Source organism: Tyto alba, unplaced genomic scaffold, assembly GCF_018691265.1.
Source record: "Tyto alba isolate M040663 unplaced genomic scaffold, T.alba_DEE_v4.0 Super-Scaffold_18, whole genome shotgun sequence".
In the NCBI taxonomy this organism is placed as follows: Eukaryota; Metazoa; Chordata; class Aves; order Strigiformes; family Tytonidae; genus Tyto; species Tyto alba.
In genome coordinates, this window is record NW_024881280.1 from 10,939,004 (window position 1) to 11,000,884 (window position 61,881).

A 61,881-nucleotide genomic window follows, 5' to 3' on the forward strand; every position below is an offset into this window, starting at 1 on the left:
AGAGGACTAAATAAAGAGCAAATAGGCAGCATCAGCTCTGGTTTGTCCTAACTTTTTGATTGCTGTGGTACAATAACAATATCCCTTTCCTGTACTTTATACACACTATGCACGTCTCTAGCAGAAGAGGGAAGAAATCCCATCAGCAGTTACCACCCCGACGTGCCAGCAGCGAGGTGATAACCGCCAGGCTCACCTCAGAGCCCCTGCTGCTCCCAGCGCAGGCACGGCTGACCTGGGCAGATCTGGGGGGGATTGGGCGCTCTGCACAGCGGGTTGGTGGGTTGTGGTTGTCAGTCTAGATAAAAACCTTGTTAATCTTCAGTGTATGTATGTTCCTCCACCCACTCAATGTTGTTCTTCACCCTATAAATGACAGGTAGTATCCCTTAAGAGTCAAAATGCCAAGGACCGAGACTCAGGACAGGAACCATGCAGTGTTCTGATGGTGTGAGCTCAAACATCCCATAAGCTTCCCACACAGCAATCTGAGTCTGGGCTACCCCAGTCAACTCGACCAGGATGGGTGATGCTCAGCAGGAACCTGCAGCCCACTTCTCTTTCACTTTGAAAGTGACTGGCAATTGCCAGAGGGCCAAGATGAGGTGAAAAAGATTGTAAGATGACTGTATCTCTGTTTTTGAACAAACAGCTCATAATTAGCATTAAAAATGCATTTAGTTTTCATCACTAATGCCGTTGTTCTGGTTATTCATCACTGATGGGTGAAGAGCAGCTTCCCTTGCAGTTGTGGTGGGAGGCTGGGGCAGCACAACCCTTTGTTTCTCACTGCTGTTTCTCTGGCCAGCGACTGCGTGTTGGGATGAGGGACGTTCTCCCACCCCACCCCACTCCACCCCACCACATACCATCCCACCCTACCCTACCCTATCCCATCCCACTCCACTCCTGCCCCATCCCACCCTACCCCTATCCCATCCCATCGCATCCCACCGCTCCCCACCCCAATCCCATCCCACCAGACCCCATCCCATCCTACTCACCCCACTCCACCCGTATCACACCCCATCCCACCCCACCCCTATCCCATCCCACCCTATCCCATCGCATTGCATCCCATCCTACCGCACTGCACCCCTATCCCACCCCACCCCATTGCACCCCATCCCACTCACCCCACTCCACCCCACCACACTCCTGTCCCATCCCACCCCACTCCACACCACTGCACCCTACCCCAATCCTATCCCACCACACTCCATCCCATCCCACTCACGCCACCGCAGACCCCATCCCATGCCATCACACCCCACCCCTATCCCATCCCATCCCACCCTATCCTATCCCATCGCATCCCACTGCATCTATATCCCACCCCACCCCATTGCACCCCTTCCCATCCCACTCACCCCACCCCACTCCTATCCCACTCCACCCCTATCTCATCCCACCCCATCCCATCCCACCGCACCCCTATCCCACCCCACTGCACCCCATCTCATCCCACTCCATCCCGCTCACCCCCCCCCCACCGCACCCTATCCAATCCCATCCCACTCACCCCACCCCCACCCCACCGCACCCCACGGCCGGGCTGCCCCACCGCGGGCTCCCCCGGCTGGCCCCGCCCCGCACCCGGAGGCCCCGCCCCTCGCCCCCGCCCCGCCGGGCGTGGCGCCGCTCTCGTCCCCCGTCTCTGTCGCCGGCGCCGCTCTATCCCGCTTCCGCCAGGGCGCCGGGCGGAAGCGCGCGGAGCGGCCATGGCGGCCGTGGACATCCGAGGTAGGGCCGGGCCGGGCCGGGCCGGGCCTGGGCGCTCGGGGCTCCCCGGGCGGCGATGTGGGTGTGCGGGGCAGCGTCCGGGCGGGCCGGGGGCTGGTAGCCCTCGCCCCGGGGAGGGCCCGGGTTACCGGCCGGTGGGGTGCGAGGCTGACAGGGCTGCCGGGTCTGTTGGCGCTCCGCAGGGGCAAGGGAGCTGCCGAGTGGGTTTGCGTGTCTTTGAAGACTGTGCCCGGGAGAGTTGAGTAGCATTGCTCGTGTCTCCGCGTCATGAGAAGGAACTGGGAGGAAAAACTGTCCAAAAAGCAGTTTTCTTGGATGTGAGGCAGGCTGGGAGGGTGTGTTCAGGGCCGCCTGGGAAAACCCGGCCTCGGTTCTGGTGCGATTCTGCCTTTTCAGGTGAGGAAAGGAGGTCCTGGTGTGAGACTGTAACGCAAGGGGACAGCTGAAAAAAAAAAAAAAAAGAGTTTTATCTCGGAAGCGTGGAGGAAAGTGGGAAACACTGGGACATGTGGGACTTGTGTGAGACCAAAGCAGCGAGTTAGGCTGGTAATCTTACCAGCACTTGGGGTGGATGTGATGAGGCAGGTTAGGTGTTGGGAAAACCAGAGAGAAAGCTGGAGAAACTGAGAACATGAACAGTGAGGGTGAGAATTCAGGGATGTGACTAGAAAGTGTGTTTTGAAGAAGAAGGGGTGATATTTGAGTGAAGTGTTAATAAGGTTTACATTGTAAACAAAGCATAGGTTAAATTACTGTGAAGTGTTTGAACTTTGAGAGAGAAAGAAGGGGTTGAGGGGGCATAAGAAAGGAAATTATTTTTATCCATAAGGGTGTCTGAGTGGAAACACACTGAAAGCCTGTGTGGTGGAGTCACAGAGCATGGCCAAGAAGAGATGTTTAGGGAGAGCTCATGGGGGGTTAGTTTTGATAAAATGCAATAGAGGGTTTTTCCTCTTTTTTTCTTCAGTCTTACTTAATGATGGCTGCAGTCCTGTTTGATTTTCTGACTGCCTTGCTTCAGATTGCAGCAAGAAGCTATGTGGACAATTAATGGAGGAGTGCTGTATTAAGTTATTAGCTGGTGTGAGAACCTTCTGTTTTAATCCAGATCATTTAAGCTCCCTCAAAGTCTTTTATTTAATATGGTTCAATATGTTAAGTAGATTTTTGAGGCATACTTCTATTTTTAAGCTAACAAACTATTTTTCTCTTCCTCTCGGTTTGTCAAAACCTAGTGTTGGGTTCTCCAGCCAGCAAGGCCAAGTACAGCAAACTGTGTGAATTGCTCTCCTCTTATTTTTATCATGGTTTGCTGGATTGTCTCCCAAATTGTTTTGACATTCATGGCAGATTGGCAGTATTGTCACAAACACTTTACTTCTGCATCTGTGATGCAAATTTTGCAAAAAATGCTTTGAACAAGATGTCCCATTTTTTAAAGGAACGGGGAAGCAGGAACACCATCTTTTATCATACCCAAAAAACTCAGAAGTACTCCCTCCCTAACAGGAGTAACAGGCGTGTCAGGTTCATGGTTGGTTTTGTTCTTCCTCCCCTTTTTTTCCAAGAATAGTTTAAGAGAATAATCTTGCTAGTTATGAAGGCAATTATAAATATTGGCACTAAGCAGCTATGGACGATCGAGCCCATCTTTAGATGCAATTTTAAGGTACATTTATCAGTCTATATAAAGCATTATAGCTATATGCATATATATGAAGCTTGCCTGACATTCCACTTGAGAAATGTAGTTATTGTTAATCATAAAAGCAAGAAAAGTTTGCAAGCACTTAAGATTTTGGTTTTGTTGGGAAAGAAAGCTTGTATGTTGGTTTTGAAAGGCATTTAGGATAGTCAATGCTACCACAACTTAAGTGCTTAATAGTGGATCTTAGTGCTGTGTTCCTGAGATTCCCTTTTTTACAGTGAGGAAAGTGAATAGCGTATGTGAAATAACATTCATGCCTCTAGACTTCCCCTCCCCATTCTATGAAAGAGTTAAAGCTGGCAATTCTGAGATTAACAAGACAAAATGATTTACGCATGATTATTTATGCTGCATTTTTCCTGGTTTGCTGGGCAGCTAGTGTTACTTTATTAACTGTTCCACAGAGAAACTGCTAATAGTATATGAGCTGACATTTTTGGAACTGATCCAGTCATCCTTGAGCATGCAGAGTTGTTGCAGAAGTAAGATATTCACAGTGGAATGATAAGTGCGAGTTCTGGGTATGTATATAATGTGTGAACATAAGGAAATGGTTCCTGCAAGAAGGGAATTTCAGTTCTTTGGTCTTCAGTGACTTCTCATCACTTACGTTTTTTAATTCGAAACAATGACTTTCTTTGTTTTGTCTTGGAAATTCTATTTGCTCCTGCTGCAATTTCAAATGGATGAATTTCAGAGTGCTTTTCAGGGAGCCTCATGGATCTTAAATGTTGGTAGATTTGTTGACTGTGGAACCAATTGTTGACACTGGTTTCTTTGGTCTGCTTGAGGAACTTCATTTTGCTGCAGTGAAGTAATGAAGTCCATTCAAATGTCCCCAGATCTGTAGGAACTTAACTGGCATATAATGATTTGCAGGTTACAGAGTATGTTTCACTTAAAGCTTGCTTTTTTTATATAATTAATATTCTGTAGTTAGATTTACGTAATATCCACTGAGTTATGGAATAAGTAATTTGCTGCAGATGGTTTGGCAGATTAATTGTAGAGTCGGGAATAGAATTTCTTGTTCAAGACTACTGGGAAACATCTCCTCAAAGATAGCATCTTTGTGTCTGCTGTTTTGGGTTATTTTGTTTATTATAGATTTCACCCGTATAAAAATAATAATCTTCGAAACATAACAGTATCAGCTGCTGTGATATCAGTGATACGTATTTTTAGTAACAGAACGTCTTAGAAGTGTTACCAATGCCAGTATTTTGTTTCACTCAGTAGTTTATTCATTGGTTTTAGCAGAAGAAAACTCTTGGTTTCATAGGTGTCTGTAGAGTTTTACCTATTTTTCAGCATCATAGTTTACAGCTTGGAAGCTATTTTTGTAAGAAATAAACTGTTTTAAACACGACCATGATCAGATTTAGTGTAGGGTGTATCACTTCCCCCTTGGCCCCATAACTGATTCTAACTTCGTTTAGTAAATTCAACTTACCCGAGACCTAGCTTCCAAAAGGAACCATGCTTTGGATTGTCTTTCTACTCAGCTAATGCTGCGGTTCATAAAATGAACTGTATATAATACTACTGAATAGATGTAGTATGATAATGATATTATATATAGTATCAGAGCTAACTAACTCCCACCAACACGACACACACATGTGCACACAGACCCTACTCACATTCTTGAGACATAAAGGTATACCAGCAGCTAATGGTCAAGGAAAGAAAAGTGTGATAATAAAAAAAGACTATATTTCTACTGTGTGTGTACAACAGAACTGCAGAAGGTTAAACTTTATGAAACGCATTTTTAATTAGAACTTGTTTCTGTGAGGCTGTGTTCCACCTGCTGCCCCTGCTATAATCATTAACTGGTAGCAACTTACTCTTGGAGGTATTTGTAGTTTTTCAGGCTGCTTTGGTACTCAGTGTAAACTTCTCTTCCCAGATAATCTCTTGGGAATTTCCTGGGTTGACAGCTCCTGGATTCCAATATTAAACAATGGGAGTGTGTTGGACTATTTCTCAGAGCGAAGCAACCCATTCTATGACCGAACGTGTAACAATGAAGTCGTCAAAATGCAGCGGATGACCTTGGACCATCTGAAGTAAGTTATAGTTTGGAACTGCCTCCTGTGCAGTGTCCTCTGTCCCTCCACCCAGAGGCTTTGATGGCTGAGTGGAAGCATGCTGGAAACCTCCCTCTGTTCTGTGCTTTTTAATCCCACTGCTTGCCAGGGAGCCCAGCTTTTTTTGTATTTGGATGTCTTCTACTTCCTCTTATGCCATTTCAAGGAGGTGTTAAGCATGAAGGATTCTATGTATGTTCTGAGATTCCAGTAAATCAGCTTTTAGAAATTTCTCTGAATTAGAAAACTATCTTCTCTCATCCTCCCATCTCAACAGAACCTGAGTGATGGTAATGTAGCTAAACATTTTTCTACTGTGAATAGGGTTTATGTTAGGGGACACTTTGAGTTCATTAGTGGTTTGTGTTTCCATATCCCACTGGCGATGTGCCATAATTAGTATATAATTCCTCCAGAGAGCTGGCTTTTTAGTATGGATAATAAAAGTAGTGAGTGTTGTAAATAAACTGATCACAGATGGTTGTGTAATGAGATTGCAGCATGCGCAAGTTAACTTTCTTTGCAGTTCCCCATCTGCTACACTGAGCACAAGTGAGATGTTGGAGAACTATTTAAAGACTCCACAATATGATAGATAGGGAGTGTGTAAGCTGAGCTGAAAGTTCAATGGTAAAGTCACTTGTGCTCAGATGTGTGTGCAGAGAGGCTTTCACATCAAGCACATGGATGGTCACATCATACACTGGTCCTTTGTTTCTGTGTTTAAATGACATCTCTGTGATGATAGGTTATCTTTTTCGCTATTTATTTGTTTGCTAACATGCTCTACTTAGACGTTGTGTCAGGTGGTTGTAGCTCCCTTTGCTTATGCAGCTAGGTTTTAATAGCTAGCTCAGGAAATCCTATGCTTTTGTTTATTGCACATTACGTAGAAGAGGTTCCAAAGCATCAGAACTTCATCCCTTTACAGCCAGGCCCTATGGTGGCTCTTCACATCCTACAGGTTTTTACTTTGAGGAAGATACTTACTCTGGTTGCTTTTTTTTCAGCCAGATGGTTGGGGTGGAGTACATCCTTCTTCATGCTCAAGAGCCCATTCTCTTCATTATCAGGAAGCAGCAAAGGCAATCTCCAACGCAAGGTAAGGTCACTCAGTTCTGTGCACTGTTGAGAAAGCCAATCATTCAGTCGCCTTTTTCTGGTCCTAATTTGTGTTTAAGCACTTCTGATTGCCCTCTTCTGTCTTGATCTTTAAATAAAAGGGTATTAGGTTCTGTGGTGGGGTGGAGATACTTTGTCTAGCAGAGTGACCTCTAGTGTGCTAATAGCAGGGATTGCCATCTTGTGGTGAAATGTGAAGCGTGCAGTGAGAAAGTGCTGCCCTGTGCTATATTTTGCCATGGGAAATTGGTAGTAGTGTTTATGCCACGTCGTATTTATCTGTTAGGCTATGCAAGATTTTTCATTTTAATTATTTTAATTTAAGGCTAGCGATATTCTTGCTTGGTGCTGATGAGCTTAGTTTAATTTGAGCTAATCGTCTAAAGTGGCTAGTATGTGATTGATTGCTTTATTTTGGAGAACCATGATTCCATTAGTTAGGGAGAGGGATCATTCATGCTTCTATTTGTGTCACATCACTCTTATTCTGCACAATTTCCACCTTCAACTGTGGACTGGTTATACTGCTGAGTAGGATCTTGTCAGTAGAAGACAAGGACCCATGTAAAAAATGACCCTGAGATACCATAAATGCTGCTTGTTCTGGTTATTCTCCCGAGAATGGAGTACTTTGGAATCACGAGTGAATCTTCTGACAACAGCACCACTCCTTCTTAGTGTCGTTGATGAAGTTTACAAGTTTTACATTAAATACCTTAGCTTTTTTTTCCCATTTGCATGCAACTGGCTTCATTATTCCTTTTTAAACTTAAATTTGTTTGTGCATGTGTGATTGACTAAAAAAGTAGCCACATAGTTATTGGACTGTCTTCTGTGTTTACTGCGTGTATATTTAAAATAATTCAGGTTATTTTGGAGTAAGCTTTATGAAAAAGAAATGTAAAAAGAGGTTAATGCTAGTTATTTTTTTAACTTTTTTTTAAGCAACTTAGGCTCTGCAGATACATTTTAGTTTTGTATAGGACTTTGCTTTGTCCAGCAATGCTTATTATTTGCTTATATCGTGTAGTGGCCTCTTTATATTGCAGTTCCATACTGAAAAAGAACTTATGTGATTCCTTCTTTAATAAATTTTTACAAGTTGTTTCTTTAATAAAGGTTTTGAATCTAGCTTTCAAAAAGTGAGTATGGCAATATCATGCAGCCCTTAATTTCCTGTTCTGACTATTTTTAGATCAAAAGCAGAGTTGGGGCTTCCACAATATTTGTGTTCAGACTTGCTGTAATGCAAATATATCTTTGGTGGAACTTAACTGGGACTTGTTTGGTAACATTTTTCCCATTGTGACTGTACAGTTTATGCTAGATACCTTGATTGAATTGCATAGTTCCCTAGCTCAAATGTTATCCATGTGTTTCATTTTATCATAGGACAAATACTGTTGTATTTGAGATGTGAGAATGGGGATGAAATACTAAAATTTAATGAGTTCACAGCTAGTGTCAGAGCTGGTACAGGCCCGTCTTACGACTTCTTTGTGTTTTTCTGTTTGTGTTTTTTTGTTTGTTTGTTTTTTGTTTTTAAAAGTATTTATATTTAAAATTCTTTAAGCCAAGTTTTTGCCTGCTTGAAGGGATTTTGGAAAATCTTTAGATCCAATGATTAGGGAGAGTTACCTGTATAGGAAAGCAGGCTGCTCTGGTATAGAGCTGTGAGACAGTAAAGCGGTTGGTCTGTGTCTTGCTCCACTTCTAAGGAAATGCTGAGAATCCTCTTTCTTTTGAGGAGAAGTGCTGTACTGGCTGTAATATGCACCCAGCTGTCTTGGTCTGTTAATTTAGGCAGCTGTCCAAGCTTCATAAAATGCAAGTACTGGATGAATTGGGTCCTGTCAGTAAAAAGGTTCAGACAGAATGTGTTAATACAGATGGAGGAGATGGGACAAATGTGCACACAGGTAAGAGCCTTAGGAATGCGAAGCGATGGCATCGCTGTGATTTCTGAATTGAAGAATGTTTGTCAGGGTATTATGGAGGCAACTGTGATGTTCCTCTGCAGTGCAGCTCTAATGAAAAAGAATTTTTGAGTAGTCAGTAGGGGTTCCAAATCTGATTTAGCAAATGCCTTTGGAAGGTAATATTTTCTTTGCAGAATGTTATTAATTTAGAAAGGCATGCTCTGCGTGTGCTTAGCTGCCATTTGGTCTGGGAAATCTAGCTAAGAGGACTGTACAAGTTGGAGAAAGCTGACGCCAGAAGAATGAGATCTTATGCTGTTGTGGGTTTCTAGCAATAGCAAGGGCAAGTGGAACTAATTCCAGTGCGGTTCACTTGACTCCTCTTGTGTAGATCTGAAAACACCAACTTCTGTAAGGTCAATTATTTGTTTGCAGTAGGACAGGACTTAAAGCTGATGCTTTTCTATCTGTAAAGCAGACCTTGCTTTTTTTTTTTGCCCCCTTATCAGCCTGTGGCTAAGGTGCAAATAAAGCACCTTGAAGGAAAAGATTAAAAGGAGAAAATTTGGTAATGAGATGAGTATTGCAATTTCTGCTGTTACTACTGAAATTCAGCAACAAATACACAGTCTTCAGCCAGAACTTTAAATTGATTCTGCCTTTTTTTTTCTCCTCCCCACAGTTATTCCATTGGCTGACTACTATATTATTGCTGGAGTGATTTATCAGGCACCGGACTTAGGGTCTGTCATTAACTCCAGAGTTGTAAGTGTTCTGTGCATTTGATGCATACTGGTTTGTATCTGCTTTTACTTTTGGTTGTTCCCCAAGCTGTTTAAATCCCTCCCTCGCTGTTTTGAGGAAAGATCTTGTGTAGTATACAGTAACTTAAAACAAACCCCACTGGTTAATATGCTGTGCATCCCACATGGAAATGAAAGATCCTGGGAGAGTGCGGTATGGTCCAAAAAGTAGGATACATTGTTTAAGGATGAAGAATCGGAATAACTGAAGCTACACAGTTGGTGGAACAGCATGAGGTTTGAATAATAAAAGAAAAATTACGTGACAAATACATATGAAATAATAATTAAATGCATATTCAGTGAAGCTTGCTTTGGAATGTTAATGTTAAGGTAATGTAATATTTCTCTTTAAATGAGTCTTATGTTTTTAAGATGATGTGATATTTCTTTTTAAATTGGATACTCAGGTTTGTTTTGATTTCTTCTGTTCTAGTAAGCTACTGCTTTTGCAAGCTTTTCTCTGTCAGTTTAGAAAAACATTTCAGAAAAGGTCTTGTGAGAACCCGTTAAAGAGATTACATCTTGGTCCAAAGCTAAGCGTCCCAAGTTCCCTTCACAGAGCAAAATGAATATCGAATACTAATTTTAAAATCCCTGCTTTCAAAAATGTATGCTGTATTTTCTCCTTAAATTCTGAACACTGCCTTATGTTCTTGTTCTGAAAGCTCACTGCAGTGCATGGAATTCAGTCTGCGTTTGAAGAAGCTATGTCCTACTGTCGCTATCACCCATCCAAAGGCTACTGGTGGCATTTCAAAGATCAAGAAGAACGAGGTATGATTTATGGTTGCTCCTGTGTACTTTGGGAGAGGGAAGGTAATGTAGGGAAGAGCTTGAGACAGTGCACGGTGATGGCGTAAAGATAAGGTTAAGTGGCTGTCTTTTGGAAGGGTAAGTTAGTGATCTCTAAGGAGTATTGCTCTTCTGTGCTGGTGGGCATGAACATTGAGGCATGGGTGGGAGATGAAAATGGTGAGCTGTGTGTCAACAAAGTGTGCAACTCTTCAACCCACTGGAGACCAAAGCACGTTTTCAGAAGCCAAACCAGTTTGTCAGGAAGTAAGAAGGAGGTTCATCAGGAGGTCCTTAATATGTCTTCCACACAAAAAATAACTGATGTCAAAGGGAAAATGTAGATGATATTTGGAGATGAATACCAACTTGTCAAACAACAAAGAGCTGCTAAGAGAACAGAACTTTTAACACATCTTTCTCTTACATTTCTGTAACTTGCAGAGAAAGCTAAACCAAAAGCCAAGAAGAAAGAAGAACCAAGTTCTATTTTCCAAAGGCAACGGGTAGATGCTTTGCTTTTAGACCTAAGACAAAAGTTTCCACCCAGATTTGTTCAGGTATGACGCTTATAAGCCATAGTATTACTGTAACTTACTTAGAACTTAAGGCAGTCATAAATACTTGACCAGCTGAAGCTGAATTGGAATTTTGTGTGCTTTCTGCAATGGTAATGTGGATTAGATAATAAATTTTAAATGGAAGGCTCTGATTGCAGTGTAGGATTTCCCTTTGTAATTGTGGGAGTCATTAAGACCTTGGCAAAACTTTGAGGGGGAATTTTATTATACAGATTCCTTATCTAATCACAGAGGGTCTGTTCTTGTCAGCTATCAGATTTTGCTGCTGCTTCCAGTTTCCTGCTTTGTGAACTCAATTGAGCCCCTACAGCTATTTTGTTTTAGTTACTCCATTGTTCTGGAGGCTCATTAATTAACGTGGAAATTCTTGACATTCTGTGAAGTTGTGATTACCTCTGGTGAAACAAATGGCTGCTAGAGACAAGCAGGTCTTCTGCTTGGGAGCAAAGGAAATTATGTTCAGCATCTCACAAAACTGTTTACTCCTTAGATGTAGGAAAAAACGGCTAACTGCTTATTCTTTTGTTTTAGTGCTTTCCAGTTGTCAGAGGAAAAACTGGATGTTAAAATAGTTGCATTTTGTTTAAAGTGTATTTAGTGATCTTACGTATGACAGTTCATTGTTTGGTTTATGTTCCAAATGAATAGTAGGAAGGGTTAAGAACTATGTCTTCGGTTTCATTGATTTTTTTTTTTTTTTTTTCCTTCCCCACAGCAAAAGCCTGGAGAAAAGCCTATCCCAGGTAAAACTCTAATCTTCTCACATGACTTAAAAAATATGCTATATATAGTAGAGTCTTCCAGTTGCCATATAAGCTCCTTGCTGCTGCCACTGAGGTGATTAGGAGTTCTGGCATTGCCTAATTGTGCAAAGGACTAGGTAAGAGCAAAGTACTAGATAAGAGTTCTCTGTGACAGCCAGAGTGAAATTGAAAAAATGTGTGTTTACTCTCCTGCCCTTTCTATCTGCAAAACTGAAGGTCCAAATGCAAGGAAATGGCCTTTGAAAGCAGGAGTTGGGTGAAGGGGTGAATGAGGGAACAGTTTAGCCAGTCCAGCATCTTAGTGATTTTGCATGGTGCTGCAAGCTCAAGGAAGCATATGAAGGCTTTGAGTTGATCATAAGCAACCTCAAAACAGGAAAAGCGTGAACTGTATCTCTTCAATCTGTTCCACTTTTTCACCTGTATAGGTATGAATTTAGACCTTAGTTATTCTTGTACCTTTGAACTTAATTTTGCCCCTTAGAAAATACTGTTGATGTCAAAGTACTCTGAACAGTATTTTAGGAATAAAAATTGGAGCTTTAACTTTGTTTTGCTGTTACTTCTTAAGTGGATCAAATCAAGAAGGAACCAGAACCAGCCCCTGAAGCTGTCAAGCCAGAGGAAAAAGAGACTGTAAAGAATGCTCAGCAGAGTGCTGGTGCTAAAGGACCACCTGAAAAACGGATGAGACTCCAGTGATGGGAGAAGTTGTTACACATCTGGATTAGTCAGTACCTGGAAAACAGGAGATTCTTAGTCTCCTTTCTTTATATTTAAGATCTTCCACTGAGACTGACAATGCAGGGACTGAAGTAGTCACCAGACCAGCTTTTTCTGTAGAAACCTGTCACGCAAATGTTAATGTCAAGATGTGAGCTGCCTCAAAGAAGGTGTTTTCAGTCTTCTTGTTTTGAATGTTGGCTTCTGAGAATGGCTTTTACATGGACATATTTTGCAGCCTCCTGAAATCTTTACAAACTCTTGCATCCCTTGTGTCTTGGTTTTCTACATAAAAAAAAAAAAAACAACTTTTCTATAAAAAAAAAAACCTGAATTCTTGGCAAATAAAAAACTCATGGCTGCTGGAATGCCTTTCTTAAATGCTTACTTTGTTAGCAGCAAATATGCTGTATGTGCTGGCAGCATTTTTTTTGCTTGGATATTGGAATATACTGTGTGCTATTTTGAGAAAGAAAAGTTCAACTAAAGGATTTAGGCTGCCTGCTATAAATTCCTGTGCCTTCAGTATGCTTGGGATACAGATAAAAGATTTGATAACTGGAGGCTCAAATCCATGTAATTAGATATCAGACTGCTCTCAGTCTCCAAATGTTCTTGGGCACTTATTTTATTTAATGGTTAAGCTGGTCTTTCATAATAAAAAAGCTGGTGTTCTGTGAGAGATTTATGACAACATAAAACAGGCCAGAATGTTTTGCTATTGCATACTCGGTGAAGCTGTTTATATTTCTTCTTTTTTCACTGTAACTCAAATATATCAATTACATCTCTTTTTCAGTGCTTCTAGCACTTTCTTGCTGCATCTGATCACCTTGTTTAGTCGTCGGCCTTCTAGACTTGAGGAGGCAGGGCAGTGGAAGAGAAACATCACTGACAGCTATACACTCTGCTATTTAAGCATGTTGCCTACACAAACAATTTTTTTTTTTTTTCCAAAAAATTAGAAGTCATCCATTGCAAAGAAATTACTATTTATTTGGGTTTGTTTTTTCACTGAAATAATGGAGCAATCCTTGAAATAGCTTGTTTTCTTTTCATGACTTACCTGCTTTCTTTTCTTACCACAGTAAGCAAGAAAAAGGTCTGTACATAGCAAACAAAATGTAAATAGGAAGGAAGGCTAAGATGTGCTTAGATAGCTGCGTCAAATTTATTTTGAGGTTATAAGAGACTATTTATGTTTCAGTAACTAATAAACAGCTCTGACTAGGTAGCTATGGAATGATGCAAAGACCTATGTAATTTTTGTCTTGTAATCCAAAGTTACAACTTTAGAGAGGTAGATACAGACGTAAAATTCATATATTGCTGTACTTAAGGGTCATGTTTGAACAGCTATTTCTCCAGATGTTGATAGAAGTAGGTAATAAGCTAATGTGAACTCTTATATCAAGTGAAGATACAGAAAGCAGTTATTCTGGGATACTCAAAACAAGACAGAGCTAATTATTCAGAATTGAATAATTACAAGGTAGTGTGAATACACTTAGAACAAAAGGGTGTTGATTCTTTCTTGTATTAAATTCCTCTGAAAGCAAGGAGCTCAAGAAGCACCAAAGCCATCATCTTACCCATCCCATGATGGAAAGGGGGATCTCCAGAAATGAGACATGAGTGATGAGGAACCTCAAGAGTCCTTGCTGGATTTTTGATGTCCAGAATAAAGTCCTTGAAAATGGCCATTAAAGGAGCTGAATTTCTCTATAGTTATTTGTATTACTGAGAACCTGTATGTCATTTGGAAAAAAATAAGCAAGAAAGATGACTAGAGTGCACTGTAATGAAGATCTAGGGTGTTTTGTGGTTTGTTTGGGTCTTTTTTTGAGGGAGAAAAATTTACTTAGACACCAAGGAAAGGTTTAACGTTACTAGCAGAAGAAAGGTATCCTGCTTATTGCTGAAGGCACATACATCTTTGTCAAAAATGGATGCTAGAACACATAGTAGGAGAAAGTATTCTATCAGTCACTGGACTTTACCTGAAATAGTGTGTAGTACAGCTCAATGTCTGAAAAAAAAAATTATCCTAAAGTAGAGGGGTTTGAAGAAGGGTGATAAAATGAATAGGAGAAAGTTTCTCATATGAAGCCACTTGGAGGATAAAGACTTTAGTTCCTTAGGGAAAAAAAGGCAAATACTGAGTCTTTATAAAACTGAGTACTGCAAAGCAAGTAGGAAAGCAGAGAACTCTTGTTCTGTCTCAGTACAAAAATAGAGGGACAAGCTAATGAAGCTGAACCGGAGTTACATTTAGACTGAGTTGTTATATTCCATGCTCAGAATTAGGGCTGGCTCAGAGATGAGGGTGGAACTTGAAGGGGCAGACTGTTCTCACGTCTGCATCTCTTAACAGCCTTTTTGCTTTCTGTGGAAATGGTGGCTGGTGTCAGAGAGCATTAAAAAGGATGGACTTCTGATCTGATCCATCTGAGCTAAAGTGCCAGCATCTAAGCTACTGAGAGGATAGAAAATGGCTTCCATGCATGAAACAATGCATTCGAATGTGATAAGCCTCTTCAGGGGAATGATCTTCCTGAGAGAACTGTATAATAAAGCAGTAAAGGATATTACTAATGCGTGCATTAATTTCTTAGTACCTGTCCTTCAATGCTGAAGGTTTACCATATGAGGGACTGAAATATCTTCTGATCCTGTTACTTGCTGAGACGATACTCTAAAATAATTTTATCAGTTAAGTGAGCCTTGATATTAACTTATTTTAGTGATATTATGTCAGATATTACTGTGGAAACTCTAAGTAATTTACTATCGAAAAGCTGTTAAGCATCTATCTTCTAGTCAGTAACGTTTTTCAGGATATGAGAATCTAGGCCTTTTCTCTCTGATGTTTATACACTGTCTCTTGGTTTGGAGAATGAGCTCCAAAGTCCTTCAAAGGACCTTCAGAATTTGTAAAGCTTACAGAACTGCTTGTTTATTTCACTTTCATCTGAAATTTGCCCTGTGTGTCACTTTTGCATAAAGGAGAGATTTGCTTGGACGGGAGAGCTATCTGTACTTTTTGCTCTTAGATAATAACCATTCAGACTTCAAAAGGGCTTTTCTTGGCCTAAATCACGGGGTAGCAGGAGCTAAAAGTGACTTAGAACTCTAATAGAAACATTCTTCTGAGAGCTTGAAAGTACATATAAATGTGTGTATACACATGAACAGATATATATACATGTATATATACACATACATGCAAAAATCTATCCAGACTGTAGGAAGAGGGGCAGTCTAGCTACCTCAATTCACTGTGTAAAGCTACTGGTGTCTCACAGCAGAAATACTGGTTTTTTTCATCTTTTCACTATGTAAGATCTGACCAGGTGATGTGTGCTATTCTTGCCCATTCCTCTCTGCTGCCTCTGCCCCCATACTTAGTATTTTGGTAACCTTTTCATAGCAATGAAAGATGCCGTTTGGGCGGTCTGTATGTGTTGTTTGCCAAAGCAAGCTGTACTTGGAGCAAGGTTAGAAGGGTATGGGGAACAGGAGAGACAAAGCAAAGGGGAGAGATTAGCTTTATTTTGAGACATGGTGGTTCCCTGTGAGAAAAGTGGTGAAGAATTGTTACGCAAATAGACTGTGGCTTCTCTGAACTAACAGATGGCTTCTGAACAAAAGCTGATGTGATACACTTTTTCAATTTTCCTCAATATTTTTTTCAATGGCAAAACAAATGATGATAACTGGGCATTCAAGGTTCAAGACAATTTTTTTTTTTTTGAGAGGAAGGTGAATTTTTGTTAAAGTGTTGCTTTGGTCCTATAACCATGCACAGAACAAATGGATGGTTACTTATATGACAAGTGTCCTTCTGTAGCCTAATGTGGATCATAGATGGGTGAGGAGAAATTTTCCCAGTGGGATGAGTTATGATGTATTATTGATCTCTCAACAATCAGAAGGCTTAATTTCTTTCTGCCAGGACAGTGGATTTCAACCTGTGGTCCCCAAGGCTGCTGGAGTTTTGTGATCTGTGCCTAAAGACTCCACAGAAGGTAAGCGAGAAAAGTAAACCTCTTGCTGGTAGGATTCAATTCCATAGCAGCTTGCACCTTTACTGGAAACTTCAGGGGGCTACAAGATTGAAAAAAAAATGTGAAAACCACTGATGAATTGTGAGAAAGCCAGTTACACCTGCCAAACAAATGTTTCTGCAGTTGAAGTAGCTACAGATTGCTGCAGTATTTTTTCCCTGCTCTACTGTTAAGGTCAGTAATTTTTTTCTTCCAACCTGTTCATTGTCATGTAATGGGAATCTTTCCTTCCCTCCCCTTTGATCTTTACCTGATCCTAGTACAGCAATGCAAGGCTGTGGTAATCTGAACACAACAGTCATGCCTTTTTATGTAAGCTCAGTGCTGAAGGGCTTGCTTAGGTGCTCACCGAGGTGTTGCAACATTATGTTGATACTTCCCCCTAAGAATAACCTGCCATGAGTTCAATGCTGGAACCAGAGTACTTTCTAATCATAACTATATAATTACATTTATATTAAAAGAGAAAGTAAGTAGTAAGCAACTTCTGGGGCAGGGTAAGACATGTCTCTAGGAAGTTGGCAGAGTGATTTAGTAGGGCCTTTTCTATAACTTAAGGAGTGATCACACAGCAGAAGTATGCATTTAAAAATAGTGCCACAGACACTGCACACAAAGATTATGTAACAGGATTTTTCTATTATAGTTACTGTGGTCTGAGTTATATTTGTTTCAAAAGACATAATCTGACATAATTCACAGCCTTGGAATGCAAAACTGATACTTGAAAAACAGTGGACAATTATTCAGCAACTTAACTGCCCAGAAAAGACTTCACAGAAAATAGTCTCTGTAATTTTAAAATTCAAACCAGTAAGAAAATAAATCTAAGGTAATGGGTCATGAGTAAGCTCTCTTTTCCGAGTGTTCTGCAAGCACAAACCTTTAGAAAGGCCCTGATGTGGGAAAACAGCTGTTGCATCAGGGATGACTGTAATTAAGGCACATCGCTGTAGGTATGTAGCAGCTGTGGTGTAGATAGGCTTTATGCTTTTATACTCGGTGCGGTTAGTTTTTCTGTATATTATTGAATATAGTAGAAGTGAATTTCTCCCTGGTTCTACCTTTTATTTATTTTTTTTTTCTTGGGGGAGGTGTGTGTATAGCTGTAGTAAGGTACATGCAAAGAAAGGGCACAAGGGAGTGCTATGTCCTAGTAACCAGCTAGGACACTAGTATTTCTGTACTTTTTCATGTCAGACTCTAAGCTTTTCCATATATTCGACTTGAAATAGTCTGTTCCTGATCTCCAGTCGCAAATAATCCTTTAATTAAAAAAAAAAAAAAGTGAACAAAGCAAAAGCCAGCCTTTGAGCTATTAAAACAGATTTTTCCTCCTTGGGGTCTAACCAAATGATCCTTTTGCTCAACACAAACATCCATGAGAAGGAGTATGAAGCTGAGCTGGGCCCCTCCTTGCTTTAGTCTGCTCAGGAGAAACGCCCATTAATTTGAAAATGAAGACTATAAAAAGCTGGGCACGTGCTTGTGGTAGGGTAATTTATTTGTTTCTTGCCACAAGAGCCTCCATACACGCTCAGAGAGCAGGGGCTGGATGTCCGGAGCCCCCCGAGATGTACCCACAGGCAGCAGGGCGCCGTTTCCTTGGGGGGGGGGGGGGAGGCAAAGGGGGGCCGCGATGCCGCTGCTCCTCCCCGCCGAGGGGCAGTTGGAGGCCTCGGGGTGGTTGTTCTGACCCCCCACTGCCGGGCAGGGCCCTTCCAGGCGCCATCCCCTCACAGAGCGGGGCGTGGGGCGGCGGCCATGGGGGCACTGCTGGGGCTGCTGGCGCTGCTGGGCCTGGCGGGGTGCCCTGCCGCCCCCCGGGACGCGCCGGGGGAGCTGCGTGTCGCGGCCACCTGGGTGACGGTGCCGCGGCAGTTGAGCCCCCGGGCCGACACCAGCCCCCCGGCCGTGTCCTACTGGCTGGAGGTAGCGGGGCGGCCGCGGGTGCTGCGCCTGCGGCCCAGGAGGGGCCTGGTCTCCCGCCCCTTCACCTTGGTCACCTACGGCAAGGACGGGGCCCGCTGGGAGGAGCACCCCTTCGTGCAGGACAACTGCTTCTACCAGGGCGAGGTGCAGGGGAGCCCCGGCTCCTTGGTGGCCCTCGGCACCTGCGGCAGGGGCCTCCACGGCGTGTTCTGGGTGGAGGATGGCACCTACGAGATCGAGCCCATCCCCGACGATCCGGCCTTCCGGCACATCCTCTACCGCATGGAGGAAGCCGGCAACCCCGCTGGCCCCACCTGCGGGCTGACCCCGGAGGAGCTGCAGCACCAAAGGGCTTTGCTGCCTTGGTTCGAGGTCCCCCGGGTGGAGGACGGGGAGAAGATGCTGAATGACTGGTGGACGCATGTCAGGTACGTGAAGATAGTCGTGGTCGTGGACAACGTGCGGTTCGTGAAGTCAGGCAGGAACGAATCCGAAGTCTTGAGACAAGTCATAGAAATCATCAACATTGGGGACTCTCTGTACGAACAGCTTTCTGTTCGGCTCTTTCTCGTGGGGCTGGAGATCTGGACCAAAAGCAACCTTATAAACATTACTAACTCTGTCAACAACGCACTTGACGACTTTAACAAATGGCGGAAGTCAGACCTGTCTCCACGGATGCGCCACGATACCGCTCACTTATTTGCATTTCAGAGCTTTGGAAATAGCCTGGGATTGGCATTTCTAGGGTCTGTGTGTAATAAGCACTGGTCAGCAGCAGTTGCTTCCTTCACTGATAGGAGGCTGTCCTCATTTATTACGACCTTTGTGCATGAGCTGGGCCATACTCTTGGGATGCGCCATGATGGAAAGGGCTGTAAATGCAGACGAAAGAGATGCATTATGTACGAAAGTGCTGTTGACACTGATGCGTTCAGCGACTGCAGTTACAAAGACTACTTTGACCTGCTTGGGCGTGGTGCCACCTGCATTAGTCAACCGCCAGCACCGGGCACCTTCTATACTATGAAGCGTGAATACTGTGGGAATAAGATAGTAGAAAGCGGAGAGCAGTGTGACTGTGGTTCAGACTCAAACTGCAGAAAGGATCCTTGTTGTCACCCGAACTGTACATTTACTGCAGGTTCAGTCTGTGCTTCTGGAAAATGCTGCAAGAGCTGTCAGGTCCTGCCAGCAGGAACGCTCTGCAGAGCAAGTACTGGTGACTGTGACCTGCCAGAGTACTGCAATGGGACTTCCCCTCGGTGCCCGCTGGATGTGTACGTACAAGATGGAACCCCTTGCAAAGACAGTGCTTATTGCTATCGAGGAAAATGTCCTTCCCACAGGAAACTCTGCCAGCATCTCTTTGGCAAACAAGCCAGGGCTGCTCCTTTAGAATGCTTCAAAGCCGTGAATACTCGAGGTGACCGGTTTGGGAATTGTGGTATTCGTAACAATATCCATTTTACAAAATGCAGGATTGAGAATGTCTTATGTGGTAGGATCCAGTGTGAAAACATACACAAGTTGCCTTTCTTGCAGAACCACGTAACTCTAGTCCAAACCCCTGTTGGAGATAAAAAGTGTTGGGGTTTCGACTACCATGTAGGGATACCAGTAGCTGATGTAGGAGCTGTGGAAGAAGGCACGCCATGTGGTAGTGATATGCTTTGTATCAACAAGACATGTACCAGCGTATCACTGCTGAACTATGACTGTAACATGACAAAGTGTCATGACAGAGGAGTGTGTAACAATCGTAAGAACTGTCACTGCAGGTATGGCTGGGCTCCTCCGTATTGTGAATGGGAAGGATTTGGAGGTAGCGTTGACAGTGGACCCCCTCCACCTAGGAAGATTTTTCAGACAGCAAAAATAGGACTAGCAATATTTAGTCTTCTCTTTCTCTGTATCCTTGGAGTAACCGTTATCGTACGTTATAAACGTGAAATAGTGGGATGGCTTAGGAGGAAAAAGGCCCATTTATGCAGAAGAAGATAGCAGTTGTTTCAAATACGAGAAGGGCCAGCAGTTCCTGAAGGAGATCACCTGCTAGTGAGTGAAAATCTACCACAAAGCACTTGCAGAAGACCAACAAGCAGTAACTCTGGATGCTCCTGAGGAAATCTTCCGAGCAGAGCCAGCTGATAACTCATCAGAATGATTCAACACATTCTGAATAGTTCTAATCTCATGTGATATTGTTAAACGCAGAGTAAATGTTATCTTTGTTTATTTTAAGTTAATAAATGCAGGCAGTACGGCATGCTGTTCTTTGCACCTTGAGCTCTTAAGCTGAAGTAGTTAGGTAAACTGTAGGTATGGCTTTTATGCTTCATATCAACAGTTTACAAATGTAAACATCTTGAAACAGGTGTAAATACATTATTTTCTCCAATTTACTCCTTCATCTAATGCTTTCTTCAATTCAGGGAGAGAGATGGTAAGTGAACATCTTGCTTCTGTCATTCATTAATAACCAAAGAGAAAGAATTGCTCTTGCAGTCTCCATTTGATTCACATTGGTGACACACAAGCAGGCAAGAGACCCATACTGCAGTGAGATGCGGGTGTCTGTGGCATAAGCCCTTGCAACTGTTTCCAGGGTGTATCCCTTCAGGAGGGAGGCAGATCAGAGGGAACAGAGTCTTCATTTTGTGGGACAGTGGAGAAGTATTACCCGGATCACACCTGTAAGCATTACATTTCTGAACCATCAGAATGTCAATGTAGTGACACCAAACCTGACATCTCACAAGAATAACTTGTCTTTTTTTTCTGGAAACTTTGCAGTGCCTTGACTGCTGTGTTCTTCTGAGGAGTGCAGTGTATTTTATTGTCACTAAGAGGAGCTACCTGTGAGGTTGCACAAGTTAACCGAATTTCTAAAATACTTGGAACTATTCTGCAAGTCTCTCACCACCCTGAAATCCTGCAATATTTGATAGATGGTTTATTTAACTATCTCAGGGGAGTTCTCTTGGTTTAGTATGTGATTGCTTCTTAAGCTGAATGCGTCCTTGCAGCTCTACAGAGTGCCACACAGAAACATTGCATTTTTAATTTTTTAGTATGAGATAAAATATGTCTAACATGAAAAAATACAAGGGATGTGGAAATACCATTCAGTAAGTTTTATTATTTATATTATAGTAGTGACTAGGTCTTTCAACCAGAGGAGTCTGTAGTGTAGGTTCACAGTGAAAACTTTAAAGGACTGGTGTTTCTAGATTAAGGGATACAATGCACTTGTCTGCTTCCAAAAGAATTATTTGTATTTGGAAAGCAAAGACCACATTTTTAGCAAACATTCTTTAAAGATAGGGTGAGTACCCCAACACTTGTAACATTTGGGGAGATGGATGTTGGTCACTCTATAAATGACAACAGTAAAACTTTTGCTGCCTCCCAAGTATCACATTTATTTTTTTAGAATACACATTTTCCTGTACTTTTTGGGGTTTTTTAAATGATTGTGTTCTGCATCCACAAAGGGCTGGTTATGTTATGGTTGGATGTGAAATACAAAGACTGGGATTCACAGTTCTTCATGCCTTTTTGTCTAAAGCAAAAGGGTCCTTAAATTATCTGTATTTATCTGGGGAAAGGAGTCTTGATGCAACATGGATGGTTTTCATTACATGAAGAAAACTTAATCCTGTGTTTACGTCAAGACAGCTGCCCCTTGACTAACACCACAAATTTATTCCTTATAACCAGAGGCCTTTTTTTGGTGGTGTTGGGGAAGAGGGTTTTTGTTTTGTTTTTGTTTGTTATTTCTCTGAGGGGGAAAAAAAAATTTTAATTCAGGTATGAGAAGCAAAGGATATGTGACCAAGGGGGATGTGGATCAGGTGAAAGATGGAGATAAAAAGTAACACAAGCACTACACCCAGCACCTTCCAAGTAACTATGCACAACTGATAAGCATTGGTAGACTTTTTTTATTTTGCTTTTTAAATACATAAGCATCAATGGCAGAAGTCTCAGGCCGCCAGCTTGATGGCCTGCTGTTGTTGATTGATAGTATCCCATAAATTGCTGATCTGCTGAGACCAGAGAAACACTTACAGAATCAGAGAGTTCTTATTTACAGACCTGCATACTGAAGAGAGGTATAAATGAAAGCACAGTTTAGGTTAGAAAGCTTACTTGCAAATGCAGTTTTGGAAGAACAGTAAAATGCTGTAGCTTCCATTTTTCTCTGTGCTTAAAGATAGATCTAAAAAAACCCATGACTTTTAATTGGGAGGAGGGTTTCAGCAAGCTTTAGACAGGAGTATTTCTATATGCTTCTGTTTAGGCCACGTGAGGAAGACAAACATGATTCCCAACAAACCTAGTGTAAGTTTTATAAAATATGTGAGCTCCCTTGACAAGGTTTTTTCCTTGAAAATACTGTTCCTGATTTCACCACAGCAGCAAATAACTTGCTATTTCTGGTGGTTTGTGAGAAATGTCTCACTACTCTGTTGTGGTATGAAGGTGCAAGTCTAAGTTAAGTCCTAATCTTTCTGGTTCCACCCCCCTCTTTTTTTTTTCTCCTAGTTTTAATTGCCTTTTTAAATCTTTTAAATGGATACAAGAACTTGGCTAATGTATAAGGCACTCGAATGTGGAAAAGGCAGCCTCCAAATGCTGCTGCAGCGTCTCCCAAAAGATGCAGATCAGTCTAGTACTGGAAATAGTGCTTGAGGGAAGTGACTGAAGACATGTGAAATGGTCTGTGCCAGTGCAGCAAGGTGTCAAGTCTTAGGAAGCTGTTAACAGGTGGGTGGAGCTGCCTAGGAGTAATCTACAACAATGATTTACATGTTTCTTGTTTGAAATCTCTTCCTGGCTAAACAAGACTTCTAACTGTGGTATTAAGAGTTTTTTGTTTTTTTTTTAATCTCAGACAAATATAAAATTGTTTCTGTTCTAAGCCAAGACTCATCTGTAAAATGCATTAAAACTGCTGCTAAGGAACGCTATTTATCTTCAGGGAGTTTGCCAAGTACTGTATTAGCAGAACCTGAGTTTGGAGGAAAAATAATTGATAGCCATTTGTGAAAGTTTTGCTTTCTAGTCTTCTTAATCATTGGCAAAAAAATAAGTACAGGTATCCAGGGCAACATAAGTGGGAACTGGACTGAAACAGGTGTGAAACTGAATGCTGTGCTTAATGGTTTAAGAGGTCCTGTGATAGACAAGTCATGGTTTTGCTCATCGCTGCAGGTGTAACTGGGCCTTGAATACCTGTTTCCCACCTCTGGAGCAAGTGTTCTAACACTCAGTTTAGCAGTAAGCATTAATGTTGTAGCATTAAGGTGTGTGGCAGGCTCATTCTCTAATCCAGAGGTCCAGCACCCAGACTGCCTCTCCCTCTTAAATTCAGGAATCCAAAAGTGCAGATAATCTTGGAATGAGTGCAGTCAAAAATACTTGTTATCTGTACTGCAGTACTGAACTGACAACTTGGTAGTCTAACAGTGAAGACTGGTCCTGGTCCTCGTTTTCATCAGAAAAACTCCTACAGTGTGTAGATGTTACTGTCTTAATAGTGCCAAGCAGTTAGGTGATTAAATTGCACCGGGCCCTGTTAATTGTTCCCTGTTGTCATTATCTGTATTATCACACTTGCAGCATGTGCCGAGATACATAAGGATAAAGTTTAATAAGGAAACAAACAGGGATAAAATTTGCCTTGCTTTTTCCCAATAATCTGTCGGTTCAAGAACTCCATGAGGTAGAAGAGTCCCAGGTTCAAGTGGCTCCCCTGTTAAGACAGAAAGCTGAACTACTTTGCCTTTTATTGCTAGGTAATTATCTGCTCAGTAGAGTTTTGAGGAAATTTCCCAAATCCCCAAACCGAACACCTCCTACAGGACAGAGTAAAGTATTTACTGTTCCCAGCGGCGGTGGCCGGCACAGCGGTTCTCTCTGTGCTCGCTAGCTGTGGTTCTGAACCAAAGGCTACCGCCGTGTTGTATCGCAGGGTAACAAGGCGTCGGCACGGCCGCTCCCTGCATCGGGCGTTTGCTTCTGCCCGCCCGTCTCTGACCTGCTGTTCAGTTTGGTGCGCGGCCGGCTGAACGGGCGGGGAGAGGGTCACACATCCCACCCTTTTACTGCTACGCCCCCCCCAGCAAACTCTCACCCGCTCCTTCACCTTCACGAGAAACACGCCTGCTGCCTGGGGAGGGAGCGAAGCGGGGCCAGGCAGAGGCGCTGGGCCGGGGCCGGGCAGGAGGACGCGGTGTTGTGCCCCCCAGGCCCCCCGCTCCCCCTCCGCCCCTGCGGCCAGAGCCCGCTCGGGGGGGCGGCCGGCGGGAGAAGCCCCTCTCAGCTCAGCCCCAGCGCCGTCCCGCTCCGCGGGCGCAGCGCTCCCCAGGGCACGGCCGCGGCGAGGGCAGAGGCCGGCGCCGGGCCCCGCCGCTGCTCCCCAGGCCCGGGTGCCCGCGGCGAGCCGATCCGGCGGCGGGGCCCCGGCCCCGGGCGGCGCGGCGCGGCCGCCGACTACAACTCCCAGCGCTCCGCGGCGCGGCCCTGCGGCGGCCGAGGAAACGAAAGCGGGCTGTCCCGGCAGCCGACTTCACCTTCAGGCCGCAGCATGAACGGCAGCGTGGCGGGCGGCGGCGGCGGCTTTTCCGAGGAGGTGATCAGCCTCACCCGCAGACCCTCCGGTAAGGCGGCGGCGGCCGCCCCTCGCCGGGCCCGGGGCGCCTCCCGGGCCGCGGCTGCCGCGCCGAGGCCTGCGGGGGGTGGGGTGGGGGGGGCGGGAGGGTCCCGGCGGCGAGCGCAGGGCCCGCTCCCGGCCCCCACGGCCGCGGCGGGTAACGCTGCTGCGGGAAATGCGCGTGAGCTGCGTGGGGGAGAGCAGGCTGGGCCAGGCTTTGTCTGCGGTGGGAGCCGCGGCTGCGGCTGGTGTCTGGGGTGGAACACCCCGCGTCCGGTTTCCCCAGGGTTCGCCGTTGCCGGCGCGGCTCCTCTTGCTTTGCAGCCAGGTGGCAGGTGCTCACCCCTCAGCCGCGTTGGATACCCCGAATTAGGGGGCTCTTTCTGAAAAATGTTAGTCGGAGTGACCGTACCCTGGACTGTCAAATTCGTGTCAACTGTTCGGGGTAGCACCAGATTGGGCTTTGGGGTTACGAGTGGGAGCAGCACAGGCTGGGAGGGTGGGGGAGCAGGGCAGCCAGCGGGGCACTTGTTTGGCTTTGCTTGTCCTGCCACAGCAGCGTGTGCTCTCGTGGAGGCCTGCAGATGCCTGTCCACCCTCATACTGTTACGGGATTTATGGTGCCATTCAAATCGCGCTGTCAGAAGCGCGGCAAGTGAGCACCAAATGTACGGCTCTGGAGCAAAATACCGGCTCCGAGGAACCGCGGGCTCTAGAGAGGTTTTGGAGCTAGGGCTGTACTTTGGGCTGCGAGGCCTTCTCTTTAATTAAAACAAGCACGAAGGAAAATGTCGCAGCCCTTCTGTCCGCACAACTGCTGGGTGCGGCTGCTGGCTGGCCTTGGCTACGTCCCCGTCCCCCCCCCAGGACCTGCAGCACCCACGTTGTTGGCATATGTGCCATTTTCCTTTCTCCAGGGTGAAGGTTGTGCCTGTGCGGGGCTGGGGTCAGTCCTGGCCCCCATGCCAGCTACTGCAACCTGAAGGGCGAGCCCTCTGCTCCCTCACTTGCCGGAGTGGCCACTGCTCTGAAACCTGCGTAGCCCTGCCTGCACAGCCACCAGCTCAAACTAATGAAGCCATGCTTGTCAGTGACAGTTGCTTGCTAAATGAGGCTGTTTCTGATGGGAAAGCTGTTTCCATACATTTGGGAACCTGAAATTTTGAGGCAGGTGGAGGGGGATGTTGAGAGGTCTTGAATGTGGCCACAGCAGTTTAAATCAGATTACCATGAGCAATATTTGTCCCATTGTTAAGATGGGCTGTGTATTTTTAGAGTCGTTTGACTTGAAGGTCCTATAGCCCCTTATGACCTTGATGCATTTACCATGTGAATTATTATTCATTTTTGTGGAAGGAACAAAATGCTGTTATCTGTAAAGTACAGTGTAATCCCTTAATCTCTCTAATCAGAGTTTTGACTGCAATTTTTTAAAATAGGTCTGATGCTGTACATCTCTGGCAAAAGTTTGCTAAGGAGGTGAATGTATTTACAGTGGCAAAACAGTGTGTGTATATCTTCTTTTTCAAATTTTCTTCTGAAGTACTAGGCTGAAATTAGGCAGAAAAATCTGGTTTTATGGAAAAGTAAGTAACTTAATTGTTTCAATTTGCAATATTGTTCAATCTCTCTTTTCCCAATCATGATTTTTTTAAAATGCCTTTTTGAGTGACTTTTCAAGTTTCAGGAGGGTAAATGAGGCATAGGGAGGGTCAGAAGTTTAGCCTCGAGCCTACTCTTAAAGCTCTGTCATTCCACTTCTGGTCTCTTCTAGACAAGGGATTTAGTGCCATGTGCTCTCTCCTCCTTGCTGCTTTTCTCCCAGTTGTGCTGTATCTCTTTCTATGGCTGCATGAACTGGATGCAGGGAGAATAGCAGAGAGCTCCAGGGATAGTAGGGAAGATATTTTTAGCCAGAGTGGAAGTTTTAAGTGCTGGGGAGGAAAGACATGGTGAAAGAGCCGTGTGAATACTTAACTTTGTGTAGCTGCTTCTTTTTGTCACGAAGATCTGTTCCTATCTCAAGTTGCCTCTGCTGCTGAAAGCTGTGACTTCTGATTATTTTTCCAATCATTGGTGAAAACTTGCAAAATGGATCCTTTTTTTTCATATATATATTTGGGGTTTTTTAAATGTGTGAGAGAGAATAAATGTATTCTGAAACTCTGATTCTTCTTCCTGTTTTTTTTTAATAAGTGTTGATTAAACCTTATACTTTCTGTAGGATTGTTTCCCCCTGTTCCCAGGTTATTGGCTTCATGGCAAATAATTTGTAGGTTTGTGGATTATTTTTTTTATTTTTTAATTTTTTTTTTAGTTCCCATAGAACGGTGTGTTACCATGCACAACTGTCCGTTCTTGGAATAGATATTAGTCTAGGTGAAATGTCAGTGTTTCTTCAGTCTGTTGCTGCTTCCATTTTCTTCCTCATTTCTCTAAATCTGCCAGGAAGGGGAAAGAAAAAAAATAGGCGTGGCGCGACTGCTGTTAATATTTCTTTTCTTCCCAGCTATAGATGCACACTTAAAATAGCATGACTCATCTTGTATATCCTTTGATCTCCTATGACTGATTCAAAATGCTGCTTCCCAGCAGGCACAAAGTGGTTTTACTTTCATTTGCAACTCTCCTTCTCAGTTTCTAGTCCCAACTTTGAGAGCAGGTAAGAAAGAAACAGAAAATAAACCAGACTGGCTGAACGTGGGGAGAATTTGCCTTCAGTTGTTCTTGACAGTAGGTTTTGGATGATTGGTTTATGTCAGAAAAAAAAGGTTTTGTTTTTCTCTATTTACTTTGATTGTATATTTTTATTATTATTATTATTATTATTGATTTTTTTTTTTTTGCATTACAATCCTCTTCTTAGGAAGTCTTTCCCATCCTATGTCACATATTATTATTGACAGAGAAACTTAGCTGCATGTGCAGTGGGGAATGTGCTCTCATAACCTATGGTTTTACAGATTTTGAATTCAGTCTGTTCTTCTGCATTTCTGTGAAACAAGAAGTCTTAATCTTTAACTGAACTTTAATCCAGCAGCTGGTTCCAGCTAGAGATCTGTAATCAAGGCTTACTTTAAAAAACAATATGAAACATAACAAAAATGTGAAGTGGACGTCAGTTCTGTTTAATGTATGTGTATTCCTTCTTGTTTTCCTTTCAATCTGAGAACTTTTGTCTTTGTTTCCTGTTGTGTTTTGAATTCCTGAAACAGAACAAAGTGATTACATACAATATGAAGTAGCTGCCTTGAAGCTTATCTTATTTTTGGAGGTGAAGGATGCCTGTTCCAGCTCCCGAGATGTGGAAGGGGAGCCTTCTGAGCTCTGGGTGCCCTCCAGCTGGTGACACAGCTCTGCTTGCCTGTTTCCTCATCTGTAGACAGGGTCCAATGCTCCTTGCCTTTCCTCACTCTGTTTCCCAGCTCTTGATATGCTTGTCAGGCATGATTTCTTGTTGCTCAAAGGTAATGATTTACCCTAGCCTCCTGTGAAAAGCAGAATGCTTTCCTTTCGTGCTGTGCTGAAGAGGCGTATTCCTGCTGAGGACTGAATCAGCATCTCAGAAATGATGGCCTGTCCCTCAGTATTCCCCAACACCCCCCTGAAAACAGCTCATGGATGCTTTAGGAAATGAAACATCTGGGCCCTCAGGCATTCATTGTCTCTCCTCTGCTTTCAAGGCCAGTTTCATGAGAATAACTTTTCTAGACAGTGATGGTTGGAAAGGATGATGCAGTTTTGTGTGCTGTGAGTTTTAGTATGGTGGAGAAAACAGGACAACGTGGGAGGGTACACTCCCCAACAACAGCAAGAGCGCCTGGAGCTTTGAGCTTTTTCTCATCAGCTTTCTCTTTGGCTTACCTTAGGGCTGGGCTTCAACATTGTTGGTGGGACAGATCAGCAGTACATTTCCAATGACAGCAGCATCTATGTCAGCCGGATCAAAAAGGATGGGGCAGCTTACCTTGATGGCCGATTACAAGAAGGAGATAAAATTTTAGCGGTAAGCCCTTTCTTCTGTCGCCCCGTGTGTTCTTGAAATGCTGTGATCAGCGATGTGATAGAAGATGTAGGTTGGCCATTGCAGTGCACAGAGAGGAAGGATGTGATGAATGCAAATAGATGATGCTGAGCAGATGCCATGGAGGAGCTGCCTTGGGGGTCTGGGGAGAGCTTTGAGCACCAGGGAGATGAGTGCCTCGGTACGTGGGCCCATCTCTTCTGCCTTGATTTGTTTCAGAAGTGCTCCTTGGTGCTGCGGTTGTATTTCCTCAGTGACTTGCTTCCCTAAGGTTTCAGAATCCATCAGACCTTTTCTTGCTCACAGTGGATCATCATTTACACACGTGCAAATAAAGGTCTTCCATCTCCTAAGTTTTCAGTTTTTGACTGATAGTCTGTGATTACTGATCCTTTTGCTCAGGGGCATTTTTTGGCTATAGTACTCCTAGGCCATAAAACTATTTCCATTCACCAGGAACAATACAGGCTGTTTCTCCTTTTTAGAAGAGTGTTTTAAAGTGTCCAAGGTTCAATCTCACTGGTTCTTCAGACAGCTGGCAATCATACAAGACAATACGCTTTACAAAGTGATGAGGGAGGAAGTAGCATCTCCTAGTGTGATATGTGATCTTTTAATACTCCTTGATTTTATTTTATACTTGCTTATTATGTTTCACATGTAATCTTTTTAGCCTCCATAGAGTGCCTTGCACTAGTTGGAGGCTATTATTGATCCAGAAAATGATACTAAGTCAAACGGAGAATATTATTCTCTCTTTTCTTGACAGTTTAATATTTATGTACTTGTGTTTGGGCAGGCTAAATATCAAGAGAAGGGGAAGCACTGGATGTGATCTCAGGGGATACAATTAGGGGTAATGGGAATAAAAAAGAAAAATTAGGATAAATATCATCAGTTAGTGAATGAAATCAAGTAAGTTATAAAAGCTTCTGCCATGAGATAGTATTTCAAATTAAGAAAAATCCTAGCACTTTCAAGTGGATGCCAATGTATATGTAAGTGTTTTGTTTTATTACATCAGTGTGCTTTTAAAGATGTTACAACACTCCTCTTTCAAACAGAAAGGTTTCAGAGGTAGACCAACAGATGGAACAATGTGGGAAAGAGACTCATAATAGTAATTTTGCTGTAGCTGCTCTTTTATTTTCATTAGCTGTCAGAATTACAGCTTTGATTTGTTTCCAGTAAAGCAACAGTGTAAGAAGCTGCTGTTGACACAACTGTCATTTTATATTCTGATTTTGCTTCTAGGTAGTTTTTTTCAGTACCTCTGTGTTTTGGCTTGGAGTTTTTCATGTTATCTATCAACATATGAAAATACATCTGTAGTATGAATGGATGAATATGGATCTTGCTGATTATAATATCAGGCCCCAAATGCAGGATTTTGTGCAAGAAGAAGATCTGTATTGCCTATCTTTCCTATGTTAGTCTGCACCATTGAAAATTTGCCTTTTGCCCTTCAGCAACTGTTTCTCCTTTTCCTTTTTCACTAGGTCAATGGCAGAGACTTGAAGGATCTGCGGCACAAGGATGCTGTGGAACTCTTCAGGAATGCAGGCTATGATGTATCTCTGAAGATTCAGCGCAGGGTATGTTTTACCTGTTTCTTAGGGTTATTTCTGGCTCAGTTTAGACTGGTTTCCATGATTGATAGCTCTCTATTTCATGAGGCAGAAAAATACCATGTTGGGGTAGTTAGTGTGAATTATGCATATAAAGATTTTATTTGAACTATGTCCTTCTCTACTTGACCACAGCTGTAATCATCTGTACATTACTTGTCTGTAACAGCATCAGTGAAGAGGTGAGTTTGGGGAAGTTCCCACATCTCTCTTTTGCTGGACTGTGATGTGTTTTCTCACAGATCTCCATCCTCAGAGGCAAAGGTTTGTCTCTGAAGACAGAATCTCAGGTTCTCCAGTTTTGATTCAGAAGCCAGAATCTTACTGAAGACAAAACTTCCCTCTTGTTTCAGAGGATATCACTCATGTTATCACTGAGATGTGTGTGCAGCCCACTACTGCAAGAAAGACATTGAGGTGCTGGATCGTGTCCAAAGAAGGGCAACGAAGCTGGTGAAGGGTCTAGAGCACAGGTCTTATGAGGAGCAGCTGAGGGAACTGGGGGTGTTTAGCCTGGAGAAAAGGAGGCTGAGGGGAGACCTTATTACTCTCTACAGCAACCAGAAAGGAGGTTGTAGTGAGGTGAGTGTTGGTCTGTTCTCCCAAGTAACAAGTGATAGGACAAGAAGAAATGGCTTCAGGTTGAACCAGGGGAGGTTTAGATTGGACATCAGGAAAAATTTCTTCACCAGAAGGGTTGTCAGGCATTGGAACAGGCTGTCCAGGGAAGCGGTTGAGTCACCATCCCTGGAGGTATTTAAAAAGTGTGTAGATGTGATGCTTAGGGACATGGTGTAGTGGTGGACTTGGCAGTGCTAGGTTTACGGTTGGACTCAATGATCTTAAAGGTAATTTCCAACCTAAACAATTCTACAAATATCTGAAATTTGGGCTGCTGTACTTTAAATTTACTGGCCCCATTTTGAATACAGAAAGAGAGGAATCTGTAATGCGCTGTTGTAATTCGAACGTCCCTGGCTAGCACTGAAGTTGACAAAGGAAATACTGATCAGCCTGCTGGTGGGGAGAGGTCAGTTGAGGCCCCTTTTCTACACCCTTACAAAAGGAGTAAATCTTCTGAACCAGTGTACAGGGCAGGTAAGAAAAACAGAATTAGTGATGCCCTTTTCCTGATAAAGACACCAAGAAATAGCGTGGTTGGAAGTGCCTCAAGGCATGACTGGGTATGTGTGTGTCATTGCTTCTGCTGTATGAGATGTACCCAGCGCCAGCTGTTAGAGTCCTAGATTACAAAGTGTTAGAGGAATGTGAAGGTGCCTGGTAGTGACTGGGTACCCTGCAGTTAAAGCTCAGTCCATCCACAGCTGTTCTAACCCTTCCATGTGTGGAGTGTACAGGTACCTGGGAAACCATCTTGCACAGCCTTACAGAGCCACCAGGTCCTCACACGGAACGGGGGGCTCTCCTGTGATGGGCTCTGACACAAATACTTTTTTTTTTCCTTGTAGTTGCAGCCACAAAATGGCCCTGTGGGTCATCAAGGCGATGGAGAATCAGGTGGGCTTCCTCTAGCAGCCATTCTTGTGCCAGGCCTGGCGCTTGCTGCAGCAGCGGTCTGGATCTTGCTGAGGTATCGACAGCGGATGTGAAGAGTTCACGTTCTGGATATCACTGCGTATTTTACACAGCTATGATGTAATTTAAAGATAGAGAATCAACGATCTTATCACAGACTGATGTCAGAAAGGATCATTGCCTATCATAAAGCTGCTGCTGATGTTCTTTATGTATTGATTTTGTTGTAGGGTGGATGGAAGCAGAGAGGAAAAGGGGAAGGGAGGTGACTGTTCTCATGTATAAAGTGGGATAGCTGTTATCTTGACTAATCGGAGGAGGTTTTGCCATCCTCCTTTATTTTGCACCAGGAACTTTCAAACACACTCAACTATTCTATGTTTTAAGATGTGACTTTTGGTTAAAGGGAGTGGGGGCTGGGGTAGTTTAAAATCAAAAACATTTACTAAAGGCTTTGCCTTATTTCCACTGAATTTTTCTTGAAATTAATGATCCCTGTCTAAACCATGAATAAAGAGAAGCAATGTGGAGGGTATATTATTTTTTCCATTGAATTTTTGTTGGTGGTTGATAATTAAATGCCTTAAGAAAAATGTATAAAATGCAATCTGTGGTTTTGCAGGTAAAATCATCAGTGTAGCTGCTGATCTAACAGTAATATGCAGTACTGGTGAGGTATTCTACTAGTTCTGGAAAGACAGAAGATAATCTGTTGCTAGAAAAAGACTTTGTCAGAATGACTGTTCATTCTTGGGTCGGAATTGTAAGAGAAAGCTTTACACAAAATGCTAGCATACCAGAGAGAGACAGGCAGACAATTGAAACACAAGGATGAGCAGTGGCAAGAGATCTGGGCATGCTGAAGCTGCAGAAGAGTCTTTAAATCAGTAAAGAAGCAATTGTCCCTCCATTTGTCAAGTGGGTTGAAGTCTGTGTCTCTCAGGTTAAAGGTCTGTTTTGGGGTTTATTTTTTGTGTGGGGAATACTATAGATAAAGTTTTCTGTAGCAGCTAACTTGCTCTCTGCAATCAGAAAATCTTACGATGATTGAAAGGGAGAAGCCAAGAGCAGGCTGGGGTTGTCCTGGCTAGTGCTTGTTTGTGAAGACTGATGTGATGTTCAGGAGATAGACTGGCGGGTGCAAGGCAGGGTAAGGCTTAGCCAGTAAAACCAAAGGGAGAGACGCTGGCTCTGGAAAGCATGTTGCTGAATTTACCTGCAGGGTCTCATCTCCTCACTGTGATTTGAATAGTTTTAAATGCCCCAGCTGACATGAGCTCTGTGGGGTAAGACCTGTTTCTCTTGTCTCCAAGAAATCAATGTGTTTTGTTTTTTTTTGTAAAAGAAAAGCAAAATTCATGGTCTGGTCTGTATGATGCCAAAAAAAATCACATATGCAATATATGTATTCAAACAAAGAAAAACTGATGTCTGGACGCTTTACTTATCTATATTCTTTGTTATTCTAGTTGAACACTGCTGATGTATTTGGAATTGTTGTGTGTTTGCTCAGGGCTGTGTTCCTGCTGTCTGCTGGAGATAGAAGTGGTATGCTGTTACACGTGACGTTCCTAAATCACAACGGAGTTTCAGAGCACTGAGACCACATGAAATCTTGCTTTGGCCTATACACTGCTCTAGTGTAAGGGGAAGAGGACACAGCAGGAATTTTGCTCAGTGTTCTTAGGGGACTTTGGGAAGAGACTTGAGGTTTGGTGAATGGGTACTGGTGTTGGATGGCTTGGGCTGATGCACGCAGTGACTTGCCTCGGCCTGCAAACCAGTTACACCTGATGGCAGAAGGGCTGCTGATCGGAGAGATCTTTGCAGATGCAGCATGAACCATCTTGCTTGGCTGTGACCTGCTCTGAGTATCTGGCTGTGGTGTCCACGTGGAGTGTATTAAGATGGATTATGAGAAGTTGATGCCGTTGTATCACAGCCATCAGAATAAAAATGCAGACAGTAAATAAAAGGTCTGTCTGGGACAAACCTCTTGTTAGCCCTTGCCTGAGTCGAGTTTCAGTGAGAGGGAGTATGTGGAACAGGCTAGGAGGATGAGGATTTGGGGGAGTGGTTAGTTTTACTCATTTCCCGTTGAAGTAAGCAGAGAAAGCAAAACCTTTGGTTTTGTTTTTTTGTTTTTTTTTTTCTTTTGGTGGTGTTTTTATCTTTCAGCTTTGGGATTTTGATACAGTTCAGACATGATTGCCACCTGTATTGCAGGCATTTTATTATGGGGGGAGGGTTATATCCAAAGTCCAAATAATTGATGTGACTTACTGAGCAAGAAAAGGCCCTTATGATGCATAGCGTTCCTCTTTTCACAATTACTGAATAATTTTAATACCACAGCATTAATCCAGTGGTTTTTCCAGAAATCTGAATAGTAGTTTTTACTGAGAATTTAAACCATCCAGTGTAACCTTCAGGAACACCTTTCTGTGTCTGCCACCTCCAAACCTCAGTGCCTGAGGAGTAGCAAACAATCCCTTTTCTAGTCCCCAACTGCCTCTTGTCCCATTTATTGACAAAATCCTTGTGGAAAATACACCTGAACCTCAAACTCTCCTATGAGCTGTGGCTCATATTACTTTCTCTCAGGAGCTGGACTGTCTCACCTAATAAACTTTGTGTGTTTTCCAAAGTCTTTTCCACTGTGTGGTTTCTATAGCCTTGAGTTTCATTTTTTACACCAAATGCTGTATATGTCTTTTCTGTCATTGCAGAAGTAGTGAATTAAAAAAACATCTAATGAGGACAGCTTCTAACTGCAAGTGATCAGAGAAAGTTTTAGCTTTTGTTACAACTTAAATGTCTGGGTTTTGAAAAAAAGATAAGCTGAAGTCTCGAAGACAAACATAAAAAAATTCAAACTTACAAATTAAAGTTAGGATGCTTTTTATAAGAACTCGTTTTCCATTAATACTGAGGACAGCTGAAACTCTTAAACCCTCATGTTTCTCTCTCGTTCTCATCTGTTCCCTCAACCTTATTGTGAACTTGCAGACCTGATGAAGCCTGGATTTTCATATCCCTAGTTTAAAGACAAATACATCTAGTTTGACTTCCTGTATATTCTAGGCATATATGTCTCACAGAGTCTCCTGAACTGTATGTGCTAATAACATTTATTTGATTTAGGCATAACAGAGAGAAAGAGCAGCCAGACTTGATCGGAAGATAGGAAGATGCACTACTTTTGGCACTTTTTAATTAAAATAAAAAACTAGAAAGGTGCGTGTGGGAGGGAAAGGTGCCTTGCTTTCAGTTTGCCTTTAGGTTCCAACAACTGGTTTGTTAGGTTGGTCTGTGCTAGATTAAAGAGGCCTCTAATAACTGATAGTCCCTCCCTGTGAGAGGATTTCTGTGTTGTAATTGCCTTCTGTCTCACGTTATTTTAAAGAAATGAAGCCACCTGAACCCTTTAAGATTCTCAGTGTAAGATACTTTCTCTCTTGGAGTAGTTTCTATGGCTTTCTGCACCATTTCCAGTGTTTCTGTATTGCTTTGTAAAACCCAGACACCCCAGCCACATACAGAGTCTCACTACTGAGAATGCCAATGCCGTATACTAGGAGATTTCCATATAATTTTTATCTGAAAACCCTTAAAATTTTTTTGGTGAGGATGCAGACACGTGCAAAGCAAATTTAAGCCAACTTCTAAGTGCTGGCTTTTCTTAAATAACTTACAAGTCTCTTAGAAGTGGTATACAGCTTCCCCCTTCTTCATTTGCTTTCTAAAGCGCCCTAAGGAATCTATAAAACCACAGAGTAAACACCATTGCCACATGAGAGGTAAATTCTCTTATTTCCAGTTTGTAGATCAAAAGAACAATCCTTTTTGGTCATAGTGTGACACCAGAAGCGAGTGTTAAGCGCCTATATATTCTGGCTTCTAAATGCTTGTCCATACCCAATGTGACCTTCATAGTGTGAGTGAAAGCGTCTTGAGTTTGCATGTTGTTGAATGACTGCATCTCCTGTTTGTATTGGCTATGTGCACTGGTTACTCTGCCATGTCTGCTGTATTATCTACCAGTCTGCTATCTCTAGCAGTGCTGGTTTTATCTTCTGCCAGATCATTGGTAAAAATACTGAATGGGGTTTAGTACAGAAACAACTTCCCCCCATGGTTATGATTTTTCAGTAACTGTTGGTATCTCCTGATTATTGGATTATTTTGTCTGTTTAACAGGTGCCTTTTGATAGTGTATAGCATTGATTTTTTTTTTAAAAAACAGGTGTATCAGCATGTTGCACAGCACTAAGTAGATTACATCTGAGTGGTCAGTAAGCTTCATCTGTTCTCTTGCTGGCAGAAGCTGATACAAGGGTAATAATCAGGCCAGGTGAGCTTTATGAGCCAGTCTTCCTCTCATCCTCTTTCCTAATATATTAATGTGGGATGGAAGTAGTTTTCCTCTACTTGGGTTGAAGGAAAGAGCAGATAACTTACTAATGGGACAGTGTCCCACAGCTTGGGGGCCCAAGAGAAGAGTATATGGAGAAGTCTGAAGGAGGGCCATAGCGATACCCTTGTCCTAAGGGTTTTCCTCATTCCTAGCTTTAGGCATCCGTGCTGCTGTGCTCGGTATGTGTCCTGTCTGGAGCTCTGCACTATCTCTCTCCATGTGCAGCTGAGGAGGACTCCAGGCTTTTCAAAGCCTCCTTGAAGAAGGATCCATGCATAATGAGAATATACGCAGGTTTAAATGAAGAGCAATGTTGTGCAGACGCAAAAAGGCTTTCCTTGTCAAGTCTGAAAGCTTTTATCCTTGCTGCTGCAGCTGTGACTGATCACAGGCAAACTTCACTGTAGAGTCTCTTACCTGGCTGCCAAAACCAACTTTCCTAGGCTGGCACTCTTAGTAAAGAAGAGTAATTGTGCTAAGTATGCAGGGTAATTATTCAAAGTGGCATGTGAATGATTTGAGATCGTTCACCAAGCTTTCACACTTGTGTTTGCATTCAAGTCTTCCAGCTGTTTCCCTTTGGTAAAGTTCTCTTCCCTCTCATTCCTCTTCACCACCTCTCAGCAGCCTAGCATTTGTGCCTGGCTTGCATTTTTTGCTGTGACACAAAGGCAATTGTCATAGAAAAATTACTGCTTTTGCTCTGGGTCGGTTGGTACTGATGTTTGTTAATTCAACTGTGTCCCCCTAGTTGCTTTGAACTAGCTATCGGACTTGGTGTTACTTACTCCTTTTCTCTTCCCTTCGGAAATTAATGTTGGCACTTAGTTCTGTGACTGCCCTCCTTCTGGCTGGCTTGCCCAGGTGTCGGATGGCAGATCACCAGAACACCAAGCACAAGCCTCTTCTCTCTCAGGTAGCGGAGACTGTACAGTCAGGGCAGTGAGGGGCTCGGATCAGCTCTGAACTGAGCCCAGAAAGCCCTTAGAGCTTCTCTCTGATTAGGTGGGCACTAGAAGCTCTTGCTGAGTATCAGTACTTTAAGCAGGATGGTCCAGTCTCTACAGCAATAAGGGCTGGATTCCAGTTTTGCGAATGCCTCTGAGGACCCGTGTTGATGTCATGACAACTCCCAGCTCCAGGCTTGTTCTTTTTGCCCTTAAGATGTGTCTGTCTCACCTTTTCAGGTTCCTGATCATGGTGATGCTGGACAAAGAGATGTTTCCAGTTGTTAGAGCGTGGCAATTCACATTAGACCTGTAACCCATCTCTGGCTGTGGGTGGCATGAGCAGGATTGGCAGATCTTAGGGCTCACCAGCCAGACGACTATGTATCCACAACTTGGGAAAGTGCAGCAGAAGTGCAGTTTATGCAAAGCATGTCATTCTTCTGCTGGGACAGAGTTTTTCCAGAGAAAGAAGATAGAAAGTCTAGCAAAGGCAAGCATAGTTTTGGAAAGACAGCTGCGCTTGTGCATAAGAGCAGGGTTGTGTATATATCCGTGGCTAACAACATCTATGGGAAAAGTTTCTGGGAGAGACTTAGAGTGGATGAGAAAAGAAGGGCTGAAGAAGACTTGTTTGTTCTTATTCATAGTGAGAGTGAGTGTGTGAGGGAAGCGTGCTCCTAAAGAAAAGGAAATGAGATTTAAAGGAGATGTGGGCTGGACCTGGTGCAGTAGGACTGCTTGGGCTGCGGTGGAGGAAGTTGGGGAACACAGCTGGGGCTGGCTGATTTAAACACAGCGTTTTGGGGAATGAAGAAGTAGCAGAGTAAGGTATAAGCCATGCTGTTTATTCATCTTTGACACTGCCACCTGCTTCAGCTACTTTAGTCAAACTAGTAAGAAGCACTTGATGAACCATTAGAGTCTACTCTGGATGTTAATAATGTTCATGCGAATAGACTAGAAGCTGTTTCTCTGAATCACTTAAAATGTAGAGTTCATAGATAGTTTTCAAGGTAGATTGCCGACATTAATTGAAGGACGTTACTGTTAAATGGGAAATAGTCTAAATTAGACAGTTCTGGGATTATTTACCATTCATTAGTGCAGGAAAATGATTGGGTTCTTGAAGGTGTTTTTAAGTTTAGAATGATTAAGATACTAGCAATCTGGTGCTAAAAGTTGTTAGCATGGGGATTCCCAAGTGGAACTGGAGACAGTATGAAAGAAATTACTTGATTAACTGGTGGAATATTTGCTGTCTCACTTAAGTACATAGGCTGTATGGGAGTCCAAGCGGAACACATGAAACAATGAGTCTGCAGTCACCCCAAATGGTCTTTTGCATTCATTGCTCCTCAGCATGTTTTAGTAAACTTCTAAATCACTGAAACAAAAAAACATTGAAGGAAAGGGGATAAAAGAATTGTAATATTCAGGGCTTCTTGAACTTCCTTCTTTCTAAATATAGCAAGTATATTACAAAGTTTGGAAAAATAGTTCAGAAATTTAATTTTAAAAGGTGAATAATAATCCATGATTATGTGGATTTTTTTTTTTTCCTTTCATTGTGTAAATAATACTCTTCAGAAGGGTTTCTAGCGAATTTATAGAAGACTTTATGCAGTTCTGCTTATGCTCCCCGACAGGCTGTTGTCAGTCAATGCACAAAAAGGCACGTTGGTCACACACTGGCAGAGATAATACCTTTGGCTGTAAAGTGCTCCTGTACAGGGGAAGCATTCATGTGTCCTAGGCTTTGCCTTGCTGGGGTCGCATGGGAAAGGAGCAGAAGTGAGGCAGCAAGTAAGGCCAGAAGAGGCACAGAGGTTCTGCGGAAGCAGGGTGGGTATCAGTGGGACGTGTGGCAGAGATGCAGCCTGCCTGGCACAGCTGTCCTCCTCTACCCTGGGAGCTCCCCGGCCCCTTCTTCCGAGTCCCTGCAGCGGTGTGGGGCTTCTGAGCCCCAGCGGGGCTGTCACATGCCACGTGGCTGAGCTGCAGCAAGAGTGCTGCAAAACGCCGGTTCATCTGCCTGCCCAGCACTTGAAGATCTCAGTTCAGCAAAGAAATTTCAGTGTCAGGTCCTTTTTGTTAAATTGCTTGATTTTTTTTTTTCCCTAGCAGTGATACCAGTTTTGCTGGTTAACTATAAATCACTGAGTAAGTGTTGCATAGACACTGTCAAGGAATCTGATCAAACTATTAACTTTCTTGTAATGGTAATTAAGAGGGAGTGTTTGAATTTGTACCAAAATTAGACAGTGCAGTGGTTTATGGGCTCCAATGCGTTTCACTCAGAGATTGAAACAGGACTTCAAATGTTCTTGTGTGAACATTTAGACACACTGGGATGAGGACGAAAAAACCTTCCCCACTCTGTATTCAAGTTCTCCCTGCTTGGCAAGCTTTAATTAATCGTTCCTTGAACTGCTGGTATGTACCGTTTTGGCTACTGAATTTGTTTGTAGTGTATAAATACTTACAAAAACTCTGAACAGAGGATGTAAGAGCACTGAGCAGCAAAATGAGAACACATGCTTCTGAAGCTGTGGTATGAAGCTGTAAAATAAAACCAAACACAATCCTGCACATGAACTTCTGTGGCTGTGGTTAAAATAAACAAAAAAAAAAGTAGTCGAAATGCTACTTCAGGGAAACCACTGTACTCTGCTACTGCTGTCTCTAAGTGCTATTTTGAATGCTGGCATAAGAACATGTGTGCAGCTGTTCAAGGTGAGGTATGGAGGTGTGGGCTGGATGTGAAAGGCACTGATTATAAAAGATTGGCTGGAGAGGGAGAAGGGTTTGGATAATCCAGAGGACTCAACAGTTGTCACTGAAGGACAGGGATTGGGCCACCCTGTGGCACTGTTTGTGTGTGCCTCAGTCAATGTCTGATGAGTATCTGTGCTGAAGCAGGCTCTACCTTCCCAAAATGCAGGCTTATATTTTGCATAGAGCCAACATGCCCTTGATTTTGAAGGGGTTAAAGTTAAAGGGATTTGCTCTCAGTGGCTTCAAGTGACTGAAATTAGTTCTGACAGTCGTGATATTTAACATTTTAGAGGTGAGATTGTAGACTGCCCTTTAATAGGGGCAACCACTTCTGATTCAGAGCTTAACAACAGGGGATACAGAAGGTGAATCCCTTGCTTTGAGAAAAGAAAAGCAATGTTAGGCTGGTGTTCCTGCCACGCTTCTCCTGGCAGTGGGGGCAGGTGGGAGGAGGAGGAGGATGGCGGAGAGTTGTCTCTCTCGCCTGTCAAATGCTGATCTATTTTAAGAGCACCAAACTGGAAACTGTTCTCTTTAGACTTTGCTTTGCTATGGCCTTCTAGTGATTTTTTTTCGATGCCTGAAATATACTGCTTTATTGCTGGGCTGTAAGCAAAACATGTGACCTTTCTTTGTCTAATTCTGAAAGTTTTCTGCCTGTCACCAACTCTTCCATGCACGGGAGGGACACAAGAACTTTTTCAAGCCTGAAGTGGAAACCACAAACTTGAGGCTAAAATACAGGCTGGTGCATTTTCTCTGAGTTTAACTTTATTATGCTAATGAGATAGAGAACTTCACAGGGAAACTTCACAGGAAAAAAACACTTTTCTCTCTGGAGGAGAGATCACTCTTTGCCCTTACTGAAAGGCAGAGAGGTAATTATCAGTGGTGGAACACGGATGGGTTACCAGGAGTGAAATCCTAGTGTGCCCCAAAACTGTCCTCTTGAGATTCTGATTCAGAGATGAATTCAAATTGCTTGACTTTCCTTTTGAAGGTATTCTGTACATTTCCTGTATGGATTAAATCTAAGGTATTGAAAGTAGGATGCTTGTTTTGTGAAACCATCAGTAATGGCATATTTCTGTCATCTAACATGCCCTGGTAAATTCTTTCTGATGCATAGTATTTGTGTGGTTTAGGCCCCATACTTTTCATGAGGGCACTTGATTTACTTTCTCTATCTGAACATATTTTTAAGCATGTAGCAGAGCAGGGATGAAAAAAATATGAAGTAATACTGTGTACACACAGAAATGACCCATCTATACAATCACTGCCTGTTGAAGATATAATTACTGAGCATTAGTGATTCACTAGCAATTCTCAATTCATTGGTTCCCAAGCTGGCAATATCAAATCAGTGCCGTGTTCTTGGTTATGATCAGTGGCTCATCTAAATACCCATGTTGATGGTGGTTGTTTTATGGGGAAGGGTCAGACAAATGTTCCTGCTGGTTGGGAAGCATGAATGCTAAGGAGAATGTGGAGCAAGGAAAATGAGGGATTAATGCAAATGACATGTTGTTACAGATGGTGAAAGAGATGAGTCAGACTTGGATGTGCTAATAGCTGTTATTGATGAAGGAACTATTTTTCAAACAGTTGTTAGTATAGTTTAAGCTTATCATTTGGGGGCCTGAGTGTTTATCCCCAGGCTTTAACAACACAGACTGTTCAAGAGCTGATGCTCATAGCCACTTGTTCACAGCTGCTTGCACACATGGCTGCATGGAGACGGTCTCCAGCAAGATGATCTGTGCCAGAATCAGTGACTGGCTGTATTGTGTTCCCTTGGCTAAGAGGATACGTGTTGATTATTGAAACAATCTTAAAAGAGCAGGAAGAGAGCAGAAGAATTGAGAGCTTTAATATTTTACCTAGCACATAGAAGTGTCTAGTTATACACACCGTGAGGAAAATAAGCCCATCAGTGGAGTTACCTATGTCAAAGAGAGAGGCTGTTCTTCTTGCCTTTCACTACTTTCACTGTCTAAACTGCAGTGCCCCCCGAAAGAAGAGGCTGCATTGATTGTGCTTCTTTCAGGGTAATAATAATGAAGTTTTCCATAGGAGGGACAACTCCAAACTAGGGAACTGCATCCAAATGTCATACAAATTCAAATAGACATAGCTGGACCAAATGTTTGTTCACAGTGGAGACTTTGAAAAGTGGACAGTGCCAGAGCTCTCTAAGCAATAGACATCAACTACATTCTAGGGTTCTGGTCTTTATCCAAATCCCTGCTGTTTTTTTGATTTGCAGAGCTTCTTTTGAAGTCTTGCTCTGTCTCTGAATAGAGGGGACCTTCACACAGATAGTTTCGCCTCTGGTCAGCTATTGCAAAAGGTGCCTCAGATGCTTATAGAGCTCAGAGAAAGACACAACTGCCCTGCAGCAATGAAAATCTGCTCTCAAGTGCAGAGATTTGGCTGTGTCCCTTAGCATATGCATCTGACCACAAATCCTGCTACAACAGTACCCCTAGAATACTGAATTCACAGAAGAGTCATCATATGAAGTATATTTAGATGCTCTCTTGCCCATTAGTAGAATAAACTATAAAAACACACCATGAAGATTAGAGCTTTTGGTGTCTTCTAAAGCCAAATTCTTGCCTAGAAGACAAGACAAACTCTATCTTAGTACCCCTTTCATGAAGCTGTACTTTTCTGGCTATAGAGGAGTAAATTTTTGTCTGGAATAGAAACAAAATTTAGCTACTAGCTTTCCTAACAGGGACGTGTTGCAGGAAGAAGTATAGTTGGCTTCCAAACGGTTCTTGGTTACAACCCTTGCTATTAACAACATAAAGTTGCTTTGTGCTTTCTGGATGGTAATGAGAAAGCCTGATCAAACCCCTTGGACATTTGAACAGCAGTTTCTCAACAGGGAGAGCTAGTGGTTGAACTGACTATGTGATACTTTCTACTAGACTAGAGGCTTAGCAGAAGGGAAAATTAAGCCATTAACTAGAAAACCTGCTAACTGGCTTTTATATTTTAAGCTTGTATTCAGCATGAGCTGAGTATATTTTAAAGTCCCAATTATCACTTCTTGCTGTGCTTTTACCTGTGCTGCATTTAAAGTTAACTGATTGCTTAATAAATAAATGAACTGAATTTCTGAGTTGTGTGAATTCCTCTTGCAGGTGAGGTATGCAGGATATGATTTGTTTTTCTACTAAGGGATGGATGCCTGTTTTGAACCCTGAGTACTACTTCTATTAATGGCAAAAGAAATGTAGTAGTAGAGGCACGTGGGTAAAATCATCTTTTTATAAGGTGGTATTAAAAAAGTTTGTTAGAAGAAGAGTCAGTGATGATCTAAGTAGAGTGTGTATCATGAAAGTAATAGGGATAGAAGCACTGCTGCACTGGAACAGTTCAGAGATCCTTCCAGTTTGGTCCTGATTCTAGTTCCAGCCTGTGTCTGGGACCAGTATTGGCTGTTTCAGGTGAAGATGCAGTGGACCGCATAGGAGGCATTGAGGAGATGGTCTTTTTTATAAACCTCTGTAATTAGTCATTACCTTACGTTTTGAAGCATCAAGGTCCTTCTGAAAATCCTCCTCCTAAATACTGTTGCTAGTAGTACTGTTATAAACATCTTTATCTACAGATACAAATACAGCAAGTTTCATGGCAAGATGTTGTTATCCTTTTATCCGATCAGCGAGTAGAATTGAAAACAGCCAGGCAGGTTTGAGGAGAGTTAGCATGCCTAGATGCTGGCTGTTTTCTACCAGCTATATACATTAGTCAAATAAAAGGTATCACCTCCCTGTATAAAATTTGCTTTTCTGTGTAATGGTATCACTTGAAATTACTGCTATCGTATTGCTTGTCTTCTCTTCCAGTTCACTAGCACGTATTTTAAACAAAATACATCCAGGTGTTGACAGTTGATGGATCCTATTCTTGACCTCTGTCATTGAGGAAAATTGTTCCTTTATTCCCATTTTGCTGCCCTTACTCATAGATCAGAATGCTCAAATTGTACTTCTTGCAGCTCAATCAATGATTATTCATTACTGCACCATGAGGAGTTTGCTAGATGCCTTCCAAAAATAGAACTTGGTCACTAGTTCTCTCTTGCTAATTGTTTTATTGGCACAATCAAAGAATTACAATAGAGGATGCTTTGCACTGTAATCATGCAGGGGTGTCTTTAGGATTCTGCTTTCTAGGAGCTATACAGCTGATTTATTAAGAAGGTGAGCAAGGTCTAACTCACCTATATTACTATCTGAGCCTTTTAAAATTAGGTAAACCAAACTTGTTTTCCAGTTCTCTGGAAGAGATGCTGATCTTAATAAGGCTGCATCTTTTTACTGTGTATCTAGTCACTTGGAAGTTCAACATCTAGGCCTCATTCTTTGCTGCTTACAGTCCAAATCCCTTTGGGTTGTTTATACTAAAGAAATTGATGGTAGAATTAGGAATCTTTGATGTTAGCTTACAGTTTGCAAATATATTGAAGGTCCTTTTCTCATCTCCTACAGCAGGTAGTGTCTGTGCTCTCTTGTCTCTTTCAAGGAGATAACCAGATCTCACCCCCAAACTCCCTTGCTGAATTGTTCAAGCCATGTTCTGTTTGTTCTGTCAGATTTTTTGCTTTCTTCTCCTACTCAGTGCTGGTTCCTGTGACGTTTCTCCTGACTCCTCTCTTACTCTATTACAACTGTGTATGTGCAGCCCTCTACCAAAAGCAATGTTCACGTTAGCTCCTTTTCGAGAGTTCCTGGGCAGCCTCAGAAATGCTTTTGTTTTGGTCAGTGACATACGCTCATGCTTGGAGTGGAGACTGCTAAACTCTTTCAGATAGCATCTTAAATAATAAGTCCTAGTTTTTCTACTAGTTTCAGTACATGTTATGTTGATTATGATAGGTTCTAACCTTTATTATCAAGCTTCAATTCAGCTAAACTTTCACACATGGAGATACGCTTCAGGGTTCTGACGTGGCTCGAAATGTGTCATTGAATGCAAAGATTGTTCCAAGGAGAGAGCTCCGGTCTCTCCTCCTGCAGGTGAGCTCTGGATAGAGATTCATAGTTGCTTCGCTCCTCCATGAACTTCAGTTTTTCCTCTTCTCTCACCGCTCAGATTTATCAGGAGGAAAAGTAAGACTCACTCTGCTTACAGTTTTCCAGATTCCTCCCTGTGACTTTCTGGAACATCATACAGTGTTTTCTACGTTCCTGTCCTGCGGAACAGAAGTTGATCTTAAGAGATAGCATGATTTTTCTTTGAGATGCCAAGGGAAAGCTGCACTAACTCTAGTGTTTTTGCTGAAGTTTTGCAGGTCAGAAGACTGCCAACCCAAAAGACTCCCTCTGGAAGGCACTGTGTTTCTTTTTAAGGGATTCTTCTGGGTAGCTGTCAGTGCTCAGCTCATCAAAAAGTCACTGGGTTTTTTGACTCCCACAGGCTCTGAAATTGTATAGCAGTCAAAACCAACCCTTTACAGATCACAGCACCCAGAAAGATTCAGGAAGGAGTGGTCTAATAATACTGTAGTGAAGCAAGTGGAAGAGCTCCCAACAGGTAGTGCTTTCTCTTCTGGGACAACTGAATAAACCTCTAGTGACCCTGTACAGTTGGGGGAGTAATACATGCATCCCTTAGAGGTCATTACCTTATTGCTTTGGAGAACCAAGTCATTAGTGGTGTTCTAACAGCTCCTTTCCATTTCCAGATTGTTCCACTCTTGTGTCTTGTTCTGAATTTGAGATCACTTAAGAATATTTGCAGATAGGGTTCTTCTACCCACAAAATGCCCTCTCCTTTTCTTGTCTTTATCTTTCCCTCTTTCAAACATCAACAGTTATGGCAACAGGAACATTGGAGGAAAATAAGCAGCTGGCAGTTTTGCTAATAGGCAGAAACACAGGCTGGAGTCTCTCCTGAATGCAGCAGCACAGTGGTGGAATCACAGCAGCATTGCTAACAGTGACACGGAGTGCATTTTGAGCTCTCAGGGTAGTTGGATTTAATGAGGTGAAATATTGCTCATGCTAAACCTTGTACCAGAGCTGAACAACGTGATGCATACAAATGCAGAAAATGTGGTCCAAGGTTTTAAAATGGCTTTCCTTATTTATATGTTTATTTTCCAGAACAAAACGGTAAGAGATGGTCTGGGTTGCAAAACTAGGACTGCAAGAGCTGCTTAGTTGCTGATTCCAGATTACTTCAAGAAGAAAAAAAAGAGGGACATCATGGTTGCCTCTTTTATCTGGCATTAATGCAATGCCCTTCTTTTTGACTAGCAAGTTTTCCACAAATGAGAGTGAGTGAGAGGGGAAAAAAAGTAGATTTGAGAACTATGGAGTTAGATACTAGTGTTCCAGGGTTTGACTGCCAATATACTTATATCTATAACTCCTCCTGCCGCTGGTGTTTTCTGTTGGCCACTCACTCTGCAGACTGCTTTTCTGAAATACCTATATTATGCTTCTTTTTTTTTTTTGTCTGCTGAGAGTCTTCTTAGCTCAGACTGTTCCCAGTTTTAGAATAAAAAGAGATACTTTACAGTAGATGTGCCAATAAGGTGAAAATGTTTGTTAACTGTTATCTTTATTTGGTCCCAGATTTAAAGTGTGCAAATTCACCAGATCTAATGGGACAGATTAATTCCTGATGTGATTGAAAGGCTGAATATGTCCTTAGTTATATGTGAATGGAGGTGAGTATTCCAAGTTTCAGATCTCAGTGCTACTGTCCTGAACTTTAAAGAAGTTTTGATTGGAGTTTCCATCCAAATTCCATTGCTTGGCTTTATCTGCCTACTGGTGCGAAATGAATCCAGAGTTGAAACACCCTCCATGCTTCAGGGCAGTTCAAATCTGAATTCCAAGGGTGGGGAGGATCAGGATAGAGGGAGGAGGGAAGCCAGTGGGGTTCCCTAATTACTAGTAATGTGTTAATTAAGTGGAATAGAGCTACGTGAGTTTGATAATCTGAGTTGCTCTTTAAATATTGCTGTCTACTAGGAAATACCTGCACTTGAAGTGGTTCCTTCTCATAGCACCACAGTTGTGTAAGAGCCATTTTATACTGTCATTTTTAATGAAAGTTAAACCAGGAGTGATAGTATTTGAGGGCTGTCACTTCTGGCTGACAACTACCTCATCTCCATTTTCATGCACTCAGCTTTATATTTATAAGCATCCCCTGCAAAGGTGCAGTTTAAATATACGGACTTCTGCATGCCTCTACAATAGATGGCCTACCTACAAAATCCATTTGCCTGAGAACAATTTGAAAGTCCGTGTTTAGATGTGCAAGGTTTGAGAGTGTGTGCCTGTGTCTGCGTTTGGTGACAGACTTTGGATTTAATCCTAAAATACCTCCCAGGTTGCAGCTATAAACATGACTGTTGTAAGCAGTAGAGGGTACGGCCAGCTCAGAATGTGTCAAGTTGTATGGTGGCATGTGTCAAGAAAACAATTCTACCATTACAACTATTTTCAGTGCTGGGGCATCCCAGAATACTGCAGCTGTGGCTGCCTGCACTGGGATGCTAAGGGCTTTACTTTGGCCCCTGTTAGCTTACCCAGCCATCTGGAGAGCAGAGCAGAAGGAATCAGAGCCTTTACAGGGCTCTGGGCTTGGAAGAGCAGAGGAAGCAGAGACTGGGGCTGTCTGGACCTGTGCGCCAGTGAAATTTTACTGAACGGACTTTCTGCAGTTCTCAGATCAAGCTGTCATTGTGCTCCAGGTTTTCAGGACATGAAAAGGAATTACAGTCTTTATGAGCTCACCTAAAAAGTGTAGTAGTGCTGTTCACTTACAGCCTGTGACTGGGAGCCTCACAGGGAGCATGTTTGCAGTTTGGGGATCAGTAGAGGCACTGTCAGGGATCCCCTCTACGTAGCAGAGCGTGCATGGTGATGCAGTCTGTGTTGCATGACAGAGGGGCTGCTGCCCAGGGCCTATTCTGTCCTGCCACCCAGAATCATGGCCACATCCAGCCTCTGCTACTGTCTATAAACAACACGGCGAGTTCAGCTAGGCTGAGTGGGCATCAGACAGTGGGCATATGCTGAAAACTGTGAGAAAACCCAGTAGCGGGGAGAATAGGGATATTCTTTCTTCTTTTCTGGGGGGAATCATTTGCAATTCCTTTTTAAGAACATCGTATTACAAGGGGAATTTAGGGTTCAAGTGACCAGAGACTTGGCACCACAAGATGTTCTCATCGCTGTCTGAGTGGCCCTCAGCACCTTGCAGAATTGGACTGCACCTCATCACCCACATGAGACTGGTACATGGGCTCTTCCTTCTTTCCTTACACCTTGCATTGCTCTCTGAGTGTGGTAGGATGCTTCCTCTTTCCCCCATGCCATGATTCCCAGGCCTGTGAAATCGCTGCTGTTTCTCAGCACTAAAATCTGTTCTGCTCCCTGTGTCTTTTGGGTCTGCTTTTGCTTCTGAATTCATCAGGGCTTCTGTCCATAGTTTCAGTATATTAGGAGAGGGATGTTGTTTTTAAAAAGCAGAGCAAACAACATGAATTCTGAGCAGGAAAGCACTTTTAAGGTGTAATGCATTTTATGGCAAAGTGCTTTAGAGCTGTGTACAAAATAAACAAAAATCCTACAAAAAAAAAATCCTTCAACTATACAGAGCAAAACAAACTTGATGCATTAAATAATGTGTTAATAAGCATCTATGAAATAGATGATGATTTCAATCTGATTTATTTTTCAGTCCTGTGAAGACAGCTGATGAATCATACATGGTTATGGCACTTGTGAATTGTGAGTCTCCTCACGACTGAGGGTAAATGTCAAAGACACCATGTGTTAGAACAAGGTATTTTGCTTGGCAGGTGTGGCTTATTCAGGAAATAGGCTTCTGTTTTATACATACATGCTTTACATTGCTCAACTGAGTGTATTAGTTCCTTGAGCACACATCCTGTAGCTGTCTTGTGAGGTTGAATACCTCCTCATTTAGGTAAATAGCACTTTCTTTGGTCGTGGAGAAGGGAGAGGGTATGCTCAGTGAATCCTTTCTCTTTGGCGCTCTTCTGGTAAGCAATAAGCAGAACACAGCTGTCACCTGTGCAGTTTGGAGGCACAACATGAGCCGGGTTAGAACTGAGTTGCTGAAGGCAAAACGTCTGTGGCCATGTCCTCTGATCTTGCTGACTTGGACTTCCTACCTGAGTGGGAGCGAGTTTCTCCTGTCAGTGCTCAGAACACTGGCCTGGCCTTTTTCCAGCAAACAGAAGAGGCTTCAGACATTCAGGCTGAGCAAAGGATATCTGATGCTAAGCTTTTATCTCCTGACCTTCCAGGGCTTCTCTGAGAGAGGCAAAAGCTTTCCTAGAGGACTTGGCTCTGAAATGGTTCCCTGGAGAGTTTTCACATCTGGTCTCTTTTAGCTTCTCACTGCTATCAACACAGAGCTTATTCTGGGGATAAATCCAACAGCCTCAGTGCTGACTTTTGAGAGAACATCAGAGAGAAGTGCCCCCACCTCATTTTGGGCAGTGACAGTTGCAGTCTAAAAACTGCTCAGGAGCAAGCACTGCACTTGTCAGGCAGAGTCAGTGTGAATGTGAGCCAGTCAATGGGGAAATGGGAGGGACAGTGGGAAATGGCATCATGCTTGCAGCACTGCTAGTGAAGCACCTTCCAGAGAATATGCTGTATCCGCCAGAAACACAGCACAATGTTTCTTGCTGAGCCTACGCATTTTCTCTCTTCACCTGAGAAACCAGTGTAACTCAATGAAATTGAGAGACTCCAGGTACATGGACCATTGTAACTCTAAGACCTGTGTATTGCTGGTGTTTTACTGGCTCTGTATGAAAGAACAAAGTATGCTTTGGGCCAGGCACAATGGAAAGATGGGATTGGTATGGATGAGAGAGAGGGTCTTGGTTTCCTTATAGCTTGGCCTCAGCAAGTCAGACATTGGATAGGGTATGACACTTGAGTACATCTGAAGATGAGATTACTAGAGTACTTTGACTCTGTAACTGTTCCAGTAGAATACACAGCAAGGAAAAGTTGGACTTTCAAGATATGGCAAGCATCTGTACAAAGATGTGTCCTTAGTAGTCCTGAGTGGATGGTGGTACCTTTGTGCACACAAGAAACATGCCTCTGATGGTTGCACCTTAATACCTGTAGCTCTGTATTCTGCCTCTTTCTCCTAGATCCTCACCTCTTGCCTATCTGCTCTACTTAGATATCGATTGCCACTGCTCTGCTGCCATGTACCACAAAGAGGCTGTGGTCCTGAGCCAGTCTCTGTAACCCCGGGCACTCTCCTGGAAGGTGGTTTTGAACTTTCTTCTTTCTGAATGCTGCCTCCCTCACAGATTCCTGCAGCTGTGATGAGGCAACACAGGGCAGTGTATCAGGAACTCTTCCGATTATATTCTGTGGTGGATTCTTCAGTTCTTGTAGAACTGATTGGTATCTTCTTGCATTGTCATCCCAGGGGAGGTAAACTCATCTTTGGCCAGTGATGAGTAACACAGTAGGTACAAGGGAGGTGGGGATGTAGCCCTGATGAAAACCTTGTTGGAGTGGAAGGTAGGGTTATTCCTGTGCTGTTATACACCCTACGCGTATCTAAAAAGGCCTTGTACATGAAAGTCTCCTTACTGCTAGGAGCAAGTTTCATAGATGGAAAATTCAGGTGTTCTGAGTTGTTACAGGTGTATCTTGGCAGAAACATAGCTGAAGTGGTGCAAAGGATATTGTTGACTGTGTCTCTGCTGCTGGGGTCAGGATACATTTCTGGGTTGGATGAATTTAATTGAGTGGCAGAGACAGGGGGTGTCACTAGGCAGATTTAAAGAAATTTCCTTTAAGCCAACATTTTTTGGAATCTGGCATCTGAATCTCTTCTCGTACTATGTACAAAAGATGTGATTAGCAGAGAGATTTCAAAAGCAATGCAGTTCAGTATAATGGAAAACACCTGACCTGTATCTGATTCCATTTGGGATCTCAGTAACAGCTGCAAATGAGGCCAAGCTGAATTCCACCACCACAGAGAGATCTCAAGAGCCCCTTTGGAGTGTGCCCAGAATACAAAATACAGTTAACCCCCTTGCATTTATTAGCATGACAGCTCCCTGAGTAGGAGAGAGAGGGATGCGTATGTGTGTGACTTGGTAGCTAAAGGTGGAGTCGTGCTGCTTGAATTTCTAAGGATGAATTAATTGAGGCCTTGATGCTTGATGAGGTTGGGATGCTTTTAAGCTGGGGAAGGAGAAAGGTTGAGTACCTGCTGGGATTCCATTTTGCAAGTAGTTCCTTCCTTTATAATGACAGGAGTTGTTCTGCTGTAATGTGTTTTTAGTGAAAACTGGCTTTTTCATCCAAGTGGTTATGTCTTTTGTTGGGTGTTTTTTTGTTGTGGTTTTTTGTTTTTGTTTTTGTTTTTTTGTTTTTTTTTTTTTTTTCAGGAAACATTGATTTCCCACTCTGTCTCAGTGTAATTTACCAAAAGAAGCAAATTCCTCTTTTTCTCTGATGTCCATGGAGAGACTCTGGGGACTGGGTAAGGGGTTTTTGGAAAGTGAGAATAATAGTGCATTGAACTCTTGACAAGAGTTGAGGTTTTTATATGTATGTGAATCTATGTGTACATATGAATATATGCCCACATGCATACATATATATATATGTATGTATACATATAATGATATATAATGAAACCCTAAACACCTTTGTGGAAAAATGTCCATGCCAGTATTTTCAGTTTCATCAGACTTTCTTTTTCAATTTTAATAATACATGTTCCTTTGAGGATGGTCAAAATCTGCACCTGTGACTTTACCCTTCAGTTGGCTTCCATCTCTGTGTTGGATCAAGCCCATTCATTGTCTAGCTCCCCTCTCCCTTGTTCTCTGATGCTTTGTTTGGCCTACAGCCTCTGCATCCTGTGTGCTAAAATTGGTAGTCTCCGGCATCCCAGAGGGGCTTCCAGAATGTTACAAATGGTCATTCTGGGGCAGGATGGAGAAGCCTGATGAATTCAAATCACGTGCTTCTCCTTCATTACCCTCAACCCACCCAGTTCAACACAGCAGATCTTCCCATTGTATCTTTTAATATTATTTTTCTTTTTTTTTTTTTTTCTGCCTATTTAGGCTGTACCCTTGGCTTAGTCAGTCTGTAGTGCTTTCAATGTCAGCAGCATGTCCTTGTGTTAGAGCAGAGCCTTGCATGGCTTAGCTCTGCTGCTTTGGCACTGGGAGAACTGTCTCTGCTTTTTCACCCAGATAGCAACATTTCCCCTTGGTATAAATACATTAATTGCAGTCTTTGTTGGTTCCAACTTAGAGTCGTGTCCCAGGCACTAGCAGGCTGGGGTGTCTGCAAGCCAGGGCTCTGCTGGTAGTGCTAAGGTGGCATAATTCTCATCTGCAACATCTTAGCCAACAAAGGGTTTGTGCTGGTCTGTTACTGCCTGCCAGCCATTTTCATCTGAATTATTTAATGATGAGCAGGAAATTATACAGGACACACCATTTGGGTCTATGTATCCCATAAGGCTTTATTTTCATGAAGAATACAGGTGGTGCAGCAGTGCTATAACTGAGCTTTGTAGCTGTTGAAGAGTACCAGAAGTGGTTGCCGTTTCCACAGCTACTTCGACATGGTTTGGTTTCTAGATCAGCAAGGGCTGCCTATTCAACTCCATTGATTTGCAACCCAATTGATTTCTTTTACTACCATTTTTAAATCACATATAAAAATAAAAATAAATTCTGCCAACAGCCAGATTAGTTCCCTGCCCTTCATCAAATAATAGATAACAAGAACTAGAGTTCTTAGTGGAAATCAAGGGAGAGGTTGGGAATAGATGAGAATCTAAGCCTGGTGTCTCCTCACCTCCAAAAATTTGAGACAGAAGTGTGCAAAGACACTGGTAGGATAATGCTCAAAAAGGGTCAGTTTTCAGCTGCTTCCTCCCCCTTTTTCCCTCCCCTTCCCCTTTTCCTACCAGGTTCTCTGTAAATCATCTCTCTCTTCTGGCTGTTCCAGGATTACAGAAGCAGAGGGGCTGCCCTCTGTCCTTGCAGAGGAGCTGTTGAGATCTGTTCCATGTCAGTGTGAGCTCCCTGGCCAGGATCTCCTCTTGGACTTAAAGGAAAGATGACTCCTATGGCAAGAGGAACCTGGGAGGAAAATGGATAAGACTAGAGATCAGAAGAGCTGAAGGATGTTGTCATCTTGCGTGAGTGAGAAAGGACAGTGGTGCTGGTTGCAGGGTAGGGGTGATATGTAGAGGCTGTTTCTTCCTGCACACTTCTTACCCCAGAACTCTGTTACAGACCCTGCGGGAGCCACATCAATCTGTCTCCTACTCAGCAAATTCTGCCCAAGAAGAGGGTTTTGCTCATCTCCTTTTCTCCTGCCACAGCACTGTCACTTTTTTTCTGCCATTCCCCACATCTGGTGAGTGAGATTAGGAGTTAGAAGGGAAGAGAGGTGATAGTCTGGGAATTCACAGCCCTGTGGTAGGAGAAAGGGAGAGGGCTGAGGTGGGGTTAAGACCCTTCTGCTCCAGTAAATCCACAGCCATATGAAGTGCATGAGTGCAGTCTGGGTATCATGGTATCACTGGAGCCTTAGTGTGAGGACAACCATTTTGTCTCTTAAGTGCAATGATGCTAAGGTTTTTCTATATATTCTGGAGTGCTGGTGTCACCACAACAAAAGTGCATGCAAAATCAAGGTAGCAGGTGTGATGTGCTTTAGGGATCACAGGGTGAATCTATTGGAGTGTATGAAAGAGCAGGTGGCATAATTTAAGTCCACAGATTCTTTAGACAAGATCTGTTAGGGACTGAAAGGTACAATCCTCATATCATTGTAAGGCGTTTCATAATCTCAGATTTAACACATGGCAATCAAAATGTAAGTCATAAAGTGTGGAAGAAAAATTATGCTATACAAATAGGAATGTCAAATTTGAGAAGCTGGAAGATTTTGCTACCTCAATCTATTGTTGTCCTCTCAAGCGCTATACCCTGCTTCTGTTAGAATACTGCTAAAACTGTATTTTGCTTTTCAATAAGGAGTAATTTTCTAAGTAATAATCAAGCAGGAGTTATTATTCTAGAAGTGCCTGTCCTTCAAACTAACATCTTCACGCTAAATCAGAGCTGGAGATCCTTCCTTGCAGTTATTTTATACATGAGAATTACTGTTACAGAAGGTGACTGCTGTGCAAAGATACAAGTAAGGGCAAGGCAGGCACTATGTATTTTTTCCAGACACACAAAAAGGTAAATGAAATCTCTGTGGAATAAAATAACTGGAGACAGTGGGAGTGATCAACAGGCAGTAGACTCTAAGATGGGGCCTGAGCAAGGCTAAAGCATGTGGTCTGGGAGCATCTGAAAATGCAGAGAACTAAAGATGCACACACACATGTGTGTGGAGGGGTACGAGACTGAGAGAAGTGTCAGGAATTACACTGATGGAGCAGGGCACAGAGGTCACTGGGAGGAGCAAGCCTACTATGGGTTTTTGCTTTGGCAGAAATAGGACCTTGTGTATATTTTTGTGAGTCAGCAGGACTGTACCTGCGTAACATCTTTATTGTTATCATAATTTTTTCCTAATAGGAATATATATAGGCCTCAGATACTGGCATATTGCTTAGGCAGAGTAGGCAACACAGGAAGAATGATATTTTATTTTATTTTATTTTATTTTATTTTATTTTATTTTATTTTATTTTATTTTATTTTATTTTATTTTATTTTATTTTATTTTATTTTATTTTATTTTATTTTATTTTATTATTTTATTTTTAACTTTATTTCAGGGCTTCAGAAAGGAGCAGATATCACTGTCTCTGCTAGGCTAGGTTATGGCTGTAGGTGGGAACGTGTGTGCTTTAGTGTTCATGACACCTGCAGTGAGGAACTGGCAGAACAGGCAAACTCTGATATATGTCTGAAGCAATGCTGACATTTTTATATACTTACTTCATTACTTCAAGCAAAGTTATGAGGATGAGCAGTACTTCAGGAAAAGTGGGCTCCTATTGACTATTCATTCCAGGACTGACCTTGCAAAATTATGTACTTAGGCCTGTTGCCTTCAATTTTTCAGTGATTGAGGCTTGAAGAAATCTGTATTAGCTATGGAGCTTGTTGATAAGGTCACCAAATTCACTTAATTAATTTCTACAATAATAAGCTAGTCCATTAGCCTGCAGTGCCACCTAGCCTCCTCATCCTCTGGTGAGCAGGAAGTATGGCGTGACTATTTAGAAAGTTAAAAATTACTTGGGAAACATTCATGTAATAATCTTTCCTCCTCCCCCCCCCCCCCTTTGTTTAAAGGTACAATAACACAATCTCATCAGAAGACTTTCAGCAGCAGCCTGAAAATTGTTGCCCTGGTATTAGCCAGTGGGGGGAAAAAAAAAGGGGAGAAATAGAGGTTATTTTTCTTCAAAATGTTAGTTCCTTGTTCAATGCAAGTATTACTCATAATTTGTAAGGTCTGAGCTTGGTAAGAAAGCAGCCAAGCTGGTGCATGACTATTAAATATTTTAACAGTCTGATTCATCTCAAAGTGATTCAGAGACTATTGATAGTAGTTCTGTCAGGAGTTGCCATCTCTGTGGTGAAGTTGGAGCGGTTAGTGACATACCACTAGTGTTTTGTGGCATTTCACAGCATTAAAAGTAGTTCATAGTTAAAAATATGTGGGGAAATGAAGGCAGCAAATGGAGTTCTGCTGCAATGCTGATATTAGCACCTCTGCTACCTGAAGAAGTCAGGCAGAATTGGTTTCTGTCCCAGGGCAGACTGCTGAGGGGAAAAATGGCCCTGGGAAAGAGGAACCAAGGCTCTGCTGCCTACCCTGCCCATGCATGCCTGGGGAAGCCAGGTCTGCTGCTCTCCCTTTTCTCCTCCTTCCCTGATTCATTATTGAATGAGAGGAAGTTGATGTACTTGGGTTTGGAGAGTAGCTACCGCAGGATAGCCTTTTGGCTGTGTTTCATGGAGAGCCATGGTCCTGGAATTGGAGGAAGAGATTGAGTCATTAGCAAGGATGCAGGGTAGGAACAGCATCCCCAAATCAGGTTGGATGAAGGTTTTCGAAGAGTAAGAAGCACATTCTTACATTCTTACATCTTTGAACTCCACCAACTTTGCAAGAGGTCTTTGTGCCTTTCACAGCCTCTCTGCCCTATCTTCCAGTTCAACCTTCTCCATCACTGTTGCAAGGCAGATTTGATTTTTCCTCGATTCACATTTTTTGCTTGCTGTTCAGATGACGATCTGACATCTGTGTTACAGGATTGTTAATAAGTGATGGGGAAAATAAAATCAGATAATCCATTTCTGACCAGTACACTTCCAGAACATCTGTGATAGCTTCTGCCTTCCTAAATAACAAATGTATTTAATCTGAAGCTTTGGGATTCAGTAGCTCTGTAGAAACAAACACACAGCTTTTTGCTTTGGCACCGTTAACCAGAATCTCCCTGCATTTAGACTTGAAAGAGATTAGCACATAGGTCCTTTGTGAAAGACTGCAAATGCTGACTCAACCTGGGGCAACTTCCATGTGTCAACAAAAATAGGCAGAAAATGGAACACGTGCAGTGCCACAGGCTGCCTTTGTGCAGTGGGCTCTTTCAATTAGCTTGTCATTGCCAAGACTGACTTCAAACTAAGCTGAACGAATGTGGGTGGGATGGGACGGTTACTGGTTTTCTTTGGTATGGATTTCAGCATACATTATAGCAGTATTCAAAAGCTTTGGTAGCCAGATTATGCCATGCATACCACAGCAGGGCTGGGGAGTTAGAGAGCTACCATCTTTGCTTAGACATAGATCAATATCTCACTCTTTAAAATGAAGAGAGGGTTTTGAGTGACAGGGGTTAAAACTAGTAAAAAAAAAAATGAACCAACTAAAGCTGGCATGGTGATACCTGTAGGTGGTGCTGGTCAGTAGAGCAGAGTAGTTTTGAACCTATCAGAAGGCACTTGTGGAAGCACCTACTGTCAAATGTGGTGTTTGATGTGTTACTCTAGAAGCTAAAAGGTTCCTTGTGTTGTCTGGATGCTATAATAGCCCCAGAAAACCACAGCATGCTATTTTATCTGCTGGCTAATCATCTAATATGAATAGCAAGTAAAGTAAGAACAGGGAATTAAATGTTAGTGTTCTGAAAAAAAAAAAAAAAACAACCACCAACCGCAGTGATCTGTAAAGAAATTAATACAATCAAAGTAAAGACAGTGGAGCACTTGTAGTTACTAACCACTGTTACCAAGCTGTAAGAAATAGCTTGCAAGTTGCATTTTACCCTACTTTGCACATACAGTTAAAATCTCAGTGGCAAAGTTAAAAATTAGGACCAGTTTTGAGACACCTTTCAATATTTTTGTGATTTCTTAATTTCCTTTATGTTCAGGTTCTATGAAAGGACTGCAAAGAGAGGCTAAGGTATAGAATAAGAAATACCTAAACTCTATGAATAAGTTTTGATGCATATATGCATCTCTTTAATCAATATCCTCTACCCCTAGCTTTGGTAACTTTTCTAGAATGACTGGAATGTAGCTATGATGCAGCTGCCGAATATGATACTTGGCTTGACTGAAAAAGAGACCTAATACCTGGGCATCAAATGCCTGGATGCTAATCAATAGGCAGCTTGAGGGTGCTGGAACAGTGTAGCATCGTAGCTAGGGAATCTGTGTAGGAACAAGAGCTGGAGCTCCCATCTCCTTTTCTGTGGATTGTCTTCACCCAATGTCAAATGCATAAATTGCTTTGGGAATGAAGCCCAGGGCTCTTGCATCCTTTGCTGTGTGGTGAGCAAGAAGGATGTAAGATACCTACACCACCTCTGTAATCTGAGGGTTTGTGTGCTCTTCATGGTGGGGTGAGCTTTAAATGTGCAGGAATAAGAGAGCCCAGGTTTCCAGTTCCCTGTAATCTAACGAACAGGTGATTATACCAAAAGCAGTCAGTGGACCCACCAGTGTGTTTTTGAAGGAGCTTGGTCTTTTCTTCGGGATCCTGTGTTTAGCTGCCAACATGTGGTAGGAGGGATCAGAGCACATCAGGCAGACCAAGTTATCTGGGGGTATGATGTGCCACCATGCTGATTTTGTGGGTCTCTGTCAGACTGCAACAGGAGCGAAGAACGACAGTGCCTTGGCTGGGGTAGTTTGGGGCATGCTCAGCAGGGGAACAAAGATTGTCCTGGCCCAAGAGGGAGGCAGCCTTGATGTAGTCAGGATTAAACATTGGCTTTTTGGATCACAGCCTATGTCAGTTCCTGTCTCCTTCTTTACAAGTGTGGCATTGCACCTCGCTTCAGTTCTCTTTGGTCCTGACTGTACAGCAGATTCGCTGTTTGGTTGAAGTCTGGTTGCTTTGCTTCCCCACACCTCTGTGACACGGGGTTGATGATGTATCTTTTCTCTTGCCACTCACCTGTACCATCTCTTTAAATTGCCACTTTTCCTTGAGTAGGTGCAGTCACCTCCTGTGCGTTCATAGAGTGTGCAATAACATGGGTCCCTGCTCCCCCCTGCAGCTTCTAAAACTTATTATAACATAATGCAAATAAATAATCTGAAGATGCTGCTGATGGAAAACCCCTCTGAAACTAAAAACCTGCTTAGATCCTCAGACATACAACACAAATTACTCTTAATGTGTACTATCCCTTTTAACTGCATGCATTGGCTGCTCTTGAGCCATTATTGTGTGTGCTGTGAATTTGCAATAATAATAATAATGATAATAATGAAACTATTTGCCTAAACATTAGCATCAGAATGAACATGAATGTTCAGCATTTCCATCCCAGTTTCCAGGTTGGAAGTATTTATGTACATTGCTTGGCTATCAGTTGACAGTATTGCTTTATGTAAACTGAGGTGATAGGGCCCTATACTCGCCTGGGGCCTGCCCATGGCCCAGGAGCACCATTTCAGCCCAGCCTGGGGCCATAAATCCTTGCCCCAGTGATGCCTGCCTCAGTGACATAGGTAGGATGCTGGTCCCCAGCTCTGCCCTGCTGGGCCTGACCCATGGACTGATGTTCCAGCTTGACTTTAGACCTGCCTTATCCTTATGAACTTACCTGATGATCTGGACTCTTGGCTGAATGTGGTGGCCACCTCCAGGCCTGCCCGGCGCATCTGGCTCATGGGCTGTGGGACAGGGCCCTGGACAGTGAAGTCCCTGCCCTGCCAGCCATGTTATTGCACTCAGGTCCCCTTCCCTTTAGGAGCCGCCAGCCTTCATTGCTCCCTGACAAACAACTTTATAGTATTAAGTTGGGAAGTGTAGCTGCAATGAGAAGGGAGACAAAATGCAAAATCAAGAGTGACTCGATGAGGAATTCAATGCAAATATTAACTTTGTTTCCCCCAGTTACTAACAAGCACCTTGCTTTCAGCTACAGATCCCCACAGTCTTGGATAAAATCTTTAAAATGTTTGAAATCATCCAATTTGACTGTTGTACTTTCCCTCTGTGGTGAAATCTGAAGTTAAATATTTCCCATATTGCCTTCCATAGGGCAAAGCCCAAGCCCTGTGCCATTGCTGGCATCCTGTGCTGATTTTATCTCCCCATTTTTCCCATATCCCGCACTCAAGTCAGACCAGACTCAGTCAGCTCCTTGGTATCTACAAATGTCTCGGACAAAAGTGAGATAAAACTCTTTCAGTCAAAATACCTCCTCTGACACTCCTGGAATAAGTCTACGAAGCTCTAGCACCTACCCAGGTGGTGATTTATTGTTGTAGATGGAATAAGGGCAATGGAACTCTCTTTACATTCTCAAATACCCTCCACCATTCTCAGGGACCTAAAAAAAAAGTCTCTAGTTTTGAAAAGGCCATTTTATACTTCCTTTAAAAAGAATTGTCTTGGCTAATGTACTCAGAATGGGATAATAATGACAACTTGACATGGGCAAAAGCACTATATACAATCCAAAATGACAAGTTGTCAAAAAGTATAATGGACAGCCAGGGGTGGTGTACCTGATGTGGAGATGAGACCATTAAGTGTCTTGAAGTGTAAACTGAGCAGCCCTGCTGTGAAGCATGCTTGAAAGCCCCATTGTCTACTGGGTTGCTAAGGAGACTTTGAAAGTGCATGAGGGTAAATTAAGGAAAGGTGTTAATTTAAACTAGAGTTCCTTAATAGCAACACAAGTAGACAGACCCTCAGATACAACCATCATCTCTAATACATCCATTAGTTCCCTCTTGCACTGCTGTTCTTTTGTTCTTGTCCCCAGTGGAATGCCACAGCACTGTTTTCATTGCCCACCACTGCCACTTTCATGACTGGGACCTGGAGGAGGTGGCTGAAGCTCTCAGCTACTGCCTTGGTTAATGTACCAGGTAATTACTAAAGGCTGTACTTGATTCTTGTGTTTCTAAGCAATGCTGAATGGTGACATTATTTTCCTTTTAACCCTTTTCACCTCTTAATCTAAGAACACATGTTAAGACCACATTGCCTGCTTTAGACAGTGATCATTGTAGGTGCATGCTTACACATGCCATGAATAGTAAGTGTGGATGACCCCCGTTCAAATACATGAATCCCTTTGAAGGAAGTGTGAGGGATGTGAAGAATCTGAGAAAATAAGCCCTTGCAACAGGCTGCTTAAATGTGGGTGAAGGTGTTGTCCAGCTTTAGGCATATGGATGGGAAAAATGTGTGTTTCTGCTATGTCCTAAAAGTAGCATAAGTGGTTAAAAGATGATCCTGAAGCTCTAATTCCAGCTGCTCTAACCAGTAATAAGAATAATCTTCCTTTTCCTCTCTATTTACAACTCATTTAAATTTTAATGCTTTTACAAGGCAAAACTTGGGCTCTGGTGCCTGTTGACAGTGGGGCTGTCTGCAAGATTGTACTCCCACACCTGAAATAGAACAATTCTGTTTCTTGACTGGTATCAGCCTGAGCTGTTGATGAAACACTTCAACACAGCCCAGAGCAAGCTGAGCCTTGTAAAATGTTTATGTGTCTGTTAAAAAGCTTATATTAATGTTAGGACATTTGTACTCAGACTGGTCTCTTCTATCTGGAGTTAGAATAAGTTGCTTAGAACAGAATGGGGTAGAAAAAGGAACTTTCAAAGCATCACTGAAACACTGATGAGGTTGTCACCTTGTGGAACAACTTCTTTCCATGAAGGGAAAGAAAAGGGAGCCCAGAGACCTTGGGTTTAATTTAGCAAGTAAGCAGCTGCTTTTCTTTTCCATTTATGTCAGTCAGACTAATATCAACTATTCCCTCTCCTTTCAAGTCTCCTTAAAACATCACCATCATCAGAGCAGGACACGTACCCAAAAGTGACAATCTCAGGGTATCTTTGATAGTTAAGCAGGAGCCCTGTGGGATTCAGTAGGAGGTTTCTTTTATACATTAGGGCACGAATGATGGTGTTTAGCCCCTTGCAGAGGGAGCTTTTCATTGCTTCATAGTCTTTAAAAAGATGATGGGGGCTCAGTCTCTCTTCTGAGTGGTATCTGGACTCTGAGATGGTAGGGAGGAGGAGGAGGAGGCACCTTTTCCCACCTGCACAAACTACTCCTGCAGGTTCAGGATGCTGAGCCAGATGGTTAATGGTACC

At 42.8% G+C, this 61,881-nt stretch overlaps 3 protein-coding genes across 3 annotated transcripts; all 3 read left to right on the forward strand.

The window, feature by feature from the left end:
- The first annotated feature begins 1,631 nt into the window (after positions 1 to 1,631).
- Positions 1,632 to 13,978, forward strand: MED6 (mediator complex subunit 6). The gene is made up of 8 exons (XM_042791080.1): positions 1,632 to 1,743; positions 5,364 to 5,523; positions 6,555 to 6,646; positions 9,268 to 9,350; positions 10,057 to 10,165; positions 10,628 to 10,743; positions 11,480 to 11,507; positions 12,100 to 13,978. The coding sequence occupies exons 1-8, from the start codon at positions 1,722 to 1,724 to the stop codon at positions 12,228 to 12,230; spliced, it is 741 nt and encodes a 246-aa protein (XP_042647014.1). The 5' UTR covers positions 1,632 to 1,721; the 3' UTR covers positions 12,231 to 13,978.
- A 4,104-nt stretch (positions 13,979 to 18,082) lies between these two features.
- On the forward strand, positions 18,083 to 20,309 carry LOC104368822 (disintegrin and metalloproteinase domain-containing protein 20-like). Its single transcript, XM_009976215.3, is given in 2 exon segments — positions 18,083 to 20,224; positions 20,226 to 20,309. Coding segments are annotated over 2 exon segments (2,226 nt in total).
- Positions 20,310 to 24,243: 3,934 nt separating this feature from the next.
- LOC104359926 (synaptojanin-2-binding protein) lies at positions 24,244 to 34,746 on the forward strand. Its single transcript, XM_032984745.2, has 4 exons — positions 24,244 to 24,918; positions 28,781 to 28,917; positions 30,435 to 30,530; positions 32,033 to 34,746. The coding sequence occupies exons 1-4, from the start codon at positions 24,846 to 24,848 to the stop codon at positions 32,171 to 32,173; spliced, it is 447 nt and encodes a 148-aa protein (XP_032840636.2). The 5' UTR covers positions 24,244 to 24,845; the 3' UTR covers positions 32,174 to 34,746.
- Positions 34,747 to 61,881: the final 27,135 nt, after the last annotated feature.

Bases quoted from the DNA above. Each gene is read 5' to 3' on its own strand.
- MED6 (XM_042791080.1), top strand. From the start codon at position 1,722: ATGGCGGCCGTGGACATCCGAG. The intron at 6,647-9,267 runs GTAAGGTCACTC...TCCTCCCCACAG, and splicing joins AAGGCAATCTCCAACGCAAG to TTATTCCATTGGCTGACTAC. The intron at 9,351-10,056 runs GTAAGTGTTCTG...TTGTTCTGAAAG, and splicing joins CTGTCATTAACTCCAGAGTT to CTCACTGCAGTGCATGGAAT.
- LOC104359926 (XM_032984745.2), top strand. From the start codon at position 24,846: ATGAACGGCAGCGTGGCGGGCGGCGGCGGCGGCTTTTCCGAGGAGGTG. The intron at 24,919-28,780 runs GTAAGGCGGCGG...GGCTTACCTTAG, and splicing joins CCTCACCCGCAGACCCTCCG to GGCTGGGCTTCAACATTGTT. The intron at 28,918-30,434 runs GTAAGCCCTTTC...CTTTTTCACTAG, and splicing joins AAGGAGATAAAATTTTAGCG to GTCAATGGCAGAGACTTGAA.